This window comes from Ornithodoros turicata, unplaced genomic scaffold (genome assembly GCF_037126465.1).
Source record: "Ornithodoros turicata isolate Travis unplaced genomic scaffold, ASM3712646v1 Chromosome28, whole genome shotgun sequence".
Lineage (NCBI taxonomy): Eukaryota > Metazoa > Arthropoda > Arachnida > Ixodida > Argasidae > Ornithodoros > Ornithodoros turicata.
In genome coordinates, this window is record NW_026999351.1 from 1,416,682 (window position 1) to 1,478,224 (window position 61,543).

A 61,543-nucleotide genomic window follows, 5' to 3' on the forward strand; every position below is an offset into this window, starting at 1 on the left:
CACCGTCTTGTTGAAGCACACAAGCAGTCCAACGGAACTGCCAATGCCAAACATCCTTCAGAAGCGTTCATTGGGGTCGAAATATTCCAGGAAGCAAATGTTTCGAACCCGCTCCGAGAGCACAAAGAACCGAAACACTTTCGTGACGCCAGAGCAACTCATACTGCTTGCAGCAACTTGAAAGCACTTTACTTTACACTTTCACTTTACACTTTACAAAACACTTTACACTTTACAACTTTACATGCAGGAAGGGACTTGCCTCAGGACAGAAGCCGCCGATATTTCGAACAGAGACTGTTCATCTGGGCAGAAGAAGAACAGTCTCTGTTCGAAATATCGGCGGCTTCTGTCCTGAGGCAACTCCCTTCCTACATCTCTACCGGTTCGCTGGATTTCTACCCATCTAACTTTACAGGTGTTTTTTGCTTGACCTGCCGCAATTCTGTTGTCATTACAAGAACCGGCGACATTTTAGCCGGTATGAAACGTCCGATCCGACGGTCGCGCATGCGCATTGTTGTAGCTAGGACGAGTGATTTCGCTCATACGACAACGCTAGCTTTCAGTCGGTTCGACCGAGTGGCTTTGGCATCGCGAAGCAAGATGGCGTCAGGTGCCAGTGTGAGCATTACAATGGGATTGACACTATGTTAACTGTTCCGAACAATGTGTATTATCTGCGGGAATTTGTTGGATGTAACGACTTACTGAAGTGGGCATTTCACACGCTGAACGTCCAATCTTGCCGTGCTGCTTGAGCATTTGTGCAACACGGGTACGTACTATTTTCTGTATTTTCAGTCAATATGGGGTGTGCACGGGCAACATGGGGCCCATAATGCCACGATTTTCCCAATATTCGCTCAAACTGGGCAATATGTGCCCATATTGCCAGTATTGCCCAGTTTCAGCCAATATGGGAAAATCTTTGCGAAACGGGACCCATATTGGACCCCAATGACAAGCCAATATGGGCCCAATATTGTGTGCTGCTTGGGATGTAGCTGTTAACCCTTTTCTACTGGCAACACGCATGTATGTGAAGTGTCCGGATATTAACCCTGGTGCCAGCTGTGCTGTCTGGGTTTATTCCTCTGTTTTCCTGAGACGCTTCCAGACATGTATCAGTGCAGTTCCTTTAGAAGTCGGCCCAGGATGCGCATTGTTTCTTTCCATTGAGCCCTTTCCCAGACCTTTCCCAGCTCAATGAGGCCGACAATGGCGAGCCCTTTCATAATCACCACCACCACTAGCTGATCGCTTCTGTCGTAGGTGTACGCACACATTTGTCTGCACGCGTTTAAACGAGGCAGTGTGAACCAAGCTCTACAGCGTACGCTGCATAGACAACATAAACTGCTACAGAATTCACAAAGCTATACACTGCTTTACTGGAATTTAGGATCGCACGGACGAACAAGAATCGTCCGAGTGGTGGTCAACTCTAACACTCATGCGTTCAGCTTCATTGTCTTAGGAACAAATAGAGAGTTTTCGCTCATCGGTAGGTCTTAACGACAACGCTTCGGAAAACATGGTAGGTGAATCGCTCGATTCCCTCGAAGTGGGTTGCATGACGTTATCAACTTTTGATTTTACAACTTCCTTTATCGTACCCTTTAACTAGAATATTGATGATCTGCTAAAACAAGCGATAGTTTGTGTCTTTTACATCCGAAAAGGAGTCGCATCCTGCGACTGTTATAATGGCGTCGCATTTCGCGCACGTTTGGCAGTACGCCAAGGAGTACAATCCTTTTCTTTTTTTCCTGCACCTAAGGTTCCTGCAAACCTTCGATCATCCTAAGGACATTAGGAACAGGGGGCGTCCCAGCAAGAAAAAAGAAAAGAAATCATTGGGGATAGCTGGAGCCAGACCATGCCACTGTCTCAATCGTCGTCGTTGTCGTTGGATACCGCTAGGGAGCCCAAGTGGCGATCACTTTGATTGTTGGCGCTTCCGCCACACCAGCAAACTTGTACAGGTGGCACAGGTGATGGGAAGCTGTCGCCAGAACCCAAACTGCGTTTGCGGCGATCGTCGAAGTAACGGTTTTTCTGTTATAGTTTCTTTGTTCGTGCAGTGCTTTGCCATGTGAGTGGTCTTAGCCTTAGTCTTGGTGCTGCCATGGCCAGCAGGCCGCTAGATTTTTTGGTGACACTGCCCTCTAATGTGTCCCGTGTCGACTTCCTGACCCCTGGCAAAATAGTGAAAAGTATGCGACATTTGGGCGGCGGCGCATGCACCCTCGTAGTGAAATCGAAGCAGGCCGCTCAAACACTAAAGGCCCTCCGTTCGGTCATTGTGAAAGGGCAGGAAATTGAGATGGTTTCCATGGAATCCAACTCCGTAGAGTTGGAGTGTACCTCTAACGCAGATGCATTAACTGTCGGTGAGGCAGTTCAAGAGGGTACCAGCGGTTGTTCCGCGGCAGTTGCTCGTTCATCTGTTTGGGGTGGGGAGTGCGGCATCTGTGATACCGCCCCCGTGGGTGATTCCTTCGCTCCTGCTGTCGAGCAGGTAAAGACTGTAGACGACGACAGCGTAAGCGTCGCGTCTTCCGAGTCCGATAGGGTAGTAATCGACGTGGAGGCAGGTGCTGTGATGCCTGGGGCGCCTGGCTGTAAAGGGAAGCATGACTCCTCAGACGATCTAACCTTTTTAGTGACTTTCATCTTTCATCGTTGATTTCTTAGGCAATTTGAGGCTTTGTTTGTATCTGTCCCTTCTATGTTGTTCCAGCCTCAGAACATCAGTTTATCTCTTCCTCAGACGAGTCTCCTGATGTAGTGGGAGACGCCGCCATCGTTGCTGACGAAATATCAGCTGGAGCGATTATCTGTCAATTTTATGTCTGTGATATTAGTATCCCTCTTTTTTATGTCCCAGCTTCGTGTCGCCACCTTAAATGTGCGTGCGTTTTGCAAACAGGCCAAACAGTTGGAAATTGTCAGCTGGGCGAAATTGGCCCACGTTGATATTCTACTGCTGCAGCAAACCAGGTCATTATCCGGAAGGTCCATTCAAATTCTAGAAACTTCACATGGAGTCAAAGCATTCTTCAGCTGTGGCTCGCCTCAGGGGGCTTGCACTGGCTTTCTCATATTTCCGTCCTTTCAGGGCTCCATCCGGTGGTTTGACATTGATACGGATTGGAGGGTGGTATCTTTGGAATCTCAGCTTGACGGTAAATCATTTCGAATTGTAAATATTTATGCGCCTGTTACTTCGTAGTCAGCGATCGGAGACATTTGTTTTTGGCAGCCAAAACTTGATACTTGCTGGTGATTTTAATTGCAGGATCGACCGCCAACACGGTAGACAGGCGTGCAGAGAGCTCGAACGCTTTGTAAGTGCCATTGGCTTAACGGACGCCTGGTCTCACGTTCATGGCGACAGATACGAATTCGCTTGGGTGAACCCCCGTGGCCATCACAGTCGGCTGGGTCGCTTCTATGTGTCTCCGGGAATACTAAATTCTGTCTCTGGGTGTAACACGGAACCGGCCGGGGACCTCACTGATAATCATGGAGTCGTTTTATCTTTGTCAGGGCTGAAGAATTTTCGCACCAGTCGCTGCATTTGGCGATTAAACCTGTCTTTGCTAGACGACCACGAAATTGAAGAAGATATGCAACATTGGCTGTCGGAACAATGTTCCGCACCCGATTTTGGGCCCGATCACTGGGAGGCTTTGAAGCTGGGAGCCGCTGATCGCTTTCGATGTTGGGGAAGACGGCGCGCGCGTGAACACCAGGAGTGTAGGAACACACTCAGGCAGGTCTTTGCTATTCTACGCCACCCTGGCTCTCGCAGCCATGACACTGCATCTGATATAGCAGATGTGCAGAGGCGCATGATGGCCATGAAAATGCGCTCCTGGCGCAATTTCGCAGCGCAGGGAAACGTCGAACGCTGGTGTCGGGAAGCATACTGATCCCACTTACTCCTCCTGCACTATGTGGCAGGAAACCCTGCCTCGTATATCGCCGTTGTCCGGTCGGCTGACGGCTCACTTCTCACACAACCTGATGACATTCAAGCTGCAATGCGTGAGCATTGCGCGGCCCTTTATCAAGAGTCATCATCCAACGAGTCGGTGGTTAGCCCAGAGTGCCCACTCCAGGTGAAACAAATTGAGTTCGCAGACTCAGGGCCGCTCACGCGAAATGATCTTTTTGCCGCTGTTTCGTCAATACCGAACGCGAAGTGGCCTGGCATTGATGGCCTCCCAGTCGAGTTCAACAAACGTTTCTGGAGGGTAATTGGCGGTGCTTTAACTTGTATAGGTAATCAATGCTTGTCGCGAGATAGCAGGACCCAGATGCGTATCGACCCATAACACTTTTGACTTGCGACTACAAAATTCTAGCCAAGGCGCTTCTCCTACGTGTTTCGCCGCAGTTAGAGAAGGTCTTGCACCCATGTCAAGCCTGTTCGGTCCCTGGCAGCTCATCGGTACTCCACGGGATGGCCATCCGTGACACCATCCAGTGGTTAAACCTGAGGCAGCTAACAGCGGTGTTGGCCTCGTTCGACCAGGCCAAAGCTTTTGACAGAGTGCGTCATTCGTATCTGTTTTCCATCCTTACAGCTTACGGCTTTCATGAAGCGTGGATTCGCTTTGTGGAAGTGTTGCAGCGTGGTGCGAAAAGCCTGCTCTCCGTTGCTGGTGGTCTATCGCGTCCGACTGAGGTTACGCGCGGTGTGCGCGAGGGCTGTCCCCTTTCTCCTGTATTGTACGCTGTTGCAGTCAACCCGCTCCTGGTTCGTTTAAGCTCCGTCCCTATCCTTCTCAGATTGCCTGGTGGTTGCCCCCCTGCCGTTTTCGCATATGCAGATGATATCTCTCTCAAGCTGCAAGGGGAAGCTTGCCTCGAACCCGTGCTGAAGGCTTTCGACGATTATGGTAAAGTGTCTGGCGCACAACTCAACAGGTCTAAGAGCGGTGCCCTTTACATTAATACAGAACCTTCCCGCGTCGCCCCCTATGGCGTACCCTCAAAGCCTCAAGTCAAAATCCTCGGTGTTGTCCTCGATGGTAGCGGGGTACCTCATGTAAACTGGCCTACAGTGTTTAAACGTTCCTCCGCCGTTCTCCGTGAACTGAAATCTGTAGACGTGTCCCCCACTTTCCGTGCGCGTTTCCTGGGCTTTTGGTACTACAGCCGTCTGTGGTTCCTCGCCGCCGTATGTCTGCCACCTACAGCCATTCGGGTCGCCATAACTCGCAACGCGTTCCGTTTCCTGTGGGCTGGTTCAGTTGAATGGGCCAGGACGTCACAGCTGGATCTCACGCGTGATCGGGGCGGTTTAGGCGTGCCGGCTATCACGGAGCGCTCTCTAGCACTGCAGATCCGGGCTCTCTTTGAGGCGCTTCACAATCCTGATCAGCCAGCGTGCGCTTTGGTGCAGTATTTCCTCGGCCATGCCGTCCGGTGGTTCACCGATATCACTGACAGCCGTCCCAGAGCAGCAGTTCCCTCCCCTCTTTTCACAGGTTGCATAGCTGTCATCAGACGCGTACCCGAGATGTCACCAGACGGTGACGTCTCTCTTTGGGAAGTCAAGATTTCTACGCCGCGCTCATGGAGGCAGTGCTGGTTCCCTCCCTGCCTGATGGCGTGGGTAGTCCTTCCGGGAGCGCCTGGCGACGTATCACGGCTGGCTGGTTGGACGCTCGTCGAGTGAGTCTCCAGTGGAAGTTGGCTCACGGTGTCCTCCCGCTTCGTGAACGTTTACACCGCTTCCATATTTGTCGCACGAATCACTGCCCGTCTTGTGGCACCTCGGGGTCACCAGAGCACTGCTTCCTTCAGTGCCAGATTCCGCTGCTCCTGTGGAGCAGAGCGGATGTTGTTGTTGACCTTCCAAGAGTCGAATGGGCCACTGTAAGGTTCATGGAACCGTTGCCGGTTGCAGTAAGGGATCGGAAACACCTGGCGTGTTTGATTGCGGAAATAAATTTCCAAATTTGAATACGCCGGTGCCGGTTGGCCTTCGGTGGCCCCGACTGGGGGAGCGTAGGTTTGTTTCAGGCAGTTCGCACTGGACTACGGGCGCTGATCACCAGGGAACAGGCAGTGCTCGGCTCAGTCTAGTGCTCCCGTCACTGGCTCTGCTCCACTCGCATCTTCCGCTATGATCAAGGTGAGTGGCACATTCTGTTCTAGCCAGTTTGCTAGACCTGTACTGTCCTCCGTCGCGACTCCCCCGTGTACCATAGATTGTTCGCGTGGTATGGCCCGTAGAAGCAGCAATCTCCCCGAAGAGCGTTATATTCTGCCTTTCAGCATAGTGCGCGTCTAGTGTAAAAGAGCCTACCTTCATAGGTAGCTCTCCTGCTTGATGACAATACATGTTCCAGTTGCACTTCTGCGTTTTTAGGGCGAAAGAGCTAATATTTTTCAAATGTGATGTGAGCAAGCTTTCGCTTGTCCTATCCTACGGTTGACGATCGATCGTGCAATTAAAATCACCAGCAAATATCAGGTTTTGGCTGCTCTCTAGGCAATCAAAACCTGATACTTGCTGGTGATTTTAGTTTGATGGTCGACCGCCAACACTTTAGGCAGGAGTGCAGAGAACTGCAACGTTTATTAAGCGCCATTGGCTTAACTGACGCCTGGTCTCACGTTCATGGTGACAGATACGAATTCACTTGGGTTAACTCCCGTGGCCATCACACTCGGCTGGATCGCTTCTATGTGCTTCCGGGAATGCTGAGTTCTGTCTGTGGGTGGAACACGAATCCGGGCCGGGGACCTCACTGATCATCATGGGGTCGTTTTATCTCAGTCAGGGCTGAAGAGTTTTCGCTCCAGTCGCCCCATTTGGCGATTGAACGTGTCTTTGCTAGACGACCACGAAATTGAAGAAGGCATGCAACATTGGCTGTCGGAAAAATGTTCCGTACCCGATTTTGGGTCCGATTACTGGGAGGCTTTGAATTGAATTGAATTGAAATTGAATTGAACAGTAATTGAAAGCAGAAAAGAGAGCAGAAAAGGAACACGTCCGTTGGGTTCGAACTTCTTCTTCCCTCTACTACTCGTACTGGGGGTGAAGGAAAGACGCGTCTCTAGAGATGCGCAATGAACAAAATAAAGAAAAAAAAAGGTGTTCCTTCACGATTTTTTTGCGGACGATCTATCGAACGAATTTTTGTTCTGAAAACGGCTTTGGTATCAGGTGACCGAAGAGATCAGATATTCTCATTGGAACAACTTCGTAGCTTTTATAGTTAAAAAGTTAGAAAATTAATTACCGCTAATTAATTGACAAGGGGCGATAAAAAAGTATTTTTGAATAGATCACATAACTGCCAAGTACGTACACTTGGCTCTATTTGTGTAGAGCATTCCGTTCTTTCTTTAGCCCCTGGCCCTTTTTCGGTGGGATACCCTGTATTTTCTTTTCTTCTCCGATTTGTTATGCTTATGTATGTGTATAAGTAACGGGCTCCTATTGTATTATAGCCCACTCCCCTCTGTAATGTATACCTTGAGGGTAAAATAAAAATTAAATAAACAAATTTCCAGCCCAGCCGCTGATCGCTTTCGGCGTTGGGGTACACGGCGCGTGCGTGGACACAGGGAGTGTAGAGACGCACTCAGGCAGGTCTTAGGTATTCTACGCCACCCTGGCTCTTGCAGCCATGACACTGCATCTGATATCGTGGATGTGCATAGGCGCCTGATGGCTGTGGTGTTATCTGCTTGCACTGTCACCGAGCCTACGAGCGAGCTATCGCTATCATATCTTTTGTGCCCTTGACAGCTGGTGTTCGTATGTTTGGAAGAGCGAAAAAGGCTGCGCACGGGGAAATAAAGATTGATTCTTGGTCTGGCACTCATGTGGACTGTTACCCTGCTTTCCCGTCCTCGAGACGTTAACGCGACATGATGTCAGAAGTGTCTGGGACAGCATTCCACCTAACATACCACAATGGCAAAACAGTCAACGGCATCGACAGTTAGCTGTGCACCTTTCGCAGTACGACAGCCGGCATCATTCAGTTTTGACAATGCAGTGGAATGGGAAAGTTGGATCCAAGAATTTGAGAATTATCGCTAGGCCTCGGGACTTAGTGAACGGACGAGCGAAGCACAGGTTCGCACACTTCTCTACACCATGGGACGCCAGGCAAGAAATATTTTCAGTACATTTCAACTGTGGGAAGCTGACGCCAAGGACTACGAAAAGGTCAAAGAGAAATTCGACAAGCACATCCTCAAAGTAGAAAATGTCGTCTACGAAAGCTCTTGTTTCCATCGCCGTTCCCAAGAGCCGACGGAAACAGTTGACCAGTGCATGACTTGTCTTCATACGATGGCGGACAGATGCAAGTTCGGCGACTTGAAGGAGAGGATGACAAGAGATAGACTTACTTTGGGTCCATCTCTTCAGATGGACTCGGAAGCGACCGAGTCGTCAGCGCTGGCAAAAGCTCGACTAAGAGAAAGCATCCGTAAGCAGCAGCATGACCTACCCAGCGCAAACACAAGAAAGAGGTCTTCAGCCGATGCAAGACGTCGACAACGTCCACAAAAGGAAGTCTGCACGAGCTTCGCGCAGGCGGAAGTCGAGTCAAGACAGGAGCTTCAAAACTGCCTGCGTATGGTGTGGAGGACCAGCTCATGCTCGAGTATTGTGTCCTGCAAGATCGGCGACAAAGTTCAGTTGCTTTAAACGTGGGCACTTCGCCAGAGCCTGCAAGAAGAAGACTTCAGAAAGTCGTAAGCTGATGGTTTTGACAGTTGCAAAGAATCCCGACACGTACTTCGTTGGAAGCCTGTCGCAAGTGCCACGAAAAGTGTCCGCAAAGTTTGTACAAGTTCTCATCAATGGCGTTGCGATAGAAGCAAAAGTGGACTCTGGCGCCGAAGTATGTGCAGTACCTGCTTCCTTTCAAGGGATTCCACAGCACCTTGTGGTGTCAAGAAAAGTGCTGAAAGGCCCGTCAGGCCAGATATCGCCGGTGATTGGGAAGTTCACGGCCGAGATAGCCTGGAAAGACAAGAAGTCTGAGCAATGTGTGTACGTGATTGACTCTTTGCACGTGCCATGGTTGGGACTACCAGCACAAGAAGCTTTGGGCATCGTAAGTTCGTAGAGTCTATAACGCCAGACAACGTGGCAAAGAAATACCCAGAACTACTTCATGGCCTTCGGACCGTAGAAGGGGAGCATACCATTCGCCTCAAGCAAGGTGCGACCCCGTATGCCCTGTACGCAGCAAGGAGGATACCCATACCCTTGAGTGCTACACTAAGACGAGAACTGGACAAAATGGAAACAAATGGAGCCACCCGACCAGTAGAAGGGCCGACTGCTTGGTGTGCCGGGATTGTTTCGGTTGTAAAGCCATCGGGGGACTTCGAATCGGTGTCGAGCTGGCAACGCTCAGCGCTAGTGTTCTACGCGAACGGTACACGCTTCCAACGGTAGAAGAAACCCTAGGGCTACCCGGAAACGCAAGAGTATTTTCCAAGTTGGACGCCAACTCAGGCTTCTACCAGGTCAAGCTGTCGCCAGAAAGTCAGGAGCTGACTACGTTTATAACTTCCTTCTGTTTCACGCGGATGCATTTTCGCACAACGTCGGCTCCAGAAGACTTTCAGAAGAAGAGGACCGAAGTACTCAGTGGATTGCCGGGAGTCGTCGACATGATGGATGATATACTTGTCTACGGCAACGACGCTGAGAAACATGACAGAAATTTGCACAAGGTACTGCAACGAATCGCAGCAGCGGGAGTGACCTCAACGAAACAAAATGCATGTTCAAGACGAAATAAATCTCGTTTCTTAGATACGTCGTAAACGAAAAGGGCATCGGCCCGGATCAAAGTAAAGTTGAAGCGATACCGAAGCTCCAACCGCCAACAGATGTTTCCGGCGTCCGGAGAGTTATTGGGATGGTCACATATATGAGCAGGTTCCTGCCTCACCTTGAAAAATGAACTTTTACTTTCTACAGACTTCTTGTGTATGTTTTGTTTCCTAATTTGACAGGCTGCTGACTTTGACTTTTTGTTGAGTAAGGCAACAGACATTCCTGTTAACTGTGAATGTACAACCTGTTGCATGCATTTCTGTGTACTTCCTAGAAATGTAGTCCACAGGTGTCTGTGTTGAAATTTTGTTGACATGCCAAATTCTTTGATTACACTCCGTAGTGGCAATAATGTTCAAATATGTTGTCACCTTGATACTCCAATAAGTTTACAGTATCTGAGAATGAGACAGTAAGAAGCAGAATAATGCAGTAAGAAGCAAAATTTAATGTTGGCAGAGTTATATATGTGTTTACGTTGCTTGGCTTTAGCAATAATGCACTAAAAAATTAGTCATGCAAGACATCGCATAAATGGTGGATAGAGCAGCATAATGAACCTTGTGAAAGGTGCATGGTCAGGTAGCCTCAACAACAAGATTATCATGCAACGCACACAAGTATATTGACCCATCAATGGCCAAGGCAATGCATTTTTCGGCTTGTCACGCATCAATCACGAGAACTTCTTCAGATTGTTCGACACATGCAAAGCTGCCTATGCAGAAGTCATTGTGCAGAACATGAAGCAAAGTTTGCTTTGTCCGGAAAACTTGCAATTTTAACATTACTGGAGCCGTTCTTGCTTCTACCGGAGCCGCACTTCTTTCCTCACAAACGTATATTTCCAAAATCTGTCCAAACCTCTCTCCAGCTCTGACATAAGAATTCGATCGCCGTTATTTATCCAATCGAGGAACACAAAAGGTGAACGGGCCACGCGTGAACTTTCTATAAAATAGCTTTCCATAGAGTACAATATTACTAGTAGCAGGAATTTTCTTGTGGGGCTTGTGTGCCTTCAGTAACTCATGAAGCAGAGGCTTGGCACAACTTGAGTCACGGTGCACTGGGAGGTTCGACAATTTTCTTGATACGTTTTCCATAAGCAAATATCTTTGAGCAATTTGTTCCGCGGCGTAGCGTGTTCCATGTACCAGATTAAGCAGCCGGCCGTTCATGTTCTCGAACGTGAATGCGGAGTAGTTCCAGAAAGCTCCCCAGTCCTTCACACACTGCACTAAATGGATCATTAGGTGTGTGTTGTATTTCATGTGCTTTTTACCATACAACTTTTGATATTCCGTCAGGAAGGATCCCATGTGTTTTTGCAGGTCGGTCAGCTGTCCAAGAGGTACATCCTTTCTAAGTAGATGATGCATGATACACACAAAACGGAGCCAGTTCCTGTAATACTTTCCCTTCGGTACCAGTGGTGAATAGTAAAGCAGAAAACTGCGCCACCCCGACGCTTTCCAATATTTCCACTTCTTGACTGACTGAGGTAGACGCGATAGTTCCCATGCTGACTTCAAGCTCCTAAGTCTGCCGTCAATTTCATCTAGTCTTCCCCCCCAAGTGGTACGGATGTCTTGCTTTGTTGCTGAACCATATGGATGCCATGCTTCGAACAAAACCAGCACAGACGGCGTGCATGTTATCTACAACACACCCTGTCACAACGTCGAAGAAGGTTAGCAGGAACAGGATGTTGTGCCCCTTGATGCCATGAAAAGGCTGCCCTTTTGCCTCAGCAATTTCAGCGTTGTGCATGACACTTTCCTGCGTCCTTGGTCGAGGCAGATTATTTGTAATGGGGCAAACCCTCGCATAGCCGCTCTGAACCTCTACCACTTCACCTTTGTGCTCGCACCGCAAGCAGCCATACTTTCCATTGAACTGGGACATGTTTAAAATCTGGCACCGTGCCACACTATCGACTGTGCAGGGACCAGGGAAGACTCTTGTTGTGTGTTGACCACCAGATTTGCTGATCCAAGTGAACCCAGCTGATGAAAGGTTGTTCATTGTGTCAACAAAAGGTCTTAGAAAGCACTGCAGATGCGGTTTGCCACTTCGAAACCAGAGGCCCGCCAGTAGCACATTCTGAGGCCACAGTCTATACCGGAGCTCGTTCACTTGCACAAGTAACGGCCATATGGAGTATTGTGATGATTCGAAAACTGGGCCACCATCTGTGCCCCACGTTATGGAAATATCATTTTCTGATATGGGTAGCATGGGTACCATATGAAGTGCTGTTGGTGATGTCTCCAACGTCGTGTTGTGAGGAGTTACGTGACAGCAACACAAACTCATTTGTATTCATCTGGTACGCCAGTTGAGCCTGCAGCTCAATGGTTATGAAGTACTGTCCACTCCGGAGCTTCTCCCGAGAGTCACATGGCTCGTTGTATATAGAACAATTAAGTACACGGTCTCGGCCACTGCAGTCCTCTTCCTTCCCCACGTATGCTCGACATGCAGCACACCAAAAGTTTGCAGATATTGAACTTTTTGCATCATCAAATTATTTGAAGAACAGATACTTTGTCAACGGCAAGGTGGTACCGATTGGCGGATGCGCTTCTAATACCTTCAGGAGGCTTTCTGTTGCCTCTTTCAATAACTGGTACCGAAGCGAATGTGCCATGATGAGGAGTAGACTTTCACTGCGGGAAATCCGTGCGCCATCATACAGCAATTCATCCTGCAAGAACAACAATGAAGAAATTGAGCAGCGTTTGTCCAGGGGGGGGGGGGATATATATTGAATGGAAGGCCCAGGTTGTGCTCGTGTACTGCACTTTCCGTAACGCCCTTCGCCCCAAGTAACATTAAATCGCTGACTGCCTCGGGAGAAGTTGACGTACATGCGTGTTCGAAATTCAGCTTGTTCTTACACTGGCACTTACATTGCTTGGTGTTTCCCTATCAGGCTGTTGTGTTTCGTCGTCACTGTCAGTGAAGTCGGAGCTGTCGACATCGGAATCTGTTTCACTTGAAGTGTTCGAGGTCTGGGCAAAACCTCGACCTTCTCTTTCTTCGCAACTGTCAAAGACACTTGTTTCCGCAGTGTCACCGCCGCAATTGCTGCTAACACCATCATTACAGAAACGCCCATCATCGTCACTTCTCGGCTCCGTAGCAGCTGCAGCCTCCTGCTGACGAAAACTCTGACTTTCTTCTCGCAACTGTAGTCTATAGTTGGTTCTTCGCGGGAGACTTACGCTCGTGTCGTACAGATACTTGCATCTCTTCGGCTGCGACGCCATGCCGGCGCACTTGTAATATCTTAACGGGAAGCACACACAGCCCCAGTGCACAAGCTGCTCACATCACCCGAGATCCCGCTGCTGCTAAGTTGATGTCGTCGTTTCGAGATTCGAGCTGCTTGAACTACATAGTATCTGTGTACAATGTTCACTCACACAAGAGAAAGGGACAACAGTGGAAATCGCTAATGGCACAAGCTTGCAGAAACAGGAAACCGAAACTACAAAAAAATATTCGGAATCACACACAGACTCTATTCATAACCATCGTTTCCTCTTAGTTTTAAACGCTTGAATCTTTCATCAAATTTGGCTGATAATGGATAACAACAAAATATTTCTTCTGAATTGTCGTTGCAACAGCAGATCGCTATGCGTCGCTTCGTACGCGCCCCGATTTTCCCGCCGTGAAGCTGTCAGTTGGCGTGGTTGCTATTTTCGGCTATTTTGTTCTCTCGGTTCTGTTCGTTTTTGTCTATAGAGTGAGCTTTCAAGATGATGCACGTGATTGTGATGTGGCCGGACACCACACTGTTTGACGTGTACCCTATCAGCGCACTTTGCGACGCTGAGTTGCAACGAAACCTCAAGAGAATCTCAAAAGCGTTTCTGAACTGAAAGGGCAGTTGGTTGAAATCAAGTGGCGTGCAAAGAGGCACCCGTCGTCTCGTTACATATTAACTGCAGGCAAGTGCTTACTTCTATCTTGAAAGCTCTCTGCCGACAGCGTTTTTTCTGTCCTGTTTATGACCAAATTCATGTGCGACGCCTCTGTGTCTCACTAACAGACACTGATTATCAATGATCGCGGCGCAATGCTTGTGTAGTCTATGTTTTACTTTAGAAAGGTCGCACTTATTCCATGCAGGTTCACAAATCGAAATGGAAAGAAAACGGGATCGGTATGCGAAGGCACTGCAAGTGGCAAGAGAAATCAGTTCCATGACTGTTAGTTTCACTCAGTTCGAACTAAACAAAACTGCGGGGCCTTCTGTTGACAGGTAGCGAGCCTACTCTTCTGAGACGTCACTAGATTGATACATATCAATCTAGTTAGGGTGTTCGTGCCGCAGCTTAGTTACTGTTGGGGTTGTCGTTACTGTTACAAATTTGCGTTCGTATTTTTACGGTGTTGGTAATGGGTGAGCGCGATTCGAAACAGAAATTAAGAGGAAGCCCGTACTGTTTTGTGATCAATTTCATGGTTTTGACATGCGGGGAAGGCTCGTTTCACCCTGCCTTGTTTGCTAAATTCCAGTGCTCCCAGGTTTATCTTGGGAAAGCTTCCCCCTTCAGCTAGAGTTATTGTGTCAGTGATTGCTTGACTCGTTCTAGCATGAAGCTGAGAGGGATAGCTGCCAGGACTGTGAAGAACTGAAAAGACAGCTGAAGGGCGCAGAGGAGGGGCAAAAGGCAAATGCAGAGGAACGTGACTAGCTGAGAAGAAAATTGGAGGACTCAGAGGAAAAATACGGTATTGTATGGGGGGGGGGGGGGGCATCCAACCTGTTCCTGACTACTGATTTTCTAGAATTGGGACGGATGCTAAGACGCATGAAGAAGATTGTGAGCCAGATTGAGCAGCTCTTGCCCAGTCCGACAGCAGAAGAAAGCCAGGTGAAAAATTTCTTATCCTCATTGTTGTTGTTTCAATGCCATATACAGAACACTGTAGTCATAAGGGACGCATATACAGTGGCGTAGCCAGACCTCCAAGGTAGGGGGACTATGTACCAAAACTCCCCCCCCCCCCCCCGCTGATCCTGTATGCGACACACACAGAAGCCTGTGCACACTGCAAAGTGCGGATGAACAAAAAAAAAGTTGATTTGGACGTTCGCAATACGATTACATGTAAGCCTGCCATGACCATTGAGGTGGTGTCACGAGATTGGAAATATTTTGAAAAGCTCATACATTGAAAACCATTCAAGAGTGCTGCTAAGCTAGACGACATGATGTGAGAGGACTTTTGCGATCGTCCCATTACCCCCCCCCCCCTATATTACGTTCTTCTCGGATTTGCACATTTGCATAGGTCGGTCCGTGGCAGGTTGGGGGGGGGCACGAGCCCCCCCCCCGGCCCTCCCGTGGCTATGCCACTGCGCATATGTGTGATACCATGGCTCTTGGTGCAGATATCGAGATAATGATTACTGTCCGCTCCTGTACTTATCATAGGAACACGTGAGGAGATCAATAACTCATTGAGGCGCATCCACTTTCAGGTTGACATCGGATATGGAGTGCTTGTGGAGGCAACCACTCTTGCAAGAATCGAGTCTCAATGTGCAAACCCTGCCAACACATATGCACGGGTGCTATTGAGCAATGTCTTTGGACGGGTCAACCTTATTGGGAAGTCGCTCTACGGAGTGCAATCGACTGCCAACAAGGGCAGTGATGCGAAGCCGCCATTGGACCGTGAAAAGCTGGATGCTGTTCTTGGTACGTAGACTCACTTCTGTGAGGCCTACAATGGTGAGCCGATTCTGTCATTACCTCGCCCTATGCCCAGTACGTAACCTAGGGTAGTAGACCTCCTCTGACACAAGTTAAGAAACGATAAAAAAAAGATGGGATAACGAAGTAGCCCATAATGCGACGATCCGAGGTGGTCAGTGTCCAGACTGGTCGGGTTCCGAGTACCTGTGGTTAGGTTAAAATGGGACTTGGTCAAGCGAAGAGTCCCGATGTTTAGTAAAGACAACAGTTTGGATGTTTATCCAAGATAGGATTCTATTCCAAACTCAGAATAGTATAGACAAAGCCCAGCAACCTTGCTTAAAAGGGTTACAAACGGGGGTATCACATGGTCACACAATATCCGCTTACAACATAAGGTGAACAGAATAAGCCACCCCTAGTTAAATAAAGCACCCAAACTCACTTTAAAAATGATGAAAGATTAAAGTCACTGAAAAGGTTAGCCAGCTGTAGGATTCGAACCCACACCTTCTGAATTACCGGTCCAGGGCTCTACCAATTGAGCTAAGCTAACACGCCTTCTCAGCGACTTCCAGGGTGCGTCATCTGAAGAGACAAACCAGTCACTCTCTCTCACTCATCCTCCTTTCACTCTTACATTTTTGCACACTCATACGACAGGGATCGACGCAAGCGGCAAATGTTGAACAAAAATGTAAGAGTGAAAGGAGGATGAGTGAGAGAGAGTGACTAGTTTGTCCCTTCAGGAAGTCGCTGCGAAGGCGTGTTAGCTTAGCTCAATTGGTAGAGCCCTGGACCGGTAAACCAGAAGATGTGGGTTCGAATCTTACAGCTGGCTAGCTTTTTCAGTCACTTTCATCTTTCATCGTTAATTTCTTAGGCAACTTGAGGCCTTGTATGTGATTGTCCCTTCAATGTTGTTCCAACCTCAGAACATCAGTTCTCTCTTGTTCACTTTAAAAAATGATGACAGACAAGCAGACCAATGGCCGTCTTTTTCCCATTTTCCACATGTGGTCATCCAGATCTGAAATAACGGCTAGGGGAAACAAGTGAGACAAAATAGTCTGAGCACAGCTGACCATTCCTGACCGATCCTGACTTACACAAGATACTGAGAAACACCGTCACACCCGGCAAACACTGACAAATGGCTTCGGGGGATTCAACCCACCATTTGTCGAACAGCCATTTCCACGTATCAAAAATAATATATCACAACATGAGAGAAGCGTTGGTGCCTCAACGAGCCATGCTGCGTGCGAGACATAAACAGTCGTAGCTTGGAGCACCTTCAGTGCTAAATGTAATAACTGGGCCATTTTTTCAGCAACTGAATACTTCATTGATGTCATTGAGATTCTAGGCCATTGGGTAGGGTACCAGGGGTAGCCTTGTCTAAATGGAATTGAGCCGGTTAGTAAACTTCTAGAGTAAAAAAGAAACGCTGTGACCGGTATGCCCAACACGCTGCACAATGACCTGTCTCACCCGGTTCTCCTACCCTGTTGTACCACTTAACAGCAGATACATAAATTACAAGATACACTGTACTGTTTTTATGAACCCCATAAAATAGTTGTACCACTTAACAGCAGATACATAAATTACGAGATACACTGTACTGTTTTCATTTTTGTTGCGTATGTTATAACACTGGCGTCGCACATTAATTGTACCTGTTACATTTGTGCTTCGTTTTGCTAGCACAACACACGTAAGTAGAGAGACAGCTTCCAAATACTTACATGGCTTCGGTGACAGCTAGAGGCTCCCTGCACCAATTTTCGGTGCAAGCATTAGGGCTGTCTTCGAATGGAATACGTACTTCTTGCAACTTCTTTTTGTTTCTTCTTCTTCTTCATGTTTACTTCCACACTTCAACATGGTTAAGTGACACATTGCAGTGCTATTGTTGTCATTTAACATTCACTAATGCCTTATTCTTTGCAGGTTACACATGCCAGAAGTTCCGCCAGCCTCTGGGGCCGATGAAGAACAGCCTAGCAGCGATGCTTAGTAAACTGTCGAGGCCACAGAACTGAGAACGGAATTTTTCTCCCACTTCATCTCAAGTCAAGTGCACCAACATCCAACATATGTGTGATAATGCTGTGATAACGCCATCAATATAGTCATTTTGCTCGTTTGGAGTCCACTGTTTTCCTTTTAGCTGCATGCATGATACACAACACAATTGCAGTTGGTTTTATTGAGCAATGCACGTGTGCATGGCAAATGCTATGTGCAGCGGCAGCTGAGTCAACAAGTAGTCAACAGAGAAATTGAAAACATATATTACATGTGAAGGTCACAGGAAATTTGTGGAAAGGGTATGCAAAGTCTACAGAAAAACTTGTTACCTTCCTGGGAAAAATTGTCTACAAGACTTAAAGTTCCATAAGTCAACATAAAATCAATATCTGATGTAAACATGAGGTCAATGGAAAGTCTACTGAATGTTCTCTGTTGACTGAGTTCTGTAGAATGGAAACAAAAAGTGAACAGCCATTTTTGTAAGGGCTACGGAAAAACGCTGTTTGGACCTGAGGTCCGGACCAAGAAACTGCGTTCAACGAGGTTAAAAGCTTAATTTCATCAGCTTGCTGCACCGCGCGGTATCACCCTAGCTTTCCCACTATTCTATCAGCGGATAGAATAGTGGAACCCCGATGTCTTACGACATCGGGGCAGTTCTGGCACAAGTTCAGCCAAGCGGAGGAAAAGGACCAGTAGCGTCTGCACCAAGGTCGCTGACGCCGACGGAAATGCGCTACGCGCAGATAGAAAAAGAAGCATTGGCTCTGACATGGGCAGCTGAAAAGTTTCATGAGTACCTTTGTGGACTGACTGCAACGTTTGAAACAGATCATCAACCCTTGGTCACTCTTCTTGGAAAATCTGCGATCGACGCACTGCCACCGAGCATACAACGTTTTCGAATGAGACTGATGCGCTTCAACTTTGACATTGTGTACGTGCACGGGAAAGAGTTCATCACACCAGACCCATTGTCCAGGTCGCCAATCACCGCTCTTGACAAGCAGCGGCAGAGCCTCTCGGTGCCACAAATAGAAGAATTCGTCATTGCGTCCATCAGCGGTCTGCGTTCCGATATTCAAGTGGACAGGATAAAGGCAGCGCAACACTCGGACGACATATGTAAGCTGCTCAAACTTTATTCGACACTCAGTGACCAACAAAGCTGTTCCTCTCAAGCTATCACGTTACTGGCAGGAACGTGGTTCGGTCACCTGCTGCGACGGACCACTTCTCAAAGGGACCCGTTCGATCATACCAGAAGCGCTGAAGGCTGACATTTTACGTTTTCTTCACGATGGGCACCAAGGCATCGCTAGAACACGAGCCAAAGCGCAAGAATCCGTGTGGTGGCCAGGGCTGAGCAAGCAGCTGTTAACGTTGATAAGCAACTGCGACACGTGTTCACAATTTCGTTCACAATCCGCCGAGCCGCTGATATCTTCGGAAACTCCCAGTTACCCTTAGGAGAAAGTGGGAGCAGGGGTCGGATTCACAAACAAGTTCGTAAGATTCGCTACGATGTCGTAGTCTACAACCGTCGTAAGACATCGTCGCAAATCGCGGGGTTCAGTATTCACGAAAGGATCGTAAAGGAGAGGGAGTTTCACGATGGGCAGAACGAGCAAGAAAGAGCAGCTGACGTGCTTCCTGAAATGTGGCCGTGGGATTAATGAGCGATTGGGCCCGAGGTTATGTTATTGTTATAGCAACGACGTCAGCTCAACCAATGGGGCCCGTTGTATCCTATGCCACATGCCACGGTGTTTGTCAACAAAATCGCTCGGTATTTTCAGAAGTGTGTTCTGAAGTTGATATAGAAGTCACGCATCGGGCCTCAAAGCGTGTCCACCAGCCGAATTTTACGGAGAGTGAGATAGAGACCCTCGTGGAAGGGTACAAAACAAACAAAAACGCTATCGACGCCAGTGGAGATGGAGCAGCAGGAGCTAAAGACAAGCAAAAGGTCCCTAAGCACATCACTGCAGCCCTCTTCGCGGTTTCGGGAATTACACGGAACTTTGCAGAAGTAGAAGTGGACATACTTTAAAAGTTCGAGCAAAAGAGAGGTATACGATGTGGACGTTCACAGGAACAGCACAATGGGAGGGTTAATTGGGAATTACAATAGTTGTTAGGGTGGATATTACAGAGAGGAAAGGAAAGGACGGCTATGAAATTTCATAACATTCACAAGTATATTAATTTCAAACGTCAGGAGCAAGTGTAGACCGCAGCGCGGCTAGTACCGGTGACGATACTGGAGGAAAGAGTGGTTGGGGCCATTGACCGAACTGCTGTCCATGATATTACTGGCAGTTTCGATATTGGTATGTGTGTGAGGGGGGGATGAGTGCACCAAACACCCTCACCACAAACTTGTGTTAATTAATTCGCTGAGAGTGCTGTGCTCAGCTCTGACTCAGCACAAGAACTCACCAATCCAGGCACATCCCATCGACCATGTCCAACGACGCCTCTCTCAGGGGCTACGTTTTCTCCCATGTGTACTTACCTTCAGAAAAAGCGACTGCGAATGATATCTATGTAGAGCCTGCTGAGCAGCCTCAGACATCCGCCTCATGGTCAAGCAAGGACTCATGTTTGAGCAGGGGCATTCAGAGTAGAACCACGCACAGAACCACAAGCATACTGTACCTCCTCATGCTTCGTCACGTGCATTCACAGTGTACAGTCAATTGAGTCAATAATTATATGCCTGTCTTCTCAGATTAGTGTGTGCGTGGCATTTCATGAAGGCGTCAAGATGACAGCCGCACTGGGGCAGAGGAAGTTTTGGAGACTCACAAGAAAACTGGGAAACATTTAGCAGGCCTGCTTGTCCTGCAATGCGAATGCTTGCCATATAGAGCAGCATAAGTATGGGGTGAACACATTGCCAGCTTAAACCATGGCAACAGTGAATAGACTGCGTACATAAGAATGTGGAATCTTCATTTATTTAGTTGACTTCAGTTACAAAATTATTTAGGAGCGTATTCAGACATAAACGTGTTTTCTAAAACAACCACATTTTCCATCCCCCGGGCACTCCTCCTGCACAATTTCAGAATATGCACACGTATACGGAATGTTCATAGAGAAGGACCTTGCTTACGCTACATTGCATGACAACTGCCTGGACATGACCAAACATAATTTACCCAGGGTGTTTTTTAGAAGTTCACTCGGTGTGCGAATGAACTTCATTTGAGCGTCCACACTGCACTTGTTACACCAACGATGATGCGGGAACAACTGCTTTGTTTCACGGCCGCCAAATCTCCAATCACCAACTGGAAGCTTCCACTTGAATAAAAACGAAACGCAACCATCACCTGCACGTCCCCGCGAATAGCGTGGCACCGATCAGTTGGTCACCTCAAGGAGGGAGCCAACACGTACGTCGCACAGGCTATACGAATCCCAGCACTTGACATCCTATGATAGCGTAGCAAGTGGCTCTCGGAGACGTCAAACAAGGTCACACGTTTCCAACAAGCCCTCTCACGTCGCAAACCTCGTCGCGGTTCCAACTGTTCGAAATCCACACCGGCCAAAGTAGGCAGCCATGTTTGCTGTTGATTGACTTACGACAGCTCGGGGGCTCTCTTAGGATTTCGCCGTAACTTATGACGATCTTACGACGCCCCTTTATCGCAACGTTGTCTTACGACGGACTTGCGACAATTTTTGTCGTGCGAACTGTTTATGAATCCGGCCCCAGATCTTTTTGATCTCGGCGGCAGAACTTATCTTGTTCTTGTTGATTATTTGTCGCGCTTCCCGGAGATAGCACTACTCTCGAACACAACGTCATCGTCTGTGATCCGAGCGATAAAAAGTATTTTCGCCCGCCACTGCACAGCAGGACTTGTTATCCCTAATAACGGACCACAATTTGCGAGCAGGGATTTCGCAAACTTCGCCACGTAATATGATTGTCGTCACCAAACATCAAGCCCACGTTATCCACAAGCGAATGGTGAGGCTGACCGAATGGTACAGACGGTCAAGAAACTATTGCAAAAACCCGAAGATCCATATTTCGCACTCCTAGCTTACAGAGATACCCCGGGACCTGCTGGAACGAGTCTAGCGGAAATTTCCATTGGTAGAAGGCTTCGGACGAGAGTTCCTGTGTATGGAAATCTCCTTCAACCAAGACATCGAGCCTTCGCAAAATTCCGAGAGGAAGACAAAAGAGTTCGTCAGAAACAACGGCAACACTATAACCGGAGACACGCTGTCAAGGAACTTCGTCTGCTAGAGCCCGGTGAGAAGGTGTGGGTGAAGGACCTGAAGAAAAGTGCAACGGTCGAACAGTATGCCGGGACACCTCGCTTGTACTGTCAGGGACACTTCTAACTTTCTACTCGTTTCCGTGGTCTCGCTCCCATAAGCGCCACGCTAGCGGGCAAGGTCACAAACAAAAAGTGGACTCGTCCGGGGTGGTCGGGTGCCGACGAGGTATCGCATTCCGCACGAAGGTGTTGGAAAGAACGTGGAAAAACAAAGAAAAACGTAACAAAAGGAAAGCAGACGATGTGAGAGGGAATTGTATCACTATCTTAATCTGGGGGGGGGGGGTTGTCACTTGCCGTGCCCTGTTTTGTAAGGAGCAAGAAGATCGCGCTTTGTTGTCGCCTCTGCTTTCCCTTGTTACGTTTTTCTTTATTGTTTTTTCCTCGGTCCTTCCAACGCCTTCGTGCGGCAATGCGATACCTTGTCGGCACCCGGCCACCCATGGACGAGTCCACTTTTTATTTGCGACCTTGTCCGCTAGCGTGGCGCTTATCGGAGCGCGGCCACAGAAACGAGTAGAAAGTTAGAAGTGGCCCTGACAGTACTTGGTTCGAACTGTGAGTGGGTGCTTCAGTAGGAACCGAAGATACCTGGTGCCGCTAGGTTCCACTCCGTCGGACTCTACGAGGACTCTGCTTCACCTTCCTGTTCTACCCTGCACAAGTCCGGTCGTCAACGTAGGAGAGCGTCGTACTCCGGGTTTGGAAACCCCAAGAGCCGAACGTCCCACTCCTGTCAATCAGGGCGACAGAACGCCCGAAGCAGTAACAATATACGGACGTAAAGCGTACCAGCCGGTAAGATTACGAATTGAAAAGTGAACTGTACGTGATGTGCCTACGCCGCCTGTGTTAATTTTGCAGTTAACTTTCCGATGTGCTTTGAACGCTTGGACAGTTCCCCAGGTTGTTTATCGGAATTCGCCAGTGCGACAACTTATTCATTTTGTTAGTTTGTTCGCTCTGAAGAAAAGGGAGATGTGGTGTTATCTGCTTGCACTGTCACCGAGCCTACGAGCGAGCTATCGCTATCATATCTTTGTGTCCTTGACAGCTTGTGTTCGTATGTTTGGAAGAGTGTAAAAGGCTGCGCACGGGTAAATAAAGATTGATTCTTGGTCTGGCACTCATGTGGGCTGTTACCCTGCTTTCCCGTCCTCGAGACGTTAACGCGAGAATGGCCATGAGAATGCGTTCCTGGCGCAATTTCGCTGCTCAGCGAAACCTCGAACGCTGGAGTCGGGAAGCATACCGCTCCCGCTTACTCCTCCGGCGCTATATGGCAGGAAACCCGGCCTCGGATATCCCCGTTGTCCGGTCAGCTGACGGCTCACTTCTCACACAACCTGATGACATTCGAGCTGCAATGCGTGAAAATTGCGTAGCCCTTTATCAAGAGTCATCATCCAACGGGCCGGTGGTTAGCCCGGAGTGCCCACTCCCAATGAAACAAATGGAGTTCGCAGACTCAGGGCCGCTCACGCAAAATGAACTTTTTGCCGCTGTTTCGTCTGTACCGAACGGGGAGTGTCGCTGCATCGATCGCCTCCCAGTAGAGTTCTACAAACGTCTCTGGAGGGTAATGTGCGGTGCTTTAACTCGTATATGTAATCAATGCTTGTCGCGAGGAGCGTTCTGCTCCACAATTCAGAGTGGCATAACTGTCCTTCTCTGCAAGGACGCGCGTCAAGAAAGCAGGACCCGGACGCGTATCGCCCCATGACACTTCGGCTTGCGACTACAAAATTCTAGTCCATGGACTTCTCCTAAGTGTTTCGCCGCTGTTGGAGAAGGTCTGACACCCATGTCAAGCCTATTCGGTCCCTGGCAGGTCACCAATCCTCCACAGGATGGCTATTCGTGACGCGATCCAGTGGTTAAACCTGAGACAGCTAACAGGTGTGTTAGCCTCGTTCGACCAGGCACAAGCTTTTGACAGAGTGCGTCATTCGTATCTGTTTTCCATGCTTACAGCTTACGGTTCCCATGAAGCGTGGATTGGCTTTGTGGAAGTGTTGTACCTTGGTGCAAAAAGCCTGGTCTCCGTTGCTGGTGGTCTATCGCGTCCTATTGGGATTACGCGCGATGTACGGCAGGGTTGTCCCCTTTCTCCTGTATTCAACCCGCTCCTGGTACGTTTAAGCTCCCTCTATGTCCTTCTTAGGTTGCCCGGTGGTTGCCCCCCCCCCCCTCCTGTTTTTGCGTATGAAGATGATATATTTGTCATGCTACCAGGGCAAGCTTGCCTTGAACCTGTGCTGAAGGCTTTCGACGATTAAGGTAAAGTGTCTGGCGCACAACTAAACAGGTCTAAGCGCGGTGCCCTCTACATTAATGCGGAACCTTCCCGCGTTGCCCCTACGGCGTACCCTCGAAAACTCTAGTCAAAATCCTCGGTGTTGCCTTCGATGGTAGTGCGGTATCTCCTGTAAACTGCCCTAGGGTGCTTAAACGTTCCTCCGTGTTCTCCGTGAACTCAAATCTGTAGGCCTGCCCCTCACTTTCCGTGCCCCCTTACTGGCCTCTACGTGCTACAGCCGTCGTTGGTTCCTCGCCGCTGTATGTCTGCCATGTGCAGTCATTCGAGTCGTCATAACTCGCAACTCATTCCGTTTCCTGTGGCCTGGCCTAGAGCGAAAGGAACTTTGCCATTCACATGTGTACTGCGCCTGTGACATGCTCCCAGCCTCGGAAACAAGTCTGCTTGCGCTGATATCATATATCGACAAAAACCAGCCTGACTTCTTCGGGACTCCTCATTCGGCGGCGATCGTGGCCCGAACCAATGTCTTGCTGTTACGATTCTAGGCTGTATAAGTCACACTGCAGACGGCGTAGACAGGAACACACCGGGACCTACAGCGAAAGGAACTTTGCCATTCACGTGTGCACTGTGTCTGTGACCTGCTCGCAGCATCGGAAACGAGTGTGCTTGCGCTAATATCGTACACCGACAAAAACCAACCGGACTTCTTCGGGACTCCGCAGTAGGCGGCGATCGTGGCCCGAACTAACGTCTTCCTGTTACGATTCTAGGTTATATATGTCACTCTGCTGAGTTACACTGCAGACGGCGCAGACAGGAACACATCTGGTCCTACAGCGAAAGGAACTTTGCCATTCACGTGTGCACTGGCTCTGTGACGTGCTCCCAGCCTCGGAAACACGTCTTCTTGCGCTGATATCGTACACCGATAAAAACCTACCTGACTTCTTCGGGAGTCTGCAGTCGGCGGCGATCGTGACCCGAACTAACGTTTTGCTATTACGATTCTAGGTTATATATGTCACTCTGCTGAGTTACACTGCAGACAGCGTAGACAGGAACGCATCTGTACCTACAGCGAAATTAACTTTGGGTTGTGAAGTGCGACTGTGATATTTGTAACATGTCCCCCTTTGTTGATCGATTTGTTTGCACGAATCTTCATGCAATCAATCAATCAATCAATATCACGAAAGACTGGGTGGTCTAATGTTGTGTTTTACTTTGTTGCAACCAGTGTTCTTCGTCATCATTACTATTATTATTCAAAGCAGCTTCACGCCTTCAAGCGATTCAGGCTTACTCTGCATTGCTTGGTCTACAGACGGGACCCGCTCGCTGTAATTCCTTCCTTTCCTAAGTACTTGTTTGCCTAAGAATATGTTTAACGCAAGAATTTATGCTTTATGAGGTATACAATGTCGAGCTCGTCGTAAATCTGAACATTTAGCATTAACACGCACCATGCCTACAGAAAGTCAACTGCAGCGTATTCTAGGAGAGTATTGTCCACATCGTATATATTTCTGATAACTGTTTGTTGTTTAACACATTTACTGTTCAACCATGTTTCGAATACTGTGCAATACATCCATAACCCCGAGACTGACGGACACAATCCAACGACACCAGTTCGCCTTCGTCATTGTCACCTTATATTATTGTCTTACATAAGTCTGAAGTCACGAGTTGAGGTAACTGAAAAGAATCAAGAAGCCCCAGTAGTCACGTAGCATGCCCTATATTTTGCAATTACCAAAACGACAAGTAATTGATACTATTTCGAATAAACTGCTTTTTGGTCTTCTGGGAGAAACCTGCTTTCTTCGTGAAAGAACTATTCCATTTGCCAGCTGGACAGGCTGTGCAGGCTCCACTAAGGGTGTGGACACTATGCTCGAGCAGCTGAAATGTCCACATTTAGCTCACACAGTACAATAAAACTAAATTACATAAGACCTAACATCTACATACACATATTATATGCTACACATGCATAATTTTTATGCATATGCAAACACAGGATGTATTCTAATACACACTGTCACTCAGCTCAACTAACAACTGTATTGGCACAAGTGTTACCAGCAAATAAGGGCCGAAGTAACTGCACAAGGTTTACAGGATTCCCAGAACACAGCAGTACCCCAGTGATATGGGAATGGTTGGTAAAGTTCTTTCTTGGTAACGTGAAACAAAGTGCATAATTGTAGCAAGAACAAATCTCACGAGGACGTGCATCATGTGCATCAAACATGTGCATCAAACGTAGGTTCCTTCAATTTAGAGGTTACCTGCAGAGCACTTGCTGGAGTTGTTCTGGCCTTGTTACCCCGGTGAAAGACTTCAGCTGCCATACACATGGGCTTCCCTGGTTTGAGAAAAGGAAATGAATAACACAGAATGCAACTCAAGTTCCGGTGAATACAAATCGATGTAGTCCACCTTAGTAATGATTATAACATAAGGAACAAAAGTCCGCAGCTCTTAAAAGCACCTTAGCTTATTCAGGTATAAACAAGGAAATGTCCCCTTCAATATCATATCATATGTGTTAAACTGATATGATTGTGCATATGATCAGGTGAACTGAAATAAATCACAAAAAAAAACTTGTGACGAATACACAGAGCCTGGATGGGAGGCAAGATAATGCTGCAAAGAGGAATATGGAAGGGGGCAGCATATCATTTGTTCACTCTGAATAGAGGGTTGCAGCTCTTGGCCATGCTGTCTCAACTCAGGGGTTGCCCGCTCTGCTGAGGAAATTACCTCTAAACATGAAAGCACATAAGTGAAGGGAAAAGCACGGTTGCATATGTTCAATATGTTTAAGCATGGTTTCTAAGGTCATGCTAAACGACGTCTATTTCTATCAACAGTGCGTCACCTGACTTTGGTGACGAGATTCGGTAACTTCCATTTTGTCTTTTTTCTACGCTTCCCGCCTCTCTCTTATGTATGCCCCAAGCGACAACAAGGTTCCAACCTCGTTAGCCCCAATAACGAGAAATACTCACACTTTTGCGCCTTTCACCGGTGTGGACATGTGATGGCACGACACCTTTATTCAAACGACACTGAGCTCGGTATCCAATATGTTGAAGAGCTTAAGCATCTCTTACGTAATCGCAATCATGGAAATATTCGCTACAGACACGGGCAGTCGATGGCACTGCGCCTTCTTTAATCCTCTGGCGATCCGATTGCTTCCTGGCACCAAAGCTATCCGTCTCGTCACTGAGAAGCATATGACGCTGGATGCTCGGCGGATATTGACGTGAATTCGGGCAACCAACTACCCAACATCGTCTCAATATGTCGGCAAAAACCACAGGATGCGACTGCCATAGACTGCGACCATCGCGCGGAAGCTGGCGTCATGTAGAATTCCATTCCCGATGAACGCATAGGCCGGATCCTACGGCGCATGCTGCTGGCGGGACCACGACACGTCACGATTGTAGTGTCTTTTCTTTGATGTCCTGGATTGAACCAGCCCTTGATGATTCATACACTTCTCGACGCTACGGTGCCATTTTGTCAAAGACCTCTTTATTCGTCACCCACCAGGCGGCACCCCGCCAATCATTCTGCACGACTCACACAGGTGGCGCCACAAACACTACATCTTCTTTCTTTCTTTCCAAACACAAACATCCATCATAAGAATAATCCCAATCTAACTATCTCGGAAAACCATAATCCCATAAGTCCCAAATGTTAACACAAACACCTAGTCCCGTAAGTCCCAAAACTTAACACACACTTGCAGTTAATAAAAGTTTGTGCGGTAGAGCACATAATCCTGAAATCTTGTAGGTTGGCGTACCTGCCTCCGCGACCTGTTCACCAATGTTTCTGTTCCTCCGGCTCGTTCCGTAACTTCAGATCTTTCCTGTGCCGGCACACATTGCGTGACTTGTTGCCCCTCTGGTTCTGATGTATCTGCGGTGTGTCGACAAAATACATCCTTCCACCGAATAACTTCTTTACGTGGGTTACATTTCGCTTGCGCACAACACCCTCATTGTCTTGCACTGTTATTGTTGGTCCATATCTATTAACAACTTTCCACCTCTTCGGCCAGTACTCCGTACTCAACTTATTCGTCTTTGTCATTCTCTTTAGCAATACTTCGTCTCCTCTTTGGATATCCTTTTCCTTCGCTCTTCTCCTCCTGTCCGCATATCGCTTTTCATACAACTTCCTTTCTTTGTCATGCACATTGACATTTCCTCGCTTCTCCTCAATCTTTACCTCTGGAAGCTTTGTTCTCATGGACCTTCCAATTAGAAGTTCTGATGGTGACCTTCCTGTCACACAGTGTGGTGTACTTCGGTATGCTTGAAGAAAACTCAAAAGCGTGCCTTTTAAATTCCGGTTCTGTAGTCGACCAATCTTCAGTGCTTTCAGGAAAGATCTATTCAGTCTTTCCACTTCGCCATTCGCTTGCGGCCAATAAGGTGTAGTCCTGTCGTGTCTTATGTTGCACTGCTGTAAATATTCGGCAAAATCTCTCGAGACAAACTGAGGTCCATTATCCGTCTTGATACTTCGAGGGTAACCAAAACTTGCAAATAGTTCTTTTAGCCAGGTAATTATCACGTTGGTTGTCGTCGTCTTGACGATCACAGCTTCCGGCCATCTTGAATGATAGTCCACCAAAACCAAAACATATTCTGCAGATGGCAAAGGTCCACAAATATCAAGTGCTAACTCTTCCCAAGGCCTGGCAGGTAGCGGAGTCGACTTTATGGGCTGTGGTTGATTTTCTATTGTGACAAGTTGACAAGATGGGCACTGTCTTATCGATTCCTCCACATGTTTGTCCATGTTTGGCCACCATACTTTGGTTCTCAGCAACTGTTTCGTCTTAACAATGCCTTGGCGTGTCTCATGAACTATGTCCAACACTCTTGCCTGGAGTTCACTGGGAATTACAATTCTTGTTCCTTTAAGGAGTAGTCCCTCTTTCTCCGATAACTCAGGCTCCACTCTTTTGTAGACACTGTCTTCATTGTTTGGTTCCCATCGTCCTTTCCGTACCTTGTCCAGTACTCTCTGCAGAACAGGATCTCCTTTCGTGGCTTTCCGAAGTTCATCTTCGCTCAGTGCTTTTGGCGTTGCTTCTTTGATCACAAAGTTTACGTAGTCTTCAGTCGCAGTCCTTTGTTTCTCACTTCTCTGTTGCATAAGTCTTGATAACGGATCCGCAATGTTCGTCTTGCCTGGCTGGTATATCACCTTGTACGTAAATGGCATCATTCTTAACAGCCACCTTTCAATCCGAGCTGAAGGTTTCGACCTTGGTCCGTAGATTATTTCTAAAGCTTTGTGGTCAGTTATGAGTTCAAACTCCACGCCGTACAGGTAGAGTCTACATCTTTTTACAGCCCATACGACTGCTAATGCTTCTTTCTCTGTCTGAGAATATTTCTTTTCTATGTCCGTCAATGCTCTGCTCAGATAGACGACTGGTCTGAACATCTCTCCTCGTTTTGCTTGCAGTAGAACTGCTTCTACTCCAGTGTTACTGGCATCCACCACGAGCCTTGTCCGTGCATTTTTATCGTAGAAAGCCAAAACAGTCTTGTCGGTCAGACAGTTCTTAAGTTCTGCAAAATCTTCATCATGCTCCGTTGTCCATTCCCACCCGACTTCTTTCTTTATGAGTTCTCTCAACCTTGTAGTCTTTGTAGCCAAATGTGGTATGTATCTAGCACAAAAGTTGATCAATCCAAGGAAGCTCCTCAACTCCGAAGCATTACTGGGTGTCCTTGCATCACGTATAGCTTTAATCTTCTCAGTGCTTGGACTGATGCCATTGCCAGAAATGGTATGTCCCATAAAATTAAGTTTACTCAGCCCAAAATGGCATTTGCTTCTGTTAAGTGTTAGACGTTTCTCTCGAAACCTGCGAAGCACTCTATCCAGTCTATCATCATGTTCTTCTTGGTTTCTCCCGTACACAATTGTGTTGTCTGAGATGTTACGCACTCCTTCACATCCTTGCAGCACATCTTGAATAATCTTCTGAAATACTTCTGGTGCACAAGAAACTCCGTAGATGAGCCTCTTCAATCTAAAATTTCCAACATGTGTCGAAAACGTTGTTATATCCCGTGATGCTTCGTCCAACTCAATCTGGTGGTATCCTTCTCTATGATCTAATTCCGACAGCACTTGTGCTTCACCAATCTCCTCTAAGACGTCATCCACAGTCGGAATGGGATACCTTTCCCTTTTTACAGCTTGATTCGGGATTCTCATGTCCACGCATAATCTTATTTTGTCATTCGCTTTGGGCACCACCACAACGGGAGATGACCACGTGGTTGGTCCATTGACTGGCTCAATTACATCTTCGTTCAACAATCTTTGTAACTCTTCTTCCACTTTCTTTCTCAGCTGAAAGGGGATTCTACGATGTGGCTGTGCTACAGGCACTACGGATTCGTCTACATGAATCTTCAACTTGTAGTCTTTCAGTTTTCCCAAGCCTTCAAACACTTCTGCGTTTGTCGCGATGACGTTCTCCATCCTTGCCTTTCCTAGCCTAACTTCTAGCCTGTCTTGTGGTAGTACGACGAGTTTTAGATCAATGCTTGTTTGCTTTCCTAGCAAGGATACCGACTTGCCCTTCATCACGTGGAAATCAGCTTGTACTTGCCTGTCTCCTTTTGTAACTGGCGCTGTAAACTTTCCGATCAGCGGTAAAGGCTGTTCCATTCCGTAGGGAAACACCTTGGCACTTGTCTCGGACAGGTAGAGACCATGTCTCTGAAGTATGTTCCATTGCGCTTCATTGATAATGTTCAGCGAAGCTCCCGTATCCACAACCGCTGGAATGTCAACATCGTATAGCTTTACCATCTTTCGCTGTCACTTTGAACAGTTGATAGTCGTCGCCCGAATGTTCCGTTGTTGTTTCATTCCTTTCCATCTCTCCTTGAACATTGTAGGTCTTGAACCTTGGTCGGTTTCTTCCGACGTTCGTACGACAGACACGTGCAAAGTGTCCCTTCAAACCACACTTGCTGCATGTTTCTCCTTGCGTTCGCTGACATGAATCTCCAAAATGTCCTTGTTGTCCACACCTGGTACACATTTTCGGTTCTTGATGACCTTTTATGTTGAAATGTGGCATTCCTTGTGTATACCTCTTCTGCGTCTGTCGATGTTCGATTCTAGGCCTAGACTTCCTGGCGACCAAATTTACTTCTTGGCGTTGGATTCCGTTGTTTTCTTCCATCACAGTAGCTTGTTTATCGCTTTGTTCCAGCAGTTTTGCCAGTTGTACTGCTCGTTCCAATGTGAGTTTTTCTTCTTGAAGTAGTCGGCGTCTTAAGTTCTTGTTTCGGCACCCATGCACAAGTTTATCTCTTATTACATTCGATTTCTCATTCCCGAACCCACAGTTCTCTGCAGCCAACTTAAGTCTTTGCATGAGTTGATCCACCGTTTCTTCTTGTTGCTGCTCAATCTTGTGGAATAAGTAGCGTTCATATGGAACGTTCTTCTTGTCTCCGAAGTGTGCGTCCAGCGCATCCAAAGCTGTTTTGTACGTTGTTCCTTGATCCGTCAGTGTAGAATACACTTCTTGGACTTTCTCTCCAGCCAGATGAAGAAGCAAAGCTCTCTTTCGCTTGTCGGGAATTTCTGGTTGTGCATCGATGAAGAACTGCCATCGTTGTTTCCATTTGCGCCATGCCTCACTTGGATTCGGGCCATCGGGGTCGAAATTATCCAGGTTTCCAAAACATATTGGCACCTCGATGTTTGTAGATCCTGTATTAGTCATTTCGTTGCCGCTCGTCGCCAAATTTGTAGTGTCTTTTCTTTGATGTCCTGGATTGAACCCCCCCCCCCCTTGATGATTCATACACTTCTCAACGCTACGGTGCCATTTTGTCAAATACCTCTTTATTCGTCACCCACTAGGCGGCACCCCGCCAATCATTCTGCACCACTCACACAGGTGGCGCCACAAACACTACAACGATGACGTGTCGCGGACCCGATCGTGGTTCGCGTCAAGCAGGTCCCCCAAACTCACCTCGGAAAAGCGTGCAACGAAGAAGGCCGCCACTAGATACCCCACTGTTGCCGTTCCGGATTACTTCAGCGCGCTAAGTTTAGCGGCAAAATGTTTTTGTTGTTTCTGCGAATGAATCTAGTCTTTATATGTTCAAATAAAACGCGTATAACAACTTTCTTTGTCGTGTTTCACTTTTTGGTCCCGTTTTTAAACGTGTTGAGCGATCGGAAGGATCTAGTGCACGGCTGCGTACATCACATAGCGTACCTGTCGTACCAGGCGCCGCAGGCGCTGCAGTCGTCCATTTCTCCTTCGGTGACTTGGCCTGGCTTGGATTGTGCCTCAACTGGATCTTTAGCGCGCTACAATCCACGCAAGCCAACGTCTGGTAACAATGGGGTATCTAAGGGCGGCCTCCGGCATTGCACGCATCGGGATAGGAACAAATACATGGGAAAATGGCGACCTTGGGGGACCTGGCGTCAAGTTACTCTCGGCGTCTTCGTGCGGCAGCTCGACACGGCGTGGCGCCAGCTGTACTGCCTTCGCGGCTCTGTTCAAATTCGCACCCGAAAAAGACTCCTCGCATGACGAAGGTGAAATTCAGGTTCTAGACTCAGAAAATTGTTTTCTTTGTGATGAAAACGAGAAAACTATCAAAATATCATTTCATAGTTCCTTTAAGAGACTCACGATGGTGGTGGTGTTGGTGGTGAAAGGGCACGCCCTTGTCGGCCTCACAGCGGTGATTCGCCCTGCCACTGCAAACGTGCCACCAGCGAATTACAGCGCTGTCAGCAGAATGTGTTGCACGGGCTTTTAGATTTCCAATACATGGGCCCTATTGAGATATGAACAGGTGAAGCCTGCTTTATGTTTTGCCTGGAATCCTTGCGCATGGTACAACCTGCATCCACCTATTGTTTCCATTGGCACATTGGCCTCCACCATGCGCAAGGACACTAATCTAGGCGACAAACCAAGACTTGATGTGGCGTCCCGCTGTACACTCTCGTTTGTTTAATTATCGCGGCGCCGGTTCAGTAGGGAGGTTAGATGGATTGCGAGGGATCTAGCAGATTGGAACATTTTCACTCCCCGACATTGCTGCCGTCCTCGGCCGGGATCTAAGCCACGAGCTTGAGCTCAGCAAGCCAACACGTCACCGACTGAACTACCGAGGAGGGCTGTGATCTCCTAGAACCTTCCCGTTAGCAGCTGGCGCTGTGAAGGCAAACATCTGTTGAAAGCGGCCGGTATCTGTCACGAAGAAGAAGCAGAAGGAAGCCGCGCGAGCTCATGCAACAGGACGTGCAGAAGTTCCTACAGTCCAGTCGTGCATGGACCTCACCGGATGTGGTTCCTTGGGCTCACATAATCCCGCTTCACGTTGCACCTTCTGGAAGGCGAGTGTTACGTTAAGAGCTTTGTGTGCAAGCACAGTATACACCGTTCGCAGTTTCGCGAATGTTGGTAACTCCCAAGCAGAAGCCGAGGCGCATTTTATGCATTCATTTTCCTTTCTTCGAACTATGAGTAAACTAGAGGACCTGGTTAAGGCAGGGGTATCGTTGATATAGATCGAATCTCTGAATGGGAAGACCTAACATTGTAGCAAGTTTTATGCCTGTTACACCAGCACCAACACTTTTTTGACTATTAATGTAGTATGTGTAACAGTGGATGCTATGCCAGATTCATTGGATGGTATACGATGTTGTCGAATGTCTTCTTATATTCAGTGTTGCGACTATAATTTCAATACATTTTTATTTTCAATAGTTTTAATTTTTCGTAGGCTACATCAACCGCGGGGGTCTACAGCTGAACAGCAGCAGCGGACACTGTCGACCCCTCGTAGATGAACAGGTGGAGCTGTGTACCATATCATTGAGAAAATAAAGTAGCTTTTCTGTTCGGTCTGGACATTCCTCATTGGCCCGTAACGCGTGCGTTTTGTGAAGGCCAGGCACTCGGGTCACCTCGCGCCGTGTTATTCTTTCACCGCTGTGGTTTTGAGATCACGTTATCAGTGCTGTTTTCAGGGAATATCGCAAGACGGAATGTTTTAGCGTAACGGAATTCAAGTGAAGCGATTGTGCCGTGGCTACTAATTTTGCTATTCTTAGGAGAAGGCCTAACTCTGACCACGACGGAGGCAACCACTCAGGAAGTTTTCCTTGATACTACGACTGCGATTACTACGACCTTGGTGCCAACTAAGACTACCCACACCACGGCTACTACGACCGCAGCGCCAATTGAGACTACTACTACGACTACGACCACGACTACAACCACCACGACTTCCACCAGTACGACGACAACGACTACCACCACCACGACTACCACCACTACGACGACAACGACAACCACGACTACTACTACCACCACCTTGAAACCACGTAAGTGGTTTATATTGTGAATCTTTGATATTGACGATTATCGGTGCAGAAGTGTTATTTGCACGTTGTGAATTCCGTTCACTTCGTCACTGCAAATCCATAATGTCCTTTCTTGCCCAGCTTTGCCTCATAAGTTTCTTGCCTGCGTCAGTTCAGTCGTTCAGGCAATATTTCACCCACTCGATGATGTCTGTTACTTCATGTTCTTCACCGTCCAAGACATCAATCAACTAAAAAACAAGAATCTCGGTCTTGCGAGAAGCAAAGTTGGTATCGACATACCGAGCTCGTAAGTGAAGTAGTTCTATCTCTGAAAACCAGCATGCGTCGAGTTAACCTTTAGTGTGCTGAGAAGTGCGTGCCCTGGTGCATTAGTGGACGTGTTGGTGTTTCAGAAAAGCCAACGCTAATCAGGGCAAACTTGAAAATTCCATCGCAGCGTACTGGCCAAAGATCAGAGACTTCGCTGTCCTGGACATGGAAGTCCGTCCAAGTGTTTCAACTCATGTCAGTCATGTCCAAGCATTTCTAACAGTAAGCCAGGAGATTTGTCTTACCCGTTTCGTTCGAAAAATTGTGCTGTCAAATAGGAGAGCTGACGCCGGCCCTGCACAAGGGGAATAAGGCTGCCGTGGTAGTTATCTTCTTTAGATTAGAGTGTCACCTTGGAGTCAAGGACGGATTAGGATATGGGGGGGGATCCGAACGTCCCGACATCCCTCTTTCTGTCGTTACATAGTTTCGATTAACCTTGACTGTGCAGCAGCATGCTATGCACGACAGGACCCACTCCCCCGCGCTCAGAAAAATCCTCGATCCTGCTTGTAGTACCTATGTCTTTTCCCGGCGTGCCCTTATTGTGTCCATCACCGTGAAAACGGTTTCATCGCGGCAGTTGATTCGCGCAGGAAAGTTATCATTGAAACGTAGCACATCACATGGAACATTGCCTGGAACATGGAACACTTGCCTGTTGTCCCGTTTCGTCCACGTGTTCGTGAACCTTCCATTTTTCTGTAACCGGTCTGTAGCCTAGATCACTACGTTCACATAATCCCCTCCACACTCTAACAAAGCAGCCATTCACTCCCGCTGTAGAAGCCCGTACGGACCCTTTCTTCCCTCCGGGCTGTTGACCCACAATTCGCATGAACCTTTAAACACGTCATACCTAACCCTTTTGAATACCATGCCAATGATGAGGACGGTGCCCAAAAGAACAACAGTCTCTGTTCGAAATATCGGCGGCTTCTGTCCTGAGGCAACTCCCTTCCTATGTAATAAACATAGTCCGGTGAACTGTTGTCAGCATGTGGGCCCTTTAATGTCCTATTGGGAATATTACGGGGCGTCAAAAGGTGCGTTATAGTATCCTCCGCGTGATAGTCGACAATCCGTTACTTGATTCCTTTGTCGCGGATCTCTGAAGCTGATACATTGGTGATTTTGCCACAGGATGGAATTTTAAGCGCAGCGTGCCGAAGAAGCCAGCATTACACAAACCTAACCATTCGTATACCACTCGCTCATTTCAAACGCCAACTGAGTTGAGTGCCCTGCGCGTGCGTTGTCGAAATTGCCACCAATACCAACAATGACAACGTTGTAGTTACTAGGTGTTGACTGACTTCTTTCAGGAAACGGACAGACTTCTAAATATCCATATGAGAGCAGAACCAACGCCAAGGAGGAACTTTGGCTACGTGCTTCTAGGTGTGGCCATACTCCGTGGAAGCCAACAACCAAGCACCCTCATGGCTAACTTCAATCAACTTGTACAGTGAGTAGACTATATGTGTCCGACGTGAGGGTCCAGGGTGCTGCTTATACGAATATCTTAGCGGCAGGCTTCGAAAGGATGGAAATGTTGCGCTGATTACACTTGCACACACTTGATGGTTCAACGAAACCGCGTTCAAGTCATACGTACCAACACTCACATAAATATACTTTTTCTACCTGGTCGTTGTCCCGAAAGAGCCGCGGGTAAACTCAGTTGCCCGTATTCACCAAGCCACTTAAACCGCTGTTTAATGACGCCGGGACTAATCACGTAGTCTCTCCGGCTCTGGGGTCGGATTCACAAAGAGCTCGTGCGACGGAATCTGTCGTATCTCCGTCGTACGGGAAAGTTACGACGAAGTGTAGATTCACGAAAAGCGCGCGTCGCAAAATCTTCGCAGCTTACGGCGGAATCCTGCGAGAGCTCCCGAGCAGTCTTACGAAGAAAGATGGCGGCGTATTTGGCAGCGGTGGATTTGGAGACGGCAAACAAAGACTCCGTAATACGCGCCAACGCATTGCACTTTGCAACAGAACCTTCGAGACCATCCTCGAAGTGACATTGATGCACTTTTTTGCTTGGTAACCTTCAACAAATGCTTCAACTTTGTGCTCCGTAAAATCGGGTCGCAGGGATTTTTCAAGCATCCCCTATACCCCCGCTAAGACACCCCCAACACCCCTCCAAATTGTCTGCAAGAAAGGCAAAAGAAGCTTTAAAAGCTGCAAAACTGTGTGCCACACACCGCTTACAAAACACCCTCACGCACCCCCTCCCCGAGACGGACATACTGGGAATATATTTGCTGTGTCATCGAACGCGTTTCGCCTGTGATTGCATGGCATCCATTATGGCTACCGAAAGATCGAGAGCACGTGCAGCAAAACATTTGGGGACGAACAACTTCGTCTTCTTCGAAGGGCACGACTCTTATTGGTGCGATTACAAATTTTCGTCATAGTCACCATAGCGAAAACATAGTCTCGCACCCTTTGGCTGTTTCTCTCCGAGGGGACGTGACAGGAAGCGAGCAACTTCCTCTTCCTCGTTAAAGGGGGTACCCTCTCCACTACGGGTGTGTTCGTTTATTAAACTCGCGCGACCCGCGAGTCGGAGTCGTGACGTATGAGAGCCATCGTACGTCATCGACTCTAGCGACCCGCCTCGAAAGGAGAGTCGCTGCGAGTCGACTCTTGAGCACCTCCAGTGTTCAGTCCTCGAATTTTAGAACGGGAGTTAGTGTCACGTGGGCGACGTCATGAGAGCCGCGCCGTGGCATTTTCGCCCACCAAGAGTCTACTCTCTCGGCTCTCGAGTTGTTCGAGTCGAATAAACGAACGCAACCTACGATAGTTTTATGAATCGCGCTTAGACGCCGTCGTACGCGCGTCGCAGGCTACGGCGTCTTAGCGCATCTTAGCAGTAACTTACGATCGCGTTTGTGAATCCGACCCCTGAAGCTGAAACGCACGCGCACAATACACATTGTCACGAGCTGATTGAGGGGAGGGAGAAAGTAGCTCACAATATGCTCAATTTTGCACGCAGCATCTGCAGACTGCTAACCGTGGTATCGACATCATGACTACATGGGCTGCTTGACGCTCTACTGTTGAGTTTATATGCCCCTGTGGAGGTTCTAATTTATCCATACAAATCTGTTGACACAAAACACTGCTCGCAATATTTGCTTGTATGCCTCTGCGGGATACTTCTACATGTACTTCTATCGATTAACCAAGTCTGATGTCCTAAAAACATGCTTGCTTTTTTTTTATCAAAATTTATCCCAGTCGACATGTACAGCAGCACCATGGATTGATGCCGATAAGCATAACCCGATGTCACCAGCAGTAAATTGCGCCGAGAAACAAGCTCATAGCGATTTCGAAAACACAGTGCTTTCATAATGACACAGAACGCAATAGTGCTTTCCTAGGGAGCTTGCATCTTTCTGGGCAAGCAAACAAAGCTTTCAAAGGGATGTAGAGCTTCCTGCATGTGGTGCCTTTTCCAGAGTGAGACCTGAAATATTGTACCTTGTTAATGCACTACTATTCTGGGACGTCACTCTTAACATTTCAAAGGCGAGCAACGTGTTCGATATTTATGCCTTCACATCCTGGGCAACATGTACCATCCTCCTTTGTATAGCTGTAAAGTACATGGAGGTATAACTGCTCCATGCGACCACCCCCTTCTCCCTCGCTCTTGTGACCTCCGTTTACACGACTGATTCATTTTTAACAGGACGCACTTAACAGTATACGAGGAACACAAAGATCTTTCACAAGTACCGACGATCACTACAATGTGCAACAAATCGTTAAATGTATCAACCAGAACCAGCAACGGCAGCACAGCAAACACTATTGTTAATGATGCATAAGAGAGGCACTAGGTGTTGTATTTAATCAATGTAATAAGGTGTTGTAGGGTTATGCATGTCGGCATCAATCCATTGTGCTGCTGTGCATGTCGACTGGGAAAAATTTTGATTAAAAAAAGCAAGCATGTCTTTAGGACTTGGTTATTCGATAAAAGCACATGTAGAAATATCCCGCAGAGGCATACAAGCAAATATTGCGAGCAGTGTTTTGTGTCAACAGATTTGTATGGACAAATTAAAGCCTCCACAGGGGCATATAAACTCAACAGTAGGGTGTCAAGTAGCCCATGTAGTCATGATGTCGATGCCACTGTTAGCAGCACAGGGGTGCCCTGTCGTATTCCTTCCCATTGAAAAGAGCGTGCAACCCTGCGCAAAGAACTGTGGGACGGTTCAGGCCTGACGTTTACGCAAACGTCATCACTCACATGATCAGTAAAATGGCGGCGCACATGATCGCCGGTGAACACGTTTGTAAACAATGTCACTTTTGCTTCTGTGATTGGATTCAAAAGCATGTTTTGATCGTACTGACAAGTTTGATCGAATGCAGCAACAGTTAAACATGATCCTCATGGATGTGGCCTCATAGTACACGGTGAAGTGTTGCGTACAGCTGCTAATTCCTTCGCAATATTTCCGCGGTACCGGCTGCCCGTTGATAAATAAACCTTGTTGTGAATGTATGTCATCTTTGTGTTTTGCCTAAACTGAATGTGAAGTGTTCACAAAAAGAAAAAAAAACGTCCCCTACCTCAGTCAGTTGGGCAGCCGCAGTAGTTTATCGCTTTACCGGGTTTTACCATGACATGGTGTTCCTGGAACCTTGGTTAGGAAGTTTGAGAGACAAGTTGGTAGTCCAGTAGTTACTAAATGAAGTGTTTACTGACGCAGGTTAAAGGAACAGTGCTGGGGAGACCCAGAACAAAAAGCAGCAACAAACTATTTACATGGGCCAACGTTTGCTGTTGACATACACTATGTGAAGTTTGTATTGTATCACTATATACAAGGCAACATGACCCAAGGGCAAGTGGGTGAAATATTTACAAACTATAAAACAATGAAAGGATGCTCTATATAATATATACATTACTGTAGTAGAACAGAGTGTGTTACAGTAGTAACCTGTGAAGTGGTCTTAACCATAGATCGAGAAAGTGCCCGTCATAAATAACTCGTTACAAATTCAGTTACCCCGTGAAAAATATAACAGTTAATAATTATGTTCTTCAGCCTGAAATGTAACTTGCAGTTACTGAGTTACTTACACTTACCTTACTTCGAACAAATAATAGGTAAATAGTCTTTGGTAATAGTGTTAGGTAATTAGCAGCGCGTGTGAGCAGTTGAGCTAGACCTTGAGTTACCTGCGGAGAAGTACAATACGACTAGGTCGTTTTCATTTATGTCCAACAATAGACCTCTCCCTTTTTGTAAACAAATGACGTCATAGTGTTCGACACCGCTACAAATTTGGTAAAGTTGAACTACACTGGAAGCTAGAAGTGAACAAGGTCAACCCCGAAAGCCTCCGTCTTGATGATATTATGATGGTCCCAGAAAGGGATGCGACCTTCTGTCCTATTTTTCTTCCAGTAGGAGGCAGCAAACAAGTTCCCATTCGTGGAACCTAGCCCTCCCCTTCCGATTTGTCTCTGTCTACCAACATTATGATGACGTTTCTCTGGTAGGGGTCCATTCGAACGCTTTACATCTTGCTCCCTGTGGGCACACAACGGGCCAGCTTCATTTCAATGGCAGCAGTTCTTACTCCCTGAATAGAATACTGTCATTGATTGAGCATCACGAAATGGTAAAAAATGGCATAAATGAACCGGAGGGAAAGCAAGAAAATATGTGGACGTGAGTGAAAAGTGAATTAAAAGTAACTTGGTACTTAACTTAAGTTACTCTGGCAAAGTTACCTAAAAAAGAAACGAGTTCCTCTGAAAGTTACCACGGCACAAAAGTACCGAGTTAAGTTACAAGTTGCCAAAAAAAAAGGAACTTTGTTACGGTAACGAGTTACTTGTAACGAGTTACCTCGAACTCTGGTCTTAACCGTGATACTGAGTACCTGCTCAATGCAATGCTTCTTGCAACAAACAAAACACTTCAATTACTCCCCCTTAAACTGTGTTAACTTTGTGAAAAGCTGCCTGCAGCGCTGTCTATGCAAGTCAGCAGTGGCTTGCCTGCTTGCATGATGTAATCGTACCTCGAGGTATTTTTGTGCTATACTCTTCACGATGTGATAGTAATGATTTTCCAGTGGACCCTGATCAAGCATATGTTGTTGCCGGAGTGATTGAAACACTTGACTTTCAAAAAGGGGTTCAAGCACACGAGGAAGCAGTTCACGCAACACTATGCTCGACGGCTGTCCCTTCTCATTTAGCGCCCCACGGAGAACTCTTTCTGATTTTCGACTAACGGCAATAACGTCTTGTGACGGAAAGACAGCTTCACCTTGCAGTCTTCGTAGTATCAAAGAGTGATATGGCCTTGGATCTGACATGGTTAGCGTTGGGACACATGTCTCACATTTCAGGTACCCTTGTAGGTAACGTGCAATATACCCTGCGATGTACACTACCACCCTCTCTCCAAAAACTGAGGGTTCACGTGAATCTGGGAAGTAGTCATGGTCCCGCAGGTCAGCCAGCACGACGTGGTCCTCTGTTGTCATGTTTCTTCTAATCGATGTTACATTAATGATGTCTTCTGATCGAGATGTATAGCTGCTGGCATGAAGAATTGCAATGTTTTCTAGTGGAAGGCAATTTCCCATTCCTGTTTCTTGTACTTCATTTTGGATGAGCAGTTTCTTGAATCCAGCTGCCAATTGTCGTGCTGTTGGGTTGTTATTCCATCCCCCCTGAGCTCGAAGTGTGCCAAAGAAGAGTTCCAAGTGATCTTGGCTGATCCTATGTGTGGGTAGGTACGTTATGGCACCCTTGGAAATCAGGTGCTCATAAACTTCCAAGGAGCTCTGGCAACAAACAAGGAATCCCAAGAATCCAGTTTTCCTGTTGCATTTTAGGAGAGCAGGGCCGGATATGCTTGTTCTAAGTGACGTGATGTACGCTGCCGCGCAGTTGAAGAGGTCACGAACATTTTCTATGTTTTCTGGACATAGGGGCTTCTTCCAATTCTTCTGTATCATGCTGCGGGAGTTTAGCACATCAAAAATGTCATTTACCATCCTAAGGAACTTCTCAGTGGCTTCCGAGTCACTGAACTCTGGAAGGAGGAGACTGCGGCATTCAGCTAGTGCATCAGCTACAGATGTGCTCATTACTTGGGCGGCCAGGTTACCCTTCATAGGCTGCCGCTGCCAGTTGATGTGTGCCACCCGCAGCCTATTTCCTGCATGCAGGCCTTCCCTCGCTTGCAGCAAATGCAGCTTCTCTATATATGCCCATGAGATAGTGTCTCCTTCATTATCTACAAAGGTTTCCTTGTGGGACAGGGCATTGCGGATTAGTTTTAGCATATGACATGCGTCCAAAAATGCACTTATTGGCTCACCAGTCTCAGGGTGGGGAAAGCTTGTCTTGAGGCCCTTTTCGTAGTCAAACGAGCAACCCAAGTTGCGAAGCATGGCAACGTTTGACGATGCCCCATCACAAGTGATTGACACGATGGTTGCACCTGCTTCATGTAAAAGTGATAATGCCTCGCGCACAAGGTGTGTCTTCTGCTCACCAGATATGCCATCAACTAAGAAATAGCCGATTGGCAGCTTCCACTTTTCCGTGATGGAAACAATCATCACAACAAATGCTTCTTTGGCTATTGCTGTATCATCGGTGGAGTCAGGCCCGAGGCTGACATAGCCGTATGTCCTCCTTCCATCCCACTCGACATGTTTCCTTATTGCCATTTCATCAACCATGAGGCTGCACACTGTAACTCTGCCTTTGCTGTTTTCATAAGCTGTCTTCATTCGGAGTGCTGTGAGGGCTTCTTTTGAGAATCCAGGTTCGCCGTCGATTGATTGATACCACTTCTTTATTGTCCGTGGATATGGCAGGCAGGTGTCGAAAGTGCTACGCACATATTTATAAGCACGAGGGGAATAAAAGTGGAGTGTTAAGGCAAAGGCACGTAACTCTGGGCTGTACTGACGTGGCACGGGTTTTCCCTTCTGTTTTGCTGTTTGTCGTTTGAGGATGTCTTTGTGGGCTCCTGCTATGTTTTCTAAGCAGTCTGCATTTTCTTGCAGTAGTATGTTCTTGGACCTCAAGTCTTTTATTACATCTTCAAGGTGTGCCACTTTTTGCTTTATGCGTCGCTGTGCCTGCTGGAGAGCCTTTATCCTCTTTTTGCTGGCAGTGTGCAGCGATGCCACTCGTTTCACCTCCTTTTTCAAAAACGCCTTAACAGGTGTGTCCTCAGTAGCATGGCTGTCCTGGACAGTGAGCATGCAGTCGTCTTGTTAGACGTAAATTCATAACACACACACATTGAAATTTACCAGCTTCTCGCAATAAAAAATAAGTATGTATCATTTAACTTATAATTTTATATTTTCTACAGTGAAATTATCGTGCAAAAAGGCAGGTTACACGGTACATAATTATGCCAATCAATATTAGGTACCTCATTGTAAGTTTAATCAAAGGACCTTCAGAGAAATGTCTCAGCTTTCTTTACCGCTACGTTGTTGCAGTTCACATCCCCCCTGCCTTTGTGTGAAGGGTCAGCTGCGTGTGTTTCCACCTGACTTTCAGTTTATAGGAACAGGCATGATTCATGATTGATTTGTACCATGCACATGATTAGAAGCAAACGAGATGCACTAACAGCTTGCGAGGGCTACGCAGATGGACAAGCTGGAGTGCTCTTCCTCTATGCCTCCCAATCCTACTTCCTAGAATAAATGACACAGACATGCAAATCAACAAAGAATAAATCAATGTAAGTATTTTATTTCATCATTGAGTGTACATCATAAATGCAATTCATTTTTCTCATGCTGTTAGTAAAAATCAGTCAAATCACAGATCTAAATCAATACATGCCATCAAGATGTCATGTTAGGAATTAGAAGAGAGGCAAACACATTGTGCAAACACATTTGATGGAATAGAAAGAGGCTGGTTTATAGCGCGTAGTACGCTCCAAGTAGGCTACGTAGATGCAGCCTGTACAAAATGTCAGCCGCCATCATACCCTCGTGATGAAAGATTTTTCTTCTAAAACGTAAAGGGCACAATAAACCCTTTAGTGTTCAGGGTACATCTTGCTCTCCCTTTCTCTTTTATTGTGTGCAATATGTTGTATTTAACTGCACTTAGTTATTAATTTCGAGGTAGTGGCCATGTCTCAAGACAGATTGGTATATCCTCCAATGACAAGAAGAACTATATGGTTTGAATGTATCCCCAACTGTAGTGGCACAAAGAGATTCTATGTTACTGTTGATATAAGCATGCCGCACATTCCCTCTGTGGTCTGAGATGAAACAGTAGCCCTCCTGATAGTTCTTACCAATATAATCCCTCTGGTAGGGGTCACAGGAGTGGAGGTGCTCGCAGTATCCTATGTGTCCGATAGAAAAATAAAATGCATGTATATACCTTGACTGCACTTAAATGTATAGCATCCTTTCAACTGTTTTGCTTTTGGTAGTCCTCACCAGTGAAATCCTTCTGCTAGATGTGGCAGCAGCATAGGGAGCATAGGTGATGGCACTGGTTTCCTGTATACACAAAGGAAAGGAAAAGATGGAGATCACCCTCAGCTATAGCTAAATGTACTGTAGAATTGTAAAAGCAGGTGTACACCAATAAAGAAGGCAAAGCATAAAAACGTTAGCATTCACAAAGCATCACTACTGTGTTTCCATACTTATAACCCCTTCATAGCAACAGTGTGGGCGAGTTGGTACATACTGGACACAAAATACACTGCAGAGACCGGACATGACTAGTCAAATGAGACGGATGATTCAAATTCATAATAGAGGTGGTAACAGTGTGCCTTCCATTACCCTCCTTTCCCACGAGACCCAGTATGTCAACCACAAAATTGTTTTCATTCCTTCCCAATAAACCCAGTTGTTAGTCAGAGCTTCATTTGTCTACTCACGTCCTGTCTCTGCGCTGTTTTTTGTGCCAGTTTATACTTAGGGAGTGACTTTTTCGGGTTCAATGCCTTTCTCAGATTCGGGGGGTAAAAATCAGGCGATATTTGTGCCTTTGTTATACATATATATAATTATATGTATAAATATATATAATTGTGCCGGGTGTTATCGGGTGTTTTTGTTTCTCCTCTTGTCTATTGAGTCCTTTCCTAATCTCTCTTTTTGTGTTTTTTTGCGGGATCGTGACCTTCCAGTGGTAATCCTCGAAGGCATAGGAATGTGTTACACGTGGCGACCTTTGTTTGTCTTCAGTGGAAACGTCACTTGAGGATTCCATAGTGACTGGAGATCAGAAAGAAATCGGGTTTAACCCGAATTGGTCGTGCATCAGTTCGGGGGGAATAACCGGGCGGAATCGGTTTTAACCCGAAAAAGTCACTCCCTATTTATACCCCTTCTTCATTTATCTTTCACATTAACATGTTTCGGACACTTGATAGCCTTGTGGACATAATTATGTTTCGGCCCAGCTTACTGATTTGACCCAGGTATAAAAATAACCTTGGGTCATGTGTACCAATATGTAAATTTCCAAACACAAATCAACAGGCCGGTCCAAAACATTCAAAACAGGATTGCATTGAGCAGGAATTCTGACAGTTGACATTCTCACCAGTGAGGTATTCAAGCTTGAACAAGAAGCTTGAGGTGATGCATGTCCAGCTCGGACATATCCCTGCAAAATTTGATGAATGCAGTACTGTAGCACAGTTAACTCTGTGCAAGCATATGGAGAACCAGAGAAAGCAAGTACTTACTAATACGTCCTCATCTTCGAGCTCTGTAAATGGGTTGTGCAACGGGTTACAGTCAAAGCCCGTGCTTTCCTGCAGCCAAAGTAAATCACATATAATACAGGTTTGATGGTTTTAAGAAAGCATAAAAAAAAAACGATTGTTCAGACCAATTAGATGCCGTTAGATGCCGATGTTAGAAATTATGGTGCTCTGTGCATATGACTAATATTTTGCATAGCTGAAAAGGCAGCAATTTATCTGTATAATGTAAAAACCCCGAGACTAAGGAACACGAAGGGACAGACACAACACCCTTCGTGTTCCCTAGTCTCGGGTTTTTTACATTATGCATCATCTTCACCAGCTCGCGTGCTTCCTAGCCATTTTTTCATAATTTATCTGTGCCCTGTTGTGACCCCATCAGATGAAAAGTACTGATAACCAAGCAGAACGTGCACAGTGACGTGCTTTGTTTCAGCACAATATAAGAAACAACATCGAGTCGTCTCACTTTGTGTTTGCTGGTTGACATGTTGAGTCACTCAGTTATCTCGATATCAGTTGTTTAACAGGAACCACACATTTTAGTGCAGCATGATTTAGCATCATAAAGCAAAATGTACTATACTTACATCACTCATCTCTGCACAGGAGCTGGACAATAAGTCTTGCTGTCAGGATAGAAATTTCAATGTGAGCTGACTTGTGGAACTCACAACAGAGTAAACTAAACTGTCTAAACTCTCAGGTAATAAGATGCACAAATAAATTAGCAATACGCTATGCAAGTAGGTCTCTGCACACGAGAGGGGAAATGTTTGGAAGACGACATGACAAAGTGAGTATCCTCTCCGAAGGCAACAATAGAGGACCACATGTGGACATGTAGTAAAATTATGACACTATATGGTGAAAGACGAAGCCACCTGGTACACAGTGTAATTGATGGCCCTCTTATTTTCGAAAAGGGTGGGGAAATTAGGATGGCTCCACCGGCACGAGGAGAAAGGGGCGACCTAAGGGGCTGCGCAGATAGCTCACACGCTTGCATAGCATACAATGGCATACAAGTTGATGTGTAGAGACTACACTCCTTCACACAGTAAGATACATTATGCATACTGATTGTAGCAATAGTAGACAATGGATAGCAATGGTGGATAAGTTTTTTAGACTCTGTGTTAGTACTGCAAAGCAACTGTGGCTATGTGTGGTGTACTGAGATGGATAGATGGAGCGAAAGAGAACAGCACGAGGGAGTGGTAGAAAGGCTCTGCATCCTGTGTCGAATTCACAGGGGAAATGTTGCATGATGTAGCAATAATTGTCCAAATAAAAAATCATATACATGTTTGAGGACTTCAAGTCCTGTAGCTCACAGCACCCTGAGTGTGTACACGAAAGGGCCACTCACTTCATGTTCTCCCTCACAGGTTTCCTCTAGAGCAAGTTCCTCCTGTGTTCTGGCTGGAGCTGGGAGTTGCTCCTGTGCTCCACCAGGAGCTGTGACTAGTTCCATCTAGGAAACAACCAGTATGCCATACAGCAATTGCCACGACATAGCAGAAAAATACAGAATATAAACCTAAACGTATGAAGCACAAACACTGTGCAAGGAAATGCTGTGAACACTGCGTATCATGCCCTGAGAGTGTGAACATGAAAGTGACACTCACTTCATGCTCTGCTTCACATGCTGCCTCAGGTGCTGTTGAAAGCTGTGCTACCTGGAACATAACCGACATTATATGTGTGCCATAGGTAATGAAATATTGCTAGGGATTGGCAGAAAAATGTAGATCACAAGTCCATATCTCATGTGCTGCACTTTCTCGTCATGTTACTTAATTGAAAATTTCAATAAGGTTACTGCGCATGACCAAAACAAAAAGTATGTTCTCTGATTACAGAATTTGCTATTCAAGTTTTTTTCTTTCCTTTCTTTTATTTTTGTCGACAATAACGCTCACTGATTCATAACAGGTTGTCACAATTTCTTGTACCGTTCAAACAATATTATACGCACTTTGGAGTACGGGAACGAGAGCACTCAAACGCACCTGCAGCTCAGGAGCAGACACAGAAGGATGAGCGATGGGCACCGCACCAGGTCTTAATCGAATCCGTGCTAACGATGTCCTGTCCCTGTCACGGTTCTGAAAGTGCTTGGAGCACACTACACTGTGTTTGCTGGGTGTCCATCCAGTTCTCCCAATGGCCTCAACCCAAGCTTCTCGAAGCGTAGGATCTCGTGGGAAACTGTAATCAATAAATAGAAGTAAAGTCAACTGTCGTACGATGTGCGACAAACGCATATACTTACCAGTGAAATGTTACGCCCGAGGCTTTTGTTGCCTCGCCGGACCGGTGCTGACAGCCCATGTAGCAACAACGTCCCATATTTATTATTGTAAAGTGTTATTCACAACTTTAAATACCTAAAAGCCGCACAACGACACCAGACTAACACCACATAGTTGCGTTTGGCAAGTTGCCACCGATTGCCACACAGCATAGAAATCACGCCAATTTGTTTTCGTCGCCTTCCGTGCGCGCCGTATCGTCTGCTAGTGACGTCAGGCCTGGACAAGATGGCGGTTTTGCAAGGAGTGACCGCTTGGGGGTGGTTACAAGATCTGGGACTTCTGGCACCCCTGTGGTTAGCAGTGTGCAGATGCTGCGTGCAAAATTCAGCGAATTGTGGGCTACTTTCTCCCTCCCTTCAATCAGCTTGTGACAATATGTATAGTGCGCATAATCAGCACCGCCTTTGTTGCTGGAGGTAACAGCTGTTTGTGCGCGACCTCCTGTCAGCTTTGGATCGGAAAGCGACTTTGTGCTCAGTTACAGCTGCTCCGTGCTAGACCGGCTTTAAACTACCCCCCCCCCCCCTAGTTTAAATCAGTCCTATGCGAATACATGCGAGTTCGACCATTACTAGACTGCCGGGTTTACGCCGTGTGAACGGCGAAAAAAAATGACATTGAGGGCAGGTATTCATTGGAGTGCAACAACATCCGCCTTACGAACGCTTCTAGTCTACAGGTAAGTCTAAACTTACCTGTAATTCGCCAAAAAATTTCCGGCGAAGCGTAGGTTAGGCCTATGCACTGTGCACACACTCTATGGAGGCCGCCAAGGGCCTCACGGCAGTCGGCTTAGAACAGCAGGGTGGTGATTGGTGGTTTGCGGACGAAGTTCTCAGACGTCACTAAACCAGTGACTCAGTGGGACTGCTGAATACGGGAAAGTAAATTCATTCTTCCCAGACAATAAACCGCATCGTCTGCGTGTCATCAGACGCCAGACAATGATGGATAGCGTGGCAAAACCAATCTGAAATGGCGTGCTCACCCTGCGGTTTCCTAGTATCTGGTACCATCTCCACCACCACACACTAACAGCTGCGACTTCGCCCCAATTTCCAGCTACTGATAATTTTTACTATGTATCCTAACGTATGCATTGCATTGTCGTGGTCATCACGTGCGTCCAGGTTCGTACTGTGCGTGTGTGGACGGTGTGGACAAACATTACTGTTCGGTTGCCGCTATTCAATGGAATAGGCTCCCTAGTGCGCCGAAATGAATGTCTCGTAAGTCTTGCGCCGATGTCTACCAGCTAGAGAATCTGCGGTATGGGCTTCTGGCTGCTTCTCATGATAGAATTTTCTGTTTACAGAGTAATTAAGCCAGACGCATTGGTGTACCGAACGACTCTCAATCGTAATATAACGGACCCAAACGTATGCAGGGCTACAGGACCGTCACCCTGGCAGGGACCTGGCATGCCGTCTATGCAGTCATCATTCGTAAGCAAAGTTGTCTACTGTTTGGAAACGGGACAATCCGTCGCGTGGGTACTATTACACGATGGAAATAGTGCCACTCGCAATATGACATTGGCGCGGTTTCACCAACGCTGCTTAGCTTCGAACTAAGGTCAAGGGTAGCTAAAAACTAAAATTAACACTTTAATTACTTTTAGCAACATTAGTCAGATATGTGCTGAGTGTTTTAGTGACTACTCTTGATGAAGTGAAGTTGAGGGTTACAATCAAGTTCAGGGACTGCTGATCTCGGTTGAAATGTTAATCTGTGCTGGTGAAACCGGGCTACAGTAAAATATACAGTCGCAGACCCAGACCAGAACGCTGGCAGTCTGACCGACCTTATACGGAAGAACATTTATAGCAATTGCGTCGTCTACTTGATAGATAAATGCGCGTGGGAAACATGCACAGGGAACTGGAACGATTCCCCAGTCAACTGACGGAGACGCTGTTATTGCCGCAAACAACTGTTTCTATGAGTGAGCCGTGCACAGCTGGACAGAACAGTTGTGAGCCAGAGATTTCCCTACACCCCCCTCAAGGGGGGGGGGGTATACACCCTCCCTGCATTTTTGGACCCCCCCCCCCCTGAAATTCCTCAGGTCACACCACCCAACTCGGCCACCAACACATTCTAGTAGTAAGTCCGGCGCAGCGAATTACATCCTGTACTATCAAACTTGGTCTGTAGGACCACAGTGATGCAGATGATCCTACCATGCATTTGTCCAAATTCATCTGAAAATCACTGTTCCATTCATATAGTACGCGCATAAGGGGGAAAAAGCGTTCGGGCATGCAAACTGAATGTGGATCACAAGGAATCATTTGCGCCCAACTCAATGAAGCGAGGTCTTCACCGTTCGTTGCTAGGTATTCATTGAGTTTCGTGAGCCAAGGTGAAAGTCTTTTTTCTTTGTCGGTCGTGCGATTATGCATCTTCTGCACTGTGTTGTAACGTATTAACATGTACAAATAAAACGGGAAAGCTCCGCAGATATGTCACCTTTGTGCCACGATTATTTCCGTGTCTAAGAAAAATTTCGTAAGTGGAACCTTCACCAAGTATACCCCCCTTGAAAGCTCGGCACCCCCTCAGCAGTGAATTTCTGGGGAAATCACTGGTTGTGACGAGCAGGTTAGTACGCGTCGTGGGCCAACTTCACAGGTAACTGTGCCGACATGCGTCTGGAAGGTCTGCAGGAAAGCCGGAGAGAGCACATCCGCCAGAGGATTCATTCCCACGGCCTCAACCAAACAAGCCAACCAGCCATGCTATTTGGTCTTTCGGCAAAGATCGAGGCGCGTTCCAAGGCAAAAGAAGGGCAAATGCCACGAGTTTTGCTGAATGAGGTGTTCATACGCTCTTAGCTAAGCAAGATGTGTGCTCACCCCATGCATATAAGTGTTGATGTTGAAGCTACCATTACTGTTCTTGCAGGTTGAGTCGTTGTCATTCAGGCATGTGACTGGGTTCCAACGGCTGCCTTTGAAAACAGCGGAATTGCTCTCTTTTAGCGCTGCGGCCCTTATAACTGCCTACACGGATCCTTATACACCACTCACTGATCCATGCCGGAGTGTCACCCAGGCGAATCCAAAAGAATTGGTAAGCCGAGATTGACTGTCATGGTTTGGACAGTGAACGTTATAGGGGTAAGGAAAAAGGACCTCGAGAAAAGGTGGCAAGAACGATACACAGAATACAGAATCCTCACTTCGGTTGTGTCGTTTTTGTTCCGTGTCGCTTGGTCTTTTGCCCCTTAATCGTTATCCCAGTCAGTCTACGCCCTACATCGCCTTCTAAGGGAAAGGAGACACATTCCCCAGTGGCCAAAAGGATAGCGTCACCAGTCAGGCTTTTAGTGACAGGTGTCCTCGTTGAAAATGAGGAATACTAGATGCAGCATTGTTCTATGGGGAAACGAGAAGCACCCAACGTCTGCCGGAAAAAAGCAGTTTGGGAAACAGACAGCGAATAACACACTCCGAATGACACACGTGAACTTCGTGTTGGCCAATGCGGGCTCTCGCCACACTCTCGGTGCGAATGTGACTACACCTTATGTAGTTACCGTAACGCACTGCCCGGTTGTGTCGAGGCTGGGTGAAAAAAGTGTTATGCCTGCCCGGATTCTGGCAAAAAAGAGAAAGAAAATGGCAAGGAAATGACTAGGCGAGTTCTCCATTACTATATTGCGGAGAAAACTGGAAGCAGACGAGACAAGCGTCTTGGCTGCTCTCCCGTTAGCGTGCCCTACTTCACGTCCTGAGGTCCTCAGCTGCAGAGGGAGCCGAACATTACCATATTGTTCCCATAAAATTAGTGATTTTTTATGTAAGGGTTGTCTGCATGTAGCGTGGCGACATGTTGCACGTACCACAGTGTTGGATAGCGGGTGATTTCGACCAGCTGGGGTTCATTTGACGAGCGTCGTAAATCTCCGACAGACGGTGCTGAAATCAATGTTTACCTCTTCCACATTGCTACAGTCCTCGGTCGACTTTCCACACGTTACCGATTCAGCTACCGAGGACGGCTATCTTTCTCGTGCACACGTTTCGTGATGGAATTGTCTTTTTAAGTGTGACGTGAAAGGCGTTTTCACTGTCACAATCCTGTTTCGAACATCATCATGGGCTATGTTCTCAGAGATCCGGCAGAGAAATTTAGTTGGAAGGTTGGGTTGGTTCGTGAGCGATTCCAGTAGTGTATGCGTGTTCTAAAAACGCTAAATGATAATGTATGCCATTTGATCTGTTGCACTAGTTTTGTAGTAATGCTGGCTTTTACCTTGAGTCCGTATTTTCAGGTGTGCCAAAATGGACGATATCATGATATAGTGACCAACCGTAATATGTACCTTGAAACCGACACCATCCGATTCGACGAATGGGGCGGTACGTTTGACACCACTATCATAGTAGCGTACGACTCGGATTGCACTATGTCGACAAAGGTATGTATACCATTGCGAAGGTCCTCCATCTTACCACAGCCAATGCGTGTATATATAACTGTATAAGTGTATATAAAAGTGTATATTTTATATTTATATTATAAATGTGTATATAAATGTCTATAAAAGTGTATATTTTATATTCCCTTATTCTCTCTTACACTGTATCTTTTTACATTTCTGGTGATTCGCTTATACAGGGTGCCCTAGGTAAATGCGAACATCATCTTTAAAAAAAATATATGCATCACTTTTTCCGAGGTGCCATATAGCATATGCTGAACGGTGCTCCTTAGAAGGGCATTAGTAAACTCCTAAGGCAATGTCTTAATTTACTTGCAATAATTATCTTTTAATTATTATTATTATTATTCTTTTCAGAAAAAGAAATCCGTTCGGTAGATCATCCGCACAAAAATCGTGATAGAACAGTTTTTTTTTGTTCATTGCGCATCTCGGAGACGCGTCTTTCCTTCACTCCCAGTATGAGAGAGGGAAAGACCACGCATTCGGCTCTTGCGAGCTGGAAGAACATTAACATAAAACAGAAAATGCAACCCAACATATGGGCAGTTCCGGTGTCATAGGGTGCATTTGTTTTGTTTCTGCAAGTTAGAGCTCAACTTGGACGCATGAGACACTGCGCTCATTCACCTTTCACACTGGGGGTGATGGAAGACGCGTCTCCGAAGATGCGCGAGGAACAAAATGAAGAAGAAATCGTGTTTCTTCACGATTTTTTTTTTTTTTTTGCGAACGATCTATCAAATGTTTTTTTTTTTTTTTTTTTTTTAAACTGCTCTGGTATCAGGTGACCGATGGGACCAGGTGCTCTCATTCGGACAACTTCGAAGCTGCGCTCTTATTTCGAGTTTGCTAATGCCCTCCTAAGGAGTACCCTTCAGCATATACTATATTTCAATTGATTTGATCTCTGAGAAAGTGATATACATATATTTTTAAAAATATGTTAGGTGCGGCACCCCATATTCAGTGTATGTCACAAGCCTCTGTGGGGCAAATTCTAAACGATAGTTTCTAATTGTGTATTCTAGAGAAGCGCCGTGCCAAATGGCGTATTTCATAAAACGCAACATCTCAGGGGTGTGCTCCACAGCGGTGTTTGTCAGCTTTTTGCCTGAAAAAGGGTATTCATTTGCAGACACTCTATGAAGGGCGTAGAAAATTTTCTGTGCTCTTCGTGTGACTGCCACGCTGCCCTTGCGTGTCGGTATATCTCGGGCAATTATCCGAGATAGGCTTGACTACTTAATGAAATAAATGAGTGGATCGATGAAAGAGGTGAGCCTATGGGTCACGCAGACAGGCCTTCCGACAGGTGGCTACGAAGGACTCTGCTCGCTGTCGGTGCGCGCGCCCTCGAGGCCCCATCTGTGAAGAGCACAGCGTATAACCCGGGAGTACCTACGAAATTAAAGCAGTACGCTGAAAATTCGAGAGAAAGGAAAATGTGCGCGTGCTGTTGCATCATGCTGCCCACTTATCATAATGTTGATAATCAGCTAACAACGAACGAGCGTGAAGTTGTCCCACTCAGCAGTTGGCAGTAATGTTTTCGCTTTTAATGTATGGTAAAGGTAGCGCCTCAACGTACACGAAGAAAATGTCACTCGACGATTCTCCTGTTGTGGCACGTTACAAGAAGGGTGCGAACTTTTCGCTACAGCATCTTGGTTGTCTTGGATTTCATTATACACTCCGTCCCACGCTGCTCGTAGTGAATGAGTGGAACTTGTGTGCGCACGTACACGTCCTTAGTATTCTTTTCGGGGAATAAGTTTCGCACGTAGTGGCAGTGACACGCTGAGATTTAATACCCCAAACAGAACAAAACCTCCCGGGGTGTTCCTGTGGATATCATTTCACGGAAATTCGGATCTCCCTGGGAGACAGACATTTTTCCGACGGACGTTCCCCACATCTCCGAGTGGCCACGGTTCGGACTTCCCACATATATCCGTCGTTTGTCCTCACAGGATGTTACATGGGGATGTCTGGACATTGCACGGACCTACTTATGTACATGCACATGTTGTGTGGATATGCAAACATCCGTAGAGGAGAAAGGCATTTATCCTCAGTTTTCGTAGAAATCAGCATTTTTCTGCCTGCCATTTTGTTTTAATCCCCGCCTCCGCACCTTTTAATTTCTGTTGCTCCTCTTTGTTTCTCGTACATGCCATGACGGAGAACGAACGCAGCGTTTTAATCAGAAAAAAAATATATATATATAAAAGCTCCGACAGGACCACCCAGTCCCAGAAGCTCACTTCGAAAGGCAGTGCCATTTCCTTCCAAAGAGAGAACAGATACTATATACTGCTTGTCTCCCCGTATCCCCGTATTCCAGATACCTTCTCGCCTGTGAATCAAAATGATGGGTGAGGTGACTAAGCTTAATTCGATTACGCACGCATACGAAAACGAAGTGAGAAATTGCTCGGTGTATTAACTCGCTTTCAAGATAACGTCTGTGTTTCCTACTCGTTTTGGTTAGAGACATTCAGCCGGTACATTGAGAGTCGATCTTCGCAGTGCTACATCGCCACCCGTTTCTCTCTCTCCCGCAATAAATGATCCGTGTAACATCCCGACACTGATCTAACCCCCAGTGATGGCCAGTAGTTAACTACATGTAGTTAAACTACTAGTTAAACTACCAGATTGTAGTTAAAAAGTAGTTATCAACTACTTGCAGAAATGTAGTGGCAACTACTAGTTAAACTACTATTTTAAGTAGTTAACTACAGTAGTTAGGTTACTGAAGGTGCCAACTACTTCCGATTTTGCCGCAAGCTTCAGGGCAATATTGTGCTTCCGACTTTTAGCTTTTAGCTACTTGTTTGATGAGAACAGATGTGCAGAGCAATTGTGTCGTGCATGTGTACTAAATCTCCACTTATAATGCTTGTCCAGTGAGGCCTCATTTGTTGTGAAATAATTCTGCAACTTAGTTTATCGCGTAGGCACAGAAAGAATCCCGCCACAAGCTTTGTATTTGACGATCGTAGCAATGGCTTGAGCCAAAGTTTATCATTGCTTGTGATTCATATTTAGGTGTCCAAGAACACTACAAGGGATTGTTGTTGATGAACAACATTAAGTAGTTATGGATGTAGTTAAACTACATTGCAGTAATTAGAGAAGTAGTTTTAACTACTCCCCTGAAAAGTAGTTGAACTACTAGTTAAACTACTCCATTTTGAAGTAGTTAGTAGTTATAGTTAAACTACTGTAGAAGTAGTTAGTGGCCATCACTGCTAACCCCTACAATTCATGAAACAGCCGCGACAGGACATCCTGTGGATACAGATCCTGGGACGTCCATGTATGAGGCTCCCAGTGATATCCGACGGATATACATTTCCAGATATGGACCATGGGATCTGTTTCGGACGTCCACAGGAGAAAGTGTTCTGTCTGAGTGGATTTGGGACAATATATCAATTTAAGTGGAAAAGTTAAACATTATGGTATATGCTCTGTACGTCATGTAATTAGCACGTAATGAGCATGTAATAGCATTAGCATGTAACTAACTGCGGCATTTTCGAAAACATAGCGATACATGCTATTACGTTCAGAGTGTTTGAAATTGTCATGTATCTGGTACCTAAAAAGGTGTGTGACACTAACAGCATACACCAACAACTTTATTTTGCGTCTGTTATAATGCGTCTGTATTCGTAATGTTACGTTCCAAACATAATGCAAAAGGGATCGAACAGCGAAAGCAACCGAAAACGAGCACGGTTCAGTGCAGGTGCACAAACGTGCAGGTGCTCTACCTCTGCACATGCAGGAACCGCTTAAGGAAAACACATACAAGTTGCACTTGAACAGTATAGCTGTCTGACTTTGTCCGAATAGCGTCCCTATACCCTACTGCGTCTCTATATATCAGGTATAGATTGAGAAGTTACCCGTCAAAAAGAACTGGTTACAAGTTTCCGTGTGCGAAATGAAACTAAGTTAATCACGAAGTTGTTCAGCATGAAACGAATTTGCAGTTACTGAGTTACTACCAAGTTATTTCCAAGTTACTCCGGACACAAAAGAACATTGCGCAGGTGCAGACGTTGTGTTGCCTGCGGAGGAGTGCAACACGTTTATGTTCAACACACGTTTATTTCGTTTATGTCCAACAATAGACCTCTCCCTGTTTGTAAACAAATGACGTCGTAGTCTTCGACAGCGCCAAAATTCGGTAGAATTCAACGACCCTCGAAGCTAAAGGTGAACAAGATCGCGCCCGAAAGCCACGGTCTTGAGGAAACTACGACATGGTCCCTTGAAGGGATGCGACCCTCGGCTTACTTTTCTTTCAGTGGGACACAGCGAACAAGTGTCCGTTCGTGGAACCTAGCCAGCCTTCCGATTTGTTTCGATTTCATTCTGTCCACCAATGTCATGATGGCGTTTTTCTTAGAGGTCTACCCGAACGCTTTGCGTCTTACCCCGGGTGGGCGCACAATGGTTCAGCTTCATTTCAATGACAGCGGTTCTTACTTCCTGAATAAAATGTAATTGATTGAATATCACGTTTTATGGCAAAAAAGAAACGCGATAAAGGAACCGGAGAGCAAGCAAGAAAATATGTGGACGTGAGTGAAAAACGAGTTAAGGTAACTGATAACTTAACTTACTTACCTGAAAAAGGAACGAGTTCCTCTGAAAGTTACCACGGCGCAAAAGTACCGAGGGAAGTTACAAGCTACCAAAAAAACATAGTTACAGTGAGTTACTTCAAACTCTGCTATAAGGCGAAGACTGTTCTGATTGCTTCAGATAACGGGCATACCTCCCTTCTATTCGGAATATTCGTCCTTCTAGAATTACAAGCACTAAAGTGGGAGGTGGGTGCCTATGAATGATGGTGTGGTGGCAAGACAAGGGGAAAGAAGGGTTCTTGAAGGGACAAGTTGTGTGTGTGTGTCCCTTGTCCCTCGTCTCGGGGTTTCGTTAACATGAATGGATGTCGGTTGGCGAAAAGTCCGGATATAAAATGTGGACGCGGAATTTTTCCGACTCTGAAAGAGTATTCTTCGGAGACGTAATTCGTATAAACTCACTCATTCCCTCAAATATGAGGAAGCAAATTACGAGGAAGCATTACGACCTGCTGACAACATATTTTTTCTCTTGACAGATGTGTCTGTCTTTCAATACCTATGGCTTCACGGGCGGCTACGTCATCTTTGACGTCCACTTCCACTACGTGTGTTCAGCACCTCCAGCATTCGTAGATTCCAAGGGTGACTTTGGCGTTGTGAAGTGGGCAAAAGTTAATATGCACAAGAACTACGCCGGGTTAGATTGCGAGAAGCTCTGCTGATAAGCTCATGGGCAAAGAATGTGATTATCATTTGGATGCGGAGTATTGTTTACATGGCCGTGAAGCAATCTGATGTGATATGATGCAATATATGATGTTCCATCCATGACTCCTGCCAGTAGTATTCCTGCCGTGTTAGACAGCGTAGGGGCTGTGTTATGCTGCCTCGCGTGATGGCTGAGCCAAAGTCTTAAGCGAAACCTGGAAAGCCGAAGTCCATAAGTATGGACTCTAATATAAAGCTATGAGAAGTGTCGCCTCTGCATTTCCGTTATGAGTACGGCCATGCGGATATCCTCGCGTAGACAGTACGTATATTGCAATACCATAGGGCAATGGCCGTTCTATCCTAAAAATCGTGAACCCCAATTTTGCTATGGAAATGAATGAGCCAGGGAATGAATGGACCATGGTAGGTTTCACTTCATATCCTGGTGGGGTTAAAACATCCAAAATTAATTCGAATAGAGAATCCCGTATTGGATGTGATTCGCTTCGGTATTCAAAAGAAGGCGAAAATTCGCATATATGCGATACTGCGAACGACCCAAATCATGTCACATAAAATGAGAAAGCCCATGCCCAAGCTCAAGCCCAAAGCGGAGTGGGGCAGTAACGACATTTTATAGTTTTCGGTATCGACCAATCGGTCGACACTCCCGCGCACAGAGGTTTCTCCTTTCTGCCCTTTCAGACGAAGAGATTTTCTCCTGGCCGATACAGTGAGCTTTACTCTATACAGGGTGTTTGACGAAAATCCCCCGGCTGGATAATTCATGAACAGGTGGCGTTATCGAAGAAATTTCTTTTTGGTAAATTTCCTTAGGGCATCGGCTATGAACTGAGTAGTGAGCGGGCCTTTGCATACGCTCATTTATTAAATTTTCACTTCGCACGCTTACGGAACCGCTGTTTTACGTATCGGGAAATATTGCAAGAAAAAAGCCGCGTCGACACTTGTTGATTTTTCGATTAATTCATTGGTTTCGGCTTACATATTTCTTGCGTGGAGCAGCGCACCAATGCGCTCTTTGGATCAGCTATCCGGCTATCAATTTCATATTCATCCGCCTGTTTGACACACGGGGGTGACGAAAGATAAGTAACAGCCGCAAGCCAGCAGGAGATGCTGTGGTGTTCCTTCTCCTTCTCTATACTCTTGAAAATTAACTTCACCACATAGCACAATCCTAGCCAACCATCATCCCGGATGACAACGTTCTCTCCCATGATTTGATGAATATGGGGGGCGTGTATTTTTTTCTTCCCTTGTTTTGTACAAATGATGCGGTACATAAGGAAAAATAAACAATTTTTTTGTTTATTTCCTGCCCTTTTGAACAAATCGTTGCCATTCAGGACGATAGTTGGCTAGAGGCATGCTGTCTGCTGCAGTATCCAACTAGTTCACAGTGCTCGCGGGGCATTCGTCATAGTCAATGATAAGAGCACGTTATCTCACACACACACAAGGACAGACCCGCCAGTGCTGTTCACCAGTCGCTTTAAGGAGGAATACCGAAGCCTCTCTTGCGGCCTTTCCTTATCTTCCGTCACCATCGTGTGTCAACCAGGCGAATAAACACGAAATTGACAGTCTGATAGCTGATTCAAAGAGCGTACTGGTGCGCTGCTCCGCGCAAGAAATATGTAAACCGAAACCAATTAATTGCTTCAAAATATTTTTCACTGATGGTCCTGATGCGTAAAACAAGGTGTGGCGGCCCGTGGACGACGATGAAGACGTGCCTCTGCTGGCGCGCGGGACTGCGCCTGCCAGCCTGTTCTACCGGCACCGTCCTAGCGTGAGGCCACGTCCATCTGTGAGGCCACGTCCACACGTCCACGGGTGTGCCGGAGGTAGTGCTGCTCGATGGTGTCACAAATTTGGGATGGTGAAGGGCCGAATTGCTTCGGACGTGATGTTCTTCGTCCGGGTCACCAAATGTAGAGGACGGTGGTCTTCCTCTACATGAGTTCCACCGGCGCGGCCATGGAGATAGGCCACCGTCATCGCCTCTCCGTGGCATACCATCATCGCCGCTCGGGGCTCATGTAGAGGAATACCATCGTCCTCTACAAAGGGTTCCGTAAGCGTGCGAAGTGAAATTTAAAAGTTATGATGTTTATTTCATTAATGAGCATATGTAAATCAGCCGCTCACTACTCAGTTCATAGCCGATGTCCCACGCGTCTTTATCGAATTATTCAGCCAAGGTATTTTCGTGAAACACCCTGTAGACATGTAGACTGGGGGCACGTAGGCTGTCTGTGTGGTGAAATGAGGCCGGTCTAAGTGTGTGTTCCATCTCAACTTAGGCAAGGTGGTCCGGACACCATCAGAGGTTTTTATTGAAAAATAAACTATATATGTTGTAGCCTGACTCAGTTCGAGCATAGAAGTATTTTTTCTCTAGTTGCCGTAGGTCCCGAGAAAAGAAAAATCCGGAAGAATATGGCAGGTCTGACGGTAGAGCGATTTTGGCATTCAATATATTTTCAAAGGACGAATTATCGGCTTTTACTTTTTTCCGCGCACTGCCAACAAATGTTGGCTTCTAGGACGTGGGTTCAGTTACTGCGGGAATTCTGTTATTAAAATATTTATATGCCATCAGGGCCAGGAAGGCATCATACATAAGCAACACACTAATATCTTGAGTCGATTACATGAGTGGCAAGTTCATCGTACGATTTGGAATAACTTCACTATTACACAAATAAGTAATACAGCAATGTGTAACAAATGTAATAAAAAAAACATATAAAAAAAACAAGTCAAGGAGTATCAAGGTACTTCAAAGATGTAATAGACTCGAGAGCATCATTGTTAATAATCTACATCGGATGGGGCGACGAGTTACGTGAACGAGTGAATCTTCAATGTCTACATATGTCAGTTCCACTGACCACGTCGAGCACCATGCTTGTAATGAGTTGCGGTCGGACTGAAGGGAACGAACGTCAGAAGGACTGGTTATAGCTTGATCAATTATAGAATCATCAGCGCAGTGTCGAATAGACAGGCAATGCCGTCAGATAAGTCGTTAATATACAGGGTGTTTCACCTAAGGTGATAAAAAATTCTGACTGGCTATGTATTCGCCGGAGGATTGTCGGACTTTCGCCAATTACGTAGCCTTCGAAAATTTTACGGAAATATGAAGTCCTTCACGGTAACCACTCACCCAACCGAAAGTATGCACAGCATCTCAACAGAAATAGTCTAAGAAATCAGTGAAAATTCGCTTTAGCCCTGCCTGCTTGATTGTCGCAAAGAAAAGCGCACGTTGCTTACAGGGAGAGGGGGAAGTGTTCCCGCATCTTGTTTTACCTTTTTTTGCGCCGCGTTAACCTTGATGCTGGTGACAAGCGACTTATCGAAAAGAAAACACAACCATCTCATCAGAAGCCAAGACAATTAAAGGCGGGGTCACTCTCGTCTTAGAGGCAGATTCGCACGCGCTTCTCTTCGAAAATCAAGCAGACGGGGCTAAAGCGTCATTTCCACTACTTTTCTATTTTTCGACTATTTCTGTTGTTACTGTGCATAGTTTTTGTTGGGTCTTCGGTGAAGACATCGTATTTCTGTAAAAAGTGAGTGTCACTTGGCAATTTTCGAAGTTCATTTGAAAAAAAGTTGCCACAATTAAAAAATGTCCAAAAGCCTTCCTCAATGATGGCAAAAGTTTCCAGAAGGTAAATGCCG

The 61,543-nt window shown here is 46.5% G+C and overlaps 2 protein-coding genes across 2 annotated transcripts; one reads left to right on the forward strand and one right to left on the reverse strand.

Annotated features, from left to right (window-relative positions):
* Window positions 1-28,023: 28,023 nt before the first annotated feature.
* Window positions 28,024-31,050, reverse strand: LOC135373652 (uncharacterized protein K02A2.6-like). Its single transcript, XM_064606750.1, has one exon. It carries the CDS (start codon window positions 31,048-31,050, stop codon window positions 28,024-28,026), a length of 3,027 nt encoding a protein of 1,008 aa, XP_064462820.1.
* Window positions 31,051-34,301: 3,251 nt separating this feature from the next.
* LOC135373635 (uncharacterized) lies at window positions 34,302-57,943 on the forward strand. Its single transcript, XM_064606730.1, has 9 exons — window positions 34,302-34,496; window positions 34,551-34,620; window positions 34,741-34,909; window positions 35,016-35,154; window positions 36,258-36,400; window positions 49,368-49,497; window positions 50,960-51,127; window positions 52,332-52,478; window positions 57,649-57,943. Exons 3-9 carry the CDS (start codon window positions 34,821-34,823, stop codon window positions 57,832-57,834), a joined length of 1,002 nt encoding a protein of 333 aa, XP_064462800.1. The 5' UTR covers window positions 34,302-34,496; window positions 34,551-34,620; window positions 34,741-34,820; the 3' UTR covers window positions 57,835-57,943.
* Window positions 57,944-61,543: the final 3,600 nt, after the last annotated feature.

Excerpts from the sequence above, each read along its gene's own strand:
- LOC135373635 (XM_064606730.1), top strand. The coding sequence starts at position 34,821 with ATGTTCTTCACCGTCCAAGACATCAATCAACTAAAAAACAAGAATCTC. Across the intron at positions 49,498-50,959 it reads CGTCTATGCAGTCATCATTC|GTTGAGTCGTTGTCATTCAG; the intron begins GTAAGCAAAGTT and ends CTGTTCTTGCAG. Across the intron at positions 52,479-57,648 it reads ATTGCACTATGTCGACAAAG|ATGTGTCTGTCTTTCAATAC; the intron begins GTATGTATACCA and ends TTCTCTTGACAG.
- LOC135373652 (XM_064606750.1), bottom strand. The coding sequence starts at position 31,050 with ATGGTAAAGCTATACGATGTTGACATTCCAGCGGTTGTGGATACGGGA.